Source organism: Macrotis lagotis, chromosome 1, assembly GCF_037893015.1.
Source record: "Macrotis lagotis isolate mMagLag1 chromosome 1, bilby.v1.9.chrom.fasta, whole genome shotgun sequence".
NCBI classification, from domain to species: Eukaryota; Metazoa; Chordata; class Mammalia; order Peramelemorphia; family Peramelidae; genus Macrotis; species Macrotis lagotis.
The window spans coordinates 721,013,982-721,086,070 of NC_133658.1; the positions used below are offsets into that span (position 1 = coordinate 721,013,982).

Sequence of the window (72,089 nt, forward strand, 5' to 3'; positions counted from 1 at the left end):
ATTTATTTGACCTTGTCTGGTCTGGATTAAATGTTTCTCCAAGCAGTTATATCACCCTGACCTTTCCTGACTCATGAAAAAATTATTCTCACCAAAGAGTTGTGGGTACTCAGTCCATTCATTGCTTGCACCATCCTGACCTTGTTTGTCTCAAGATTACTTATGCAGGCGTGGAAACAACTCTTTATTGCTTACATATCTATTCAGGGTGGCTTGCCCACCTTTAATAGTTGTATTGCTTAAATATAAAGTCACTCTAGATATAAACTGGAAATATCTAAACCACATGGACACATTACTGTGTGCCAGTGAGAGGACTATAATCAGATCAACTTACTGAAGGTAGGAGTCTGTCAATTTGCTTATCAAAGGCTCAACCTTCATCTTACTTTCCTTCTTTTCTCTTTTTTCTCCTTCCCTCCTTCCTTAGTTATCCCCTAACTTTCTGAATCACTGAGCCCACCCCCAGCCACCACCCCACTACATCTGGGGTAGAGGCTGACTCCCCAAAAAAGGGAAAAATACTTTAAGTTGAATCTACATTATTGACTTTGAATGTATTATTAACTATTTCTCCATCACTTTTTTGACTCTCATTGCTCTTCTTTTTTTTAATTTAAATTTGTTTTTATTAAAGATATTTTTTGAGTTTTACATTTCCCCCCCCCAATCTTGCTTCCCTCCCCCCCCCAGAGAAAGCACTCTGTCAGTCTTTATTTTGTTTCCATGTTGTACCTTGTTCCAAATTGGGTGTGATGACAGAGAAATCATATCCTTAAAGAGAAGAGAAGTCTAAGAGGTAACAAGATCAGACAATAACATATCTGGTTTTTTTTCTAAATTAAAGGGAATGGGCCTTGCACTTTGTTCAAAGTTTACAGCTCCTTATCTGGATACAGATGGTACTCTCCTTTGCAGACAGCCCAAAATTGTTCCCGATTGCTGCACTGATGGAATGAGTAAGTTCTTCAAGGTTGAACATCACTCCCATGTTGCTGTTAGGGTGTACAGTGTTTTTCTGGTTCTGCTTATCTCACTCAGCATCAGTTCATGCGAATCCCTCCAGGTTTCCCCTGAAATCCCATCCCTCCTGGTTTCTAATAGAACAATAGAGTTCCATGACATACATATACCACAGTTTGCTAAGCCATTCCTCAATTGAAGGACATTTACTGGATTTCCAATTCTTTGCCACCACAAACAGGGCTCCTATAAACATTTTTGTACAAGTAATGTTTTTACCCTTTTTCCTCATCTCTTCAGGGTATAGACCCAGTAGTGGTATTGCTGGGTCAAAGGTTATGCACATTTTTGTTGCCCTTTGGGCATAGTACCAAATAGCTCTCCAGAAGGGTTAGATGAGTTCACAGCTCCACCAACAGTGTAATAGTGTCCCTGATTTCCCACATCCCTCCCAACAATGATCATTATCCTTCCTGGTCATACTGGCCAATCTGAGAGGTGTGAGGTGGTACCTCAGAGAAGTTTTAATTTGCATTTCTCTAATAATTAATGATTTAGAGCATTTTTTCATACGGCTATGGATTACTTTGATCTCCTCATCTGTAAATTGCCTTTGCATATCCTTTGACCATTTGTCAATTGGGGAATGGCTTTTTGTTTTAAAAATATGACTCAGTTCTCTGTATATTTTAGAAATGAGTACTTTGTCAGAATCATTAGTTGTAAAGATTGTTTCCCAATTTACTACATTTCTTTTGATCTTTGTTACATTGTTTTTATCTGTGCAAAACCTTTTTAATTTAATGTAATCGAAATCATCTAATTGGTTTTTGGTGCTGTTCTCCAACTCTTCCTTAGTCATAAACTGTTCCCCTTTCCATAGATCTGACAGGTAGACTAGTCCTTGATCTTCTAATTTGCTTATAGTATTGTTTTTTATGTCTATGTCCTGTAACCATTTGGATCTTATCTTGGTAAAGGATGTGAGGTGTTGGTCTAATCTTAGTTTCTTCCATTGTAACTTCCAATTTTCCAGCAATTTTTATCAAAGAGGGAGTTTTTATCCCAATGGCCAGACTCTTTAGGTTTATCAAACAGCAGATTACTATAATCATCTCCTGCTTTTACACCTAATCTATTCCACTGGTCCACCACTCTTTTTCTTAGCCAATACCAAACAGTTTTTATGACTGATGCTTTATAATATAATTTTAGATTGGGTAGGGCTAAGCCACCATCTTTTGCACTTTTTTTCATTAAGCTCCTGGCAATTCTTGACTTTTTATTTCTCCATATGAATTTACTTACAATTTTTTCTAACTCATTAAAGTAATTTTTTGGAACTTTGACTTGGTATGGCACTAAACAGATAGTTTAGTTTTGGTAGCATTGTCATTTTTATTATATTAGCTCTACCTATCCATGAGCAGTTCATATTTGCCCAGTTATTTAAGTATAATTTAATTTGTGTGTGAAGTGTTTTATAATTGTTTTCAAAAAGATTCTGAGTCTGTCTTGGCAAATAGACTCCCAAATATTTTATATTGTCTGAGGTTACTTTGAATGGGATTTCTCTTTCTAGCTCTTCCTGCTGTTTCTTGCTAGACATACATAGAAAAGTTGAGGATTTATGAGGGTTTATTTTATAACCTGCAACTTTGCTAAAAGTGCTAATTGTTTCCAGGAGGTTTTAGATGATTTCTTGGGATTCTCTAGGTAGAAAATCATGTCATCTGCAAAGAGTGAGAGTTTTGTCTCTTCCTTCCCAATTCTAATTCCTTTAATTTCTTTTTCTTCTCTAATTGATGCCAACATTTCTAATACAATATTGAATAGTAGTGGTGATAATGGGCACCCTTGTTTCACCCCTGATCTTATTGGGAATGCCTCTAGCCTCTCCCCATTGAATATAATGCTTGTTGATGGTTTCAGATAAATACTGCTAATTATTTTAAGGAACAGTCCATTTATTCCTACACTCTCTAGTGTTTTTAATAGGAATGGATGCTATATTCTGTCAAAGCTTTTTCGGCATCTATTGATATGATCATATGATTTCTGATATGTTTGTTGTTGATATAATTGACTATACTAACAGTTTTCCTAATATTGAACCAACCCTGCATTCCTGGAATAAATCCTACTTCATCATAATGTATTATCCTAGTGATAACTTGTTGTAATTGTTTTGCTAAGATTTTATTTAGGATTTTTGCATCTATATTCATCAGGGAGATAGGTCTATAATTTTCTTTCTCTGTTTTAACTCTTCCTGATTTAGGTAACAGTACCATATTGGTTTCATAGAAAGAGTTAGGCAGAGTTCCATCTTTCCCCATTTTTCCAAAGAGTTTATATAGAATTGGAACCAATTGTTCCTTAAATGTTTGGTAGAATTCACTTGTAAATCCATCAGGCCCTGGAGATTTTTTTTAGGGAGTTCAGTAATGGCTTGTTGAATTTCTTTTTCTGAGATAGGGTTGTTTAGGTATTTAATCTCTTCTTCATTTAACCTGGGTAACTTATATTTTCGTAAATATTCATCCATTTCACTTAGATTATCAAATTTATTGGCATAGAGTTGGGCAAAATAATTTCGAATTATTAATTTCCTCCTCAATGGTGGTGAGTTCACCTTTTTCATTTATGATACTAGCAATTTGGTTTTCTTCTTTCTTTTTTTAAATCAAATTGACCAGAGGTTTATCAATTTTATTGGTTTTTTTCATAATACCAACTTTTGGTTTTATTTATTAATTCAATAGTTTTTTTGCTTTCAATTTTATTAATTTCTCCTTTAATTTTTAGAATTTCTAATTTGGTACTTAATTAGGGATTTTTGGTTTGTTCTTTTAGTTGCATGTTTAGTTCATTGATTTCCTCTTTCTCCAATTTATTCATGCAAGTATTTAGAGCTATAATATGTCCCCTGAGAGTCGCTTTGAATGAATCCCATAGGTTTTGGTATATTGTTTCATTATTATCATTATCTAGGATAAAATGGTTAATTCTTTCTATAATTTGTTTTTTGGTCCACTTTTTAAAATGAAGTTATTCAGTTTCCAATTTGTTCTGGGTCTATATCTCCTTGGCCCAGTATTGCATATGACTTTTATTGCATTGTGATCTGAGAAAGATATATTCACTATTTCTGCCTTTCTGCAGTTGATCATTAGGTTTTTATGGTTAATTTTTGTATAAGTTCCATGTACTGCAGAGAAAAAGGTATATTCCTTTCTATAACCATTCAGTTTCCTCCATAAGTCTACCATATCTAATTTTTCTAACAATCTATTTACCACCTTAACTTCTTTCTTGTTTATTTTATGATTTGATCCCCTTTCCCTTTTTCCCTTTTCCCTTCACTTCCTTTTGTTATTTCCCCTTATTTCCCCCACTCCCCTTCCCTTTCTCCGTCCCCCTTCCCCTTTTCCCCTTTTAATACTTGAAAGGTTAGGTGTTTTATAAGTTAACTGAGTATGTGTAGGTTGACTTTAAGCCAAGTCTGATGAGAAGAAGATTCAGGAGTTTCTCCTCTGCTCCCTTCTTCCCCTCTATTACCATAGGTTTTTTGTACCTCTTAGTGTAATGAGATTTACCCCATTCAATCCCTTCCCTCCTCCAGTCTCTTTCCTGTCCCCCTTTTTAAGGAGGTAGTGTTTTTTTTTAGATCCTTCTATCTAAGTCATAGAAAATTCTGAGTGTCTGTCCCTTCTAGTTCTGTATATTCTATCGAATAGAGTCAAAATTCCTGAGAGTTATTAGAGTCTTTCTCCCAAGTGGGGTTAGAAATTTTTGGACTTCTTCCATTTTGTTAAATGTCCATCTTTTTCCCTGGAAGAGAAGGCTCAGTTTTGCAGGAAAGTTGATTCTTGGCTGCATTCCAAGCTCCCATGCTGTTCGAAATATCTCGTTCCAGGCCCTTTGATCCCTTAAAGTTGATGCAGCCAGGTCCTGTGTGATACTTACTGTGGCTCCTTGATATTTAAATTGTTTCTTTCTGGCTGCTTGCAGGATTTTCTCTTTTATCTGATAGTTCTCCAGTTTGGCCACAACATTCCTTGGTGTTTTCATTTTAGGATCTTTTTCTGGTGGGGATCGATGTACTCTTTCAATAACTACTTTGTCCTCCTATTCCATGATATCAGGGCAGTTTTCCATCACTAGATCCTGTAATATTAAGTCCAGGCTTTTTTTTTCTCTTCAATGTTTTGAGGAAATCCTATAATTTTCAAGTTGCCCCTTCTCGATCTATTCTCAAGGTCAGTGCTTTTGTTGATGAGGTATTTTACATTTGCTTCTATTTTTTCTATTTTTTGATTTTGTTTAACTGACTCTTGCTGTCTCATGGAGTCATTAGTTTCTATAGACTCTATTATTTGGGGGGGGTGGAGTTTTCTTCATTAACCTTTTGCAACTCCTTTTCCAATTGGTCGATTGTACTTTTGAAAGAGCTTTCCATTTGACCAATTGAGGTTTTGAGAGAATTAATTTCTTTTTGCATTTGCTTATTTGAAGGTCTGAGAGATTTATTCTCCTTTTGTGTTTGTGCAATTGTACTTTCTAAGGTTTTGTTTTCTTGTCGCACAGTATTAACTGTCTCTCCCAAATTTTTAAGCTCCTTCCTTATTTCTTCAAGGAAGTCTTTCTGTGCTGGAGACCAAATTGTATTCTCCTCAGAGGTTCCAGGTCTCTCTGAGTTGGGGTCTTTCCCTTCCAGGAATTTTTCTATGGATCTACCCTTTCGCTGACCCTTCTTCATTATGCTAAGGCCTTGAGTTGGGGAGTGGCTCGTTCACCTGGGCTTGGGATCACTAAAGGCTTTACTGAGTGCAGTTCCTCTGGCTGGCCAGTAGGAGGTGCTGGTTGTCCTCTCTGGGGTGTCTGTGACCTGGGTTAAGAGGCCTTCTCCCTTTGCCTGAAGGCAGGAGTTGGAACTATTAAATTCTTTTGACTTCACTCAATGGTGGGCTTTAGCCTGGCCTGACGTTATTCCTCTGCTGGGCTGGTTCTTCTGCTCACACACCTGGGCCTGAGGCAGAAGTAGTTTGCCTTTGTTTGGGGAGAGGCCTCTGCGCAATGGAGGCGTGGGCTCAGAGTTTCTCAGACCTGAGGAGCCCAGGGATGGTGTCTGCAGCTCTCCTGCACCGGACCTCTCCCCACATCCTGGTCCCCGAGCTCCAGGGGGACAGCACCAACACCAGTGCCTCTGCTTCCCAGCAGACCCAAGCCCCCTTCATCCAGCCCCATCACTGATCCAGCAGGTTCGGCTCTCGGGCCCTCAGACTCCCAGTTCCAATTCAGCTGTTAATCTGGCTGATCCGGGCTGATCCTCCCTCTGAGCCCAGACTCACCCGCCCGGATTTGTCCAAGGCTGCTGCGGGGGACAAATCCTGAGGTAGTTGTTCTTTCTCCTGGTTTGTTTTTCTGGGTTTTGTGGATCAGATTTCTTTTAAGAGGTTTGTTTCATGTGATAGATGGGGAAGAGATCAGGAGACTTTAGAACTGTGCCTGTCTTGTCTTTGCCATCTTGGCTGGAAGCCTCTCCATCACTTTAATTCTAGAAAACTGAAAAAAAAAATTTTAAATTCATAAAAAACCCAAGCTGCCTTTGGCAGGGTCGTAGATTCGGGTGTTCGCACTTGCTTCCCCTCTGGTACAACCCGGGTGAAAGAGCTTGGGTTCCTCAGAAAGTAAGAAGCATGGAGGCAGGTGCCATCCCACAGCTCTCTCTGCAGCCCTGTTCCAAGAAGGTTGAGGGGCGGAGAAAGAGCCGCCTAGGGCCTCTGCGCACGCGCGAAACTCAGCCGCAGCGATTTCTCCCGCCTGCCCCCGCCAGGATGACAAAGGTGAGAAGAGAGGAGGCGGGGAGGGGCGGAGAAAGGGAGCCTGGACCCTCTGCGCACGCGCAGGTGCTCTCTGGCAGCGATTTCTCCCGCCTGCCCCCGCCAGGATGACAAAGTGAGAAGAGTGGAGGCGGGGCGGGGCGGAGAAAGAGGCGCCTGGGACCCTCTGCGCACGCGCAGGTGTTCTCTGGCAGCGATTTCTCCCGCCTCCCCCCACCAGGATGACAAAGCTGAGAAGAGAGGAGGCGGGGCGGGGCGGAGAAAGGGAGCCTGGACCCTCTGCGCACGCGCAGGTGCTCTCTGGCAGCGATTTCTCCCGCCTCCCCCCACCAGGATGACAAAGCTGAGAAGAGAGGAGGCGGGGCGGGGCGGAGAAAGAGGCGCCTGGGATCTTCTGCGCACGCGCAGGACCCAGCCGCTGCCTGGCCTGGGCTCGCTCGATGCTCTCTGGCAGCGATTTCTCCGGCCTCCCCCCCCCCCGCGATGATGACGACGCTGAAGCCATTTTGACGGTGGCCAGATAGTGGAGCTTGGGCCGCGGCCCTGGGGGTAGGTGAACACGGGCGGCCCCTGCCGCCCTTCCTTCCCCGCCCACCTCCCTGGGCCTGGTTTTCGCCTCGCTCTCTGGTCTCGCGCCACTTTTTTCCAGGCCCCCAAACCCGAGGGCGGCTCCGGGCGGGGGGCGGGCGAGGCCGGGCATCATCGGGGCCCGCAGGCGCCTCGCCGCCCCTCACCCACTCCTTGTTGTTGTTTTTTTTGCCGTCTAGGAAAGGGGGAGAGAAAGCCGCCGGAGAAGGGACTGTCGTGATCCTTCGTCCTCCTCGGAAATGGCCAGCGTGAGTGAATGGGAGCCGCGGCACGGGGCGGGGGACGGGGAGGAGCGGGCGGGCCGGCTGGCCGCCGCCGTGTTGTGTGTCCGTGTGTCCGTGTGTCCGTGCTGGCGTGCCGCCCCTCCCTCCCGCCTGGCCGCCGCGCGGCCTCTGGTGTGCGCCGAGCCCTTCCCTGAAGCGGATTGCCGCAGTGGCTTTTGACTCTGGTTATTGAGTGTGTGATTCGACACTTAAACAGCTCCATCACTTTTAGATCTGTCAACGCAATTCCATCTCATTCCCAACGCCTGGCAAAGGGTCGGCTTGTTTCATAAATGTTGCTTGACTTGTGAGAATATTTTTTGACATGTTAACATTGATATCACATTTGTTAAGTAAATCTTTGAATCCTCTTAGAGCAAAGGTTTTTTAGATCTTTTTTGTTGGTTTTGAAGTATTTTGTAGTTTGGTGAAATCTGGGACCCTTCTCAATATGGGGTATAATATAAAATATAAAGAATTACAAAGGAAAACCAATTGAAATAAAGTGGTCAAATTTTTAAAAGATTCATGATTCACTGTTACCTATCCACAAACCTTAGATTATTAAGAGCAGCCGATGGAGAGAATGATAAATTGTAGGCTAGGGATGTCAGATTTTAATTAATATTCTTAAGAACAATAAACAGTAACTAGTTTTTAGTCATAACTTCTAATGACAGACTGTAAAACAAAGGAAAACACTCACCCAACAGTAAAAAATGTAAACAATAAAAAGTTAGTTCCGTGTTTATAGAAGGAAAATTCTACATATATCCAAATAACATTATTGGTAGGTTCAGAGTCCTCTGGCAAAGTATATACTCATAGGTAAACAGGTGACTAATTGAGAATGTAGTTGGAAACAGCCTGTACTTTTACAAGAAAAATTTTGTAAAGATATTGCTTTTATACACAATGTATATCTTGCCCCTCTTAATATCTCTCCCCTTCTTCTCTTATCCCCTTCCCTTCCTAGTTCCCTAGGAGAGTGAGTCTGTGGCTTTGTCTATGTATGTATGTATGTATGTATGTATGTATTTATATTCCCTCTTTGAACCAAAGGATGTCTATTGGGTCATCTAAATCAGTTCTAGTACATATAGTCATGGAAGAATTTTTCTTGTACAAAAGGGATCTTAAAATATCTTGTTCAAAAGAACAGGTTTGTTTCTAATTATGTATGTGATATATTATACATGTCTGTTTCTAAATTGGAAACTACTTGATCTGATTTAGACATTATTATCAGTAGCTTTAAATGTGGGTGGGGCATTCTTTTCTTTTAAATTTGGAGTTCTAAAATCTCTCCCTCCCACTTCCTCATCCCATGAAGGCAAGCAATATATCAATCATACATGTGCGTTCAAGTACAATATTTCCATATTAGCCATATTTTCCTTCCTGCCCCACCCACCTCCATAAAGAAAATGAAGAAATTTGCATTTCACTTTGCACTCAGTCCATTAGTTCTTTCTCCAGAGGTGAATAGCATTTTTTTCATCATGAGTCCTTTGGAATTGTCTTGAATCATTGTATTGATCAGTCTTTCACAGTTGGTCATCATTATAACAGCATTGCCATTGCTGTACACAGTGATCTCCCAATTCTTCTCATCTCACTTTCTGCAGTTCATACAGACCTTGCTGTGCTTTCTTGAAATTACCCCCTCATTATTTCTTATAGCACAATAGTATTATCGCAATTATATACTCCCAACATTTTCAGCCATTCATTTGCTAGTTGGTGAGCAGACCCTCAATTTCCATTTCTTTGCTGTCACAAAAAGAATTGTACATATAGGTCCTTTTTGTTTTCCTTTGATCACTTAAGGATACAGACCTTGTAGATGTGTTCCTGAATCTGGGTATCAATTTTATGACCTCTGGGCATAATTCCAAATTGTCTCTAGAATGGTTGGACTAGTTCACTACTCCACCAAATATATTAATATACTTATTTTTCCCCTCTTTCTGTCCAGGATTTGTCATTTCTGATTGATTTGAACTCTTACCTCAGAGTTGTTTTAATTTGCCTTTCTTTTTCTTTTTTTAAGGTGGTTTTTTTGGGGGTTTTTTTTGCTAGGCAATGGGGTTAAGTGGCTTGCTCAAAGCCACACAGCTGGGTAATTATTAAGTGTCTGAGGCTGGATTTGAACTCAGGTACCCCTGACTCCAGGGCCAGTGCTCTATCCATTGTGCCACCTAGCCACCCCATAATTTGCCTTTCTTTAATCCAGTAGTAATCATAATTATTTCTAGATAGCTTTGATTTCTTTATCTGAAAACCACCTGTTAGTATTCTTTAACCATTTATCAAGGATAAACAATCTCTTTAAATACATTTTAACTCTTTTTTCAGTGTGTATTCGAAAAATGAGACCTTTATAAAAAAATTTTGGATAGTACTTCATTGTCTATGATACTTTTTAGCAAAATGTGGTTTAATTGATTATCTTTTCATTAATATTATATAATAATTACCAAGTTTTTCTTTTGCTTTGAGATTATGATTGCTATCCCTGCTTTTTTTTTTATAACTTCAGCTGAAGTATAATAGATTGTACTTCATTCCTTTTTGTAAACTCCATTTCTTCTGTTTGAAATGGTTTTGTATACAACATGCTGTTGAATTCTGGTTTCTAATACATTCTGCTCTCTACTTCTGTTTTATGGGTGAGCTCTTCCCATTTAGTTTTGATTATTAGCTGTATATTTCCCTCCATCCCATTTTCTTTTATTTCTTCTCTCTTTTTATCCTATCCCTCTTCAAAGGTCTATTTTACTTAACCACTGCTTCCCTTAATCTGCTCTTCCTCTTATCATTTCTCTCTCGTCTCCCACATTTCTTTTTCTTATCTCCTTCCATTTCTAGTCTTTCCTTTTGGATGAGTTATATTTTTATACAACTTGAGGGAGTTTTTGTCTGTCTGTGTGTCTGTGCACATATACATGTGTGTGTGTGTGTGTGTATTCATTTATATATATACTTCCCCTTTTGAACCAAATCTGATGAGAGTGAGGTTCAAGCATTGCCTCGCCCCCACTAGTCCCCATTTTCCCCTCCACTATAAAATCTCTTCCTTGTATACCTCTTATATGAGAAGATTTTCAGCATTCTTCCTTCTGTCAGTATATCCCTTTCTCAACCTTTTGCTGGGCAGGGGGAAAGAATCATTCCAACATGTTCACTCTTCCTATGCCCACTATTTGTGTAAGCTCCTTTTGACTTTGATGTAGAAATCTTAATATTTAACAAGTCCCATCTGTCTCCCTTTTCATTTGCTCTGTAATCCTGGTATTAAAAGAATACAATTAAAACAAACGTCATCAAAGGCTCTTTACTTGTTGTTTTATAGTGGTACAATTTAAAAAATTATTCCAGCATTGAAAGGGAAATTGCTGTAATTCACTTTTTTTTTGTTGTTAAAACACCTGTTGAACCAACAAAAACATGACAACACTAGCTGAAGTGCTGAGAACATAATAAATTAGAACAAGCAGCAATGGCTGCTGTTTTGCTTACTTTTATTTCCTTTTTGTTTATCACTGACTTTTATTCTACATTTTTGAATAGTTTGCCCTCATTCTTAAAGAAGACTATGATATTAATTAAGGGAGGTGATACCATGACAAGCATGTGAATTGGATTTTAGTGAGGGGTGATGTGCTAAGTCACCAGGCTCATTTTCTCCTCCAGGGTCATCTGGATCCTGACTGGAAATGAATCAGGATGACTAGAGATGACCCTGGATGTGAGGCATTCAGGGATAAATGACTTTCCCAAGGTCACACAGCTAGAAATGTCAAGTGTCATGCCAAATCTGAACTCCTATTCTCCTGACTCCAAGGCCAGGACTCTATATTATGTATAAGAAATGACAAGCATGATGATATCAGAAAAACCTGGAAGGACTTACATGAACTGATGTAGACTAAAATGAGCAGCACCACTGTTGCCACCTAGTAGGACTATGTTATTGATTATATTTTTGATAACCACCAAAATTCATGTTTTCATTGAATAGTCTCTGCTTCATAGCAATAGTATTCTAATAATTCTGCTGTTATTTAGAACATTTTTAGAATTCATCTCAGAGCTGAAAATATTCTTTTCAATGGTTTCAGTGATTTTTGCAAATGGCAAAATATTGCTTTAGTGTCTCATAAACTGACTCTGAAAGTAATTTCAAAAGAGGTGTTCAAAGGGGTTATGATCATCGGTGGAATAAAAAATATACAAAACTGTTTTGCTTTCTTTTGTTTGGATATCTAACTTCCTATGCTTGGGCATATCATATTACACAACCTGGCAGCTAGGTGGCATAGTGGATAGAACACCGACCCTGGAGTCAGGAAGACCTGAGTTCAAATATGAACTCAGACATTTAATAATTACCTGTGTGACCTTGGGCAAGTCACTTTACCCCCATTGACTTAAATAAAATTAAAAAATAAAACATACACAATCTACTAGTGCTTATTCTGGAGATTTGATGTTACTCTCTGTGAATTGTACAAAGAACTGGATCACTCTTGCCCTCGTGAAACTTTAGTTGGATTATAGTTGTGTGTGTGTGTGTGTGTGTGTGTGTGTGTGTTTTCGTGTTTTCTCTCCTAGATCTCAATAAACTTGACTTACTATGTTGATATTTTCCAAATGAATATAGCATAGCTAGTATTATAGTCCCTGATTATCCAATGACTGTTGGAATTACTGCATGAATAGTTAAATAAGGTATATACTTAAGAGAAAGTAAATGATTCAAGAAGTATTTCAAAACTATACATAATTAAGCATCAGCACTAGTAAATGCTAAATTAATTGGGGGTAGAGAGGAAGAATTATTGGGATCAGCAGGATTGAAGAAGTTTTCCTGAAAGAAGTGGAGTTTGTGCTTTTCTTTTTAATTTTTCCAATGCTTTAAAAAAAATTTTAGAATTTTATGACATTCACCCCTATGCACATGTATATTTTTAAAGTTACGAAATTTCCTTCCACCCTCCCTTCCCATGCCTCTCCCCTCAGTGGTAAACAGTCAAGATTGTACATACATATTTTTGGTAAACATGTTTACAAATTAGTCATTTTCAGTATGAGGAATTAGGATTAAGGGAAAGAGATACATAAGAGATAATTTTTATAAAGTGTCCATCAGATTCTAAAGAGGGGGTTTTTTTTGGTTGTTTTGCTTTTCTTCTGGATGGGGATAACATTGTCCGTAGCCTGTCTTATACCTAGCTCTCTGAACTGCTGAGAGGAGCTGCTTCCATCAAGGTTGATCATCTCACAATATTGTTTATGTGTACATTGTTCTGTTGGTTCTGCTCCCTTCTCTCAGCATCAGATCCTGTAACTCATTCCATGCTTCTCTAGAGTCTGACCATTTATGATTTCTTATAGACCAATAATATTCCATTTACCATAACTTTTTTAGCCATTCTCCAGTTGATGGGCATCCCCTCAATTTCCAGTTGTTTGCCACTACAGGAAAAAGCCACTGAATATTTTGAAACACATGACACTTTGCCCATTTGTTATGATTTCTTCTGGATATAGGCCTAGAATCAGAATTGCTGGGTCAGAAGAAATGAACCTTTTTATTGCTCTTTGGCATAGTTCCATATTGCTCTCCAGAATGGGTGGATCTGTTCACAACTCCACCAACAGTGCATCAATGTCTCAATCTTGCCACAACCTCTCCAACATTGTTCATTTTCCCTTTTTCTCATCTTAACCAATCTGACAGGTGTAAGGTGATGCCACATAGTCTTAATTTGCATTTCTCTAATCAGTGATTTGGAGCATTTTTTCATATGATTATATATAACTTTAATTTCTTCATTTGAAAACTGTTCATCAATTGGGGAATAACATAGCCTTATAAATTTGATGCACTTCTGTGTGTTTTAGAAATGAGACCTTTGGGGGCGGCTAGGTGGTGCAGCGGATAAAGCACCAGCCCTGGAGTCAGGAGTACCTGGGTTCAAATCTGGTCTCAGATACTTAGTAATTACCTAGCTGTGTGGCCTTGGGCAAGCCACTTAACCCCATTGCCTAGCAAAAACCTAAAAAAAAAAAAAAAGCAAGAAATGAGACCTTTATCAGAATTCCTGTTTGTGGAAATTCTTTCCCAGCTTTCTGCTTTCCTTCTAATTTTGGCAGCATTGATTTTATTAGTGTAAAACCTTCTTAATTTAGTACAGTCAAAATCATTCATGTGAAGTTTATAATGTACTCTTAATTCTTGTTTGGTCATAAATTTGTCCCCTTTCCATAGATGTGATAGAAAAGAGTATTTCTTTATGAAATACTCTTTGAAAGAACTCAGGATATTTATTTCACATATATGTCTGTGTTCCATTAACCAAGTTACACCAGAAACTGGCTAGATGGTAAATCAGGGCAGGACCAGTTAAATTTTTTTGACCAAATTAAATTTTTAGAAGTGAACAATTTTTTGCAATTACCATAAAACCTCAGTAATTTAGACCTTTATTTCAAATGTCATAATTTCCGCATTCACCATTTCAGCAAAGTATAGGTTCCTTTTGTGTTCAAGGCCCTAGGCTATACTGGATAAACACATTTTAAAAATGGCAGTGTGAATATGAAGTTAAGTATTTTAAAGTTAAGTAAAAGTTCAATATGAAAGGTAGTGAGATTTTAAACTTTTTATTTATTTATTGTAGTTCTGTTTTGAATTTTGTTTTTTATTTTATCTTAATTTATATTATATGCAGCTCTTAAAAGTTAATAAGTAGATCTTTTTAAACTTGATTCTTTCACATTTAAATAACTTTGTACTTTAACTTCAAATATGTGTATTTTATTCATTTCAAACTATCCCATTGTATTAATCTATATGCCTCACCTATGATCACCAGAATTTTCTATATTATGCAAAAGATTAATATTAGAGCTTACAGGATGTTGAGCAAGTTTGGACTGAGACCAGTTAGGTTAGTATAAGAGTTTACCCACAAGGTCAAGCTCAAAGGTCCAGCTCTTTTATTTCTCAGGCCTTTGAAGACACCAGAGATTGATTCCCACTTCTAGCATTCCTGAATATTCTCTGTGTTTTTGCTTAATAAAAAGGAAAAGTGAGACATTGTAACTAGGATCCACTAATCTTTGTTATGGAATAATTCAGTTTGGATTACATGCCCAATTGATATAATCATCTAACATAAAAATAAATAACATATTAGTAGTTTCTAGCCTTAACTTTTTAATATACTTATTTGTTATGTCAGTTTCTAAAATTGAAATATCTGCTACATGAATGATGCTATTCTAACTTCTGGTTTGCACTATGGAAAATCTATATATCCTTAAAGAGCTTGCTTAATATTTCAGTAATTATAATATCGTTATCAATTCTATTTTGTTGAAATATACAAATAAGAATATGACTAGCAAGTTTTGGAAAAAATCACACTCCAATGTAATTATGTATTTACTAAGGAGATATGTGCAATTTTAGAAATAGAGCATTTTTTTCTTTTTTTTTTTTTTTAATTTTAGGTGCTCTGTAACAGAGCCAAGCTGGTTACATACCTCCCAGGATTTTACTCTTTAGTCAGGAGGGTTGTAAATCCCAAAACTTTTTCTACTGCTGGATCTTCAGGTTCAGATGAGTCTCATGTAGCTACTGCACCCCCAGATATATGTAAGTAAAATATATTTTTATATAATATGAATTTTATTAAACTTGCAGCAAATTATTTGATTCTCTCCCTCTCTCCAAAAATGGATCTCATGACATTATTGATTACCCTACTGTCCTTTTCCCCATTCCTATACCTGTATTGTATATAGATATAGATATACACTTGCCTCAGTTTTTCTTAACTGTAAAGTGGAGATATTAATAGCACATAATTCATAGGATTGTTGTGAGAATCAAATGAGATATTTGTTTTGTTATTTTAAAAACCTGATATGTATAGTACCTAGCACATAGCAGGTGCTAAATGCTTATTCCACTTTCTTCGTTCCCTTCTCCAAATGCTGTTGAGATTGGAAGTTTTAAAAATAATTCATCTTAATCTCTTAAGAAAATCTTTCCTTTCTAGTTTTCCCCTGCCTTTCATTATTATGATTATTATGATTATTATTATGCATGAAATATTTAGCTAATACAATTTTAAATTAAAGAAGAATCAACTATTTAAGAAGAAATGGCAGTAACTACATCTGGGTCCAATGACTAGAATATTATAGGTGCTAAATTAAAGCTTATTCCATTCACTTCTCTACCTTCAAATGTTTACATTTTAACTTATTCAGATAAAATATGACTGTGATGTATCTGTCTCCTCAAATTTCAATAATTTTTCTACCTTAATTGTCAATTTAATGTATGATCTGTCTCTGCTGCCTCCATTTTGTCATATACATCTTTTCCTTAAGGTCTTTTAATCTGGTCTTCATCATTATCTACTAACCCTAGATTATTTGCTCATCACCCTAATCCTATTTATCAAAGTGTAAATGTATTTGTTTTTGAAACTTAATTTTTTGCTTTTATCTGTAGTTTACTACACTATCTGATTTTCTGTTTCTGATTTCTTAATATTTCCCAAGACTCAGCTCTTAATCCTTTATTCATTCCTAAACCTTTGCTTTAATTTTCAAGCCAGTAGATAATTCCCTATTTTTTCTCTTTTAACTCCAACCTTTCTTTCAAATTTCATATATCTATTTTCTAATAATAATTAGAATACCAATTTAAAATCCTACTGTCACCTTAAATTCAGCTAGTATGCAGTTGACTGCAATTGTATTTTTACTTACCAAGAACAAATATCCAAAACTATTAATTCATTTAAAAAAAATCCATCTAATATTTGGGAATTGACCTTAGCCAAAAATACACACATCAGCTTAAGAATAACTGTAAAACTATTATGACTGAAATTGGAGCGGAAATTCAGTGTTCATGAATGACCCAGATTGTTAAAGTAAAAATGGTAATACTCTATAAATTGGGGGGGGTACACTTTATGTAGTTACATTGAGACTACCAAGAGATTCGTTTATAGAACTAAGTAAAGTCATAGTGAAAATTAAAAAAGAAACAACTAAATATACAACAATACCAGAAAAATTGATCCTGCTATATGATAAATTGGTTAGCAATATTTTTTTGGTACTGGGTACTTTGGAGTACAAAGAATTGATGCTATTTTCAGTTTTTTTTTAGATATATGAAAAATACCATCTGTTTTTGGAATTTTATAAATTATTGGGGTGGGAGTGTTCATTTTAACTATATTAATCTAATCCAATAATATTACATTATTTGGATCTTCCTTTTTAAAACAAAAGCATTGTAGTTTTAACAACCAAAAAGACCATTATATGGTAAACATAGTAAAATTAAAAACTTTGAGAAAAAGACACTACTATATCTAATGCTTAGGAAACTTGACAACTTGGCGGAGAAGTTTAGACTGCATATAATGCCATATGCCTCCCTGAATTTTAACAGATGGATAGGCTTTATTTTTTTTAAAACTATATGAAAAAAGAAAAAAGGAGAAAAATGCATTTATTTCAGTTTGTGAAAGATAATTTTTTTCTGCTTGACAAATTGAAATTATTAGGGACAAAAGATATGTTTGCCTATATTCAAGTCAGAAATAATACAGAAAAAAATAAGATTGGAAAATATTTATGACAGATATTACAAAACTTGAAAAATCACTAGAAACTATTAAAAAATTTGCTGTCTACAATAGATTAAATCGTTAAAAGATGTAATTTTCAAAAAAAGCCCTATGGTTGTTAAGAGTCGCTTGACATAATGTCAGCTGCCTGCCCTAGTTATCAAAGAGATGTAAATTGAAATAATAGTGAAGTGCCACATCTTATCCTGTCAAATTGGCATATTTAATTAAAAGCAAGAAACTTAGTAAGATTGAGATTATGTTGCTAATGAATTTAGAATTAGAAATTTTTTTGAAGAGTAGTCCAATAGTATCCTTTGGTAAATTTACTTTATCTTTATAGTGACCTAAACAAGCAAAAATAAACTTAGTAACAATTTTCATAGCAAAATTATTTGTAATTGCAAAAAAATATAACTAAATATCTAATGATTAGTTAAATGAGAAGTAATTTTGTACATTAATGTGATGGAATCATGTAATACAATTAAGACCAATGCCAGTAGGAAAATATCAGATTATAGACTTTTTAGTTTTTGCAAGGCAATGGAGTTAAGTGGCTTGCCCAGGGTCACACAGCTAGGCAATTATTAAGTGTCTGAGGCCGAATTTGAACTCAGGTACTCCTGACTCCAAGGCCAGTGCTCTATCCACTGCGCCACCTAGCCGCCCCAGATTATAGACTTTCATGAATTAATGCAATTTTTTAAATGGATGGAATAAGTGGGAGAGAAAAAAAGTATTTTCAATTCTTATTATGTGCTAGATACTATACTAAGTGCTAAGAATACAAAGATTATAAAAGAGATAATCCTTTTCTAATTACACTTACAGGAATGGGTCACCTGGAGGAGTAGGAAAGAGGTGAGGGGAGGAAGAGGAATGAACTGGGCCACTCAGTAGGATAGGAGCACCAAAGATGAGTGGATTAACTTTTCCAAAGATTGGGGTCTTGGGTCAGGAAATCCCCAGTGTGTAGAAGATACCTAGTAGATGCTACAGATCCAGATGAGGAAAAATTGTGCAGTGGGTACTGACAGATGGTAAAATTGGATGAATAGATGGATTGTAAAGCTGCAGTAGAGTCTGAAGGGCAGCATTGGTCTTGTATGACTATTCATTGAGGCTATGGTAGATACTAACTTGTGTAACCTTACTCCATCCTTACCTACTCCATCCTTACCTCAGTTCACTCTCTAATATCTATCTCCCTCTCTGTTCTTGTCCAAATACAATAGAATAGACTAGAATGGAATGGAATAGAATAGAATACAATAAAATTAGAATTAGAACTTAACAGCTAGCACCAGTGTCTCCTGCCAGAAATTTCCCTACACAAGGACATGTCTCTTAGAGTACCTTGCTACTTCCCCCTTCTGGTCTTTCTCCTCATCTCTGTATCCACCTTCCTAGTCCACAAAAAATATAATTCATACTTATCTAGAGCCATAAAAAGATGAATGTGAAGAACTAGTTGTTAGGGCACAGGCCTATAGTCCCTGCCACTAGGGAGACAGAGGTACCTGAGCTCTGGAATTCTAGATTGCAAGGCAGGGGGGAGGCTAGGCTGATCCAGATCAAATCTGGCTTCTACACCAAGTCTGGCACTCACATAATGAGTTTCATTGGGTTATAAATACATCATAGGAAATCAAAGAATGCTACAATACTACTAGGCATTTTATCAACTTAATATTTAGGAGGAGCAAATCAGCCTATATGGGGAAAAGAGCAGGTCAAAATTCCTGGGTCAATCAACAATGACTCTTGCATTTCATCCTGAGTAAGATGGGAATACTTAGTCTTTTTTTTTTTTAAGAAAAGAAAAGGCAGTGAATGCATAAATAATTATGATTATGATTTGGGAGTACCTGTAAAGTTATATTAAAATTAATTTAAACCTAAATAATAATGAAATAAGTTAAATATTTTTGAAATGTTGCACAAAACTTAGTAGACATTTAGTGGACATTGCACTACTGTCTTATTCATAAGTATTTTCCATCCCAAACTTAAACAGATTAGATAGGCTGAAAATTTCTGGAAAGTCCTATTTATCTTGAAGGCAAATAGTGTGAAGATAGCTACATTAATGCTTCCTGTGTCTGTCATGTGAGCCTTTTGATGAGACCATTCATTTTTTTTCCTTAAGTTCTACATGAATTATGCTTAATATTATGTTAAAATGACTATCAACTTGTAGTATTTTTAAAATGTATTTATGTAACCCAAGTAAAAAATTATATGTGAAAAAGCAAAGAAAAAAATAGAAGTCAATTTCAGTAGAGAATTAAACCACATAATCGTATCTTGCATTTTTTTAATATATCAATTTCTCCATAGGTCTCAAAAAAAAACAAAACATGATTTTTACCCGTTTTTGACATGTTACTGGTACCATTATTTTCCCATTCATCTTTGTTAGAAATCTTAGAGTCACTATGTATCCAGACCCTGACAGAAGGAGATGGACTTATAGTAGACAGAAGAATTTCTAAAGAGTAATTACAATAAGGGCGGCTAGGTGGCATAGTGGATAGAGCACTGGCCCTGGAGTCAGGAGTACCTGAGTTCAAACCCAGCCTCAGACACTTAATAATTACCTAGCTGTGTGGCCTTGGGCAAGCCACTTAACCCCATTGCCTTGCAAAAACTAAAAAAAAAAAAAAAACAATAATTACAATAAAAATTTATGGCATTTCAAATACATGTCTTTTTTCAATAAGAGAAAGCAAACAAAGAATATCCAAACTGAAATTTTCCAACTCCCTGATCAAATTTTTAGCATGTTTGTTTTCTAAGTGAACCTTGAATTTTATTTATAATGGCATAGATGTGGATGATTTATGTTCTCCTTAAAGAGCCACAATGCTTAGACACCACCTGCCTTTTTCCCTTTCACCCAAAATTTTCATTTTCAGAAGAATTTCCTACTTTATAAAAAAAATAGCTCCAAAAGCTATAACTTCTGTGCCAAAATTGGAGAAAAAAAATAATACTTCCATTTCTTTTAGGTTCAAGGACTGTGTGGCCAGATGAAACAATGGGACCATTTGGACCCCAGGATCAAAGATTTCAGCTCCCTGGAAACATAGGTTTTGATTGTCACCTCAATGGGTCAGCTTTGCAGAAGAAAAGTCCAGTTCATAGAACTTTGCCTGATATCCTAGCAGAGCCTTTATCAAGTGAAAGACATGAATTTGTGATGGCACAGTATGTAAGTGAATTTGAGGTAAGAGTTATTGTATGGCAAAAAAGTAAAAATCGGGACAGCTAGGTGGTGCAGTGGACAGAGCATCAGCCTTGGAGTCAGGAGGATCTGAGTTCAAGTGTGACCTCAGACACATAATAGTTACCTAGCTGTGTGACCATGGGTAAGTCACTTAACCCACTGCCTTGCAAAAACAAAATTAAAAAAGAAAAAAAATCTTGTGAAATTATTTCTACCATTGCAAAATTGCCAGTTTTATCTTAGTTTCTTGCCTGAGGCATTCAGGTTAAGTTAACTTGCATAGGGTTACAAAGCTTGCATGTCTCAAAGGCAAATCCTGAAAACCTAGTCTTCCTGACTCTAAGGCCAGCCTTCTAGCTAACTAGCTATTCTATCATGCTGCTTATCAAGATTTCACATTCCCTAGAAATTTCTTAGATAGTTAATAAGGAGGTGCTGTGCTGGAAACTTTTGCTCTTGTCTGAGCTTATAGTTTGTTTATACTAAAGGTTCTACTGCTCTCTTTCCTTTCAAAACTACCTCATTTATTTTTTATGTATTTTATTTGTGTATGAATTGGCTTATTCATAAGAATGCCAACTACTATCAGGGAAAGGCTATTTGGCTTTTTATCATTATATCACCCAGCTTGTAATACAATGCCTGGCATATAGTAGAATTTTACTTAACCATTAACTGCTTGCTAATTGATTAATTCTGCATAATTATACTGATATCTAATAGGTCAATTCCTGACTCAAAAGTAATATTAAAAGCTTGACTTTTGGTTAGAGTTTGTACAAAAATGTGTTTCTTGGGGTTTTTTTAAGAAACATTAGCAAAAGCAGAGTATTTTAATATCTTAGCATAATTATTCCTATTCATATATCTCTTGTCCCAACTTGACTTTGTCATTATAGAATATAGAAGCAATAAAAAATTAATTCAGGTTGTAAAACAATTTCTCCAGGCATTTTTTGGAGCATATTCATATTATTTAATTTCATACCTGTGAAACATGTTCATCATCAGATACAGCTGAGAAAGCTGAGAAAGGAGATGAAGTAATATGTAATATATTGGTTTCCATGCAGTGTTCAGTGATCTATAGGAAGAACCTCCAGTACTTCTGAGTGGAGACCTATAGAGGAATAATAGGAGGATGGGACATGAATGTCATATACTATGAGAAACTATTATAACAGTTCCCCCTATAGGGGGAATACAAGTTTTTTTAAAAATTCTTGAATCTTCTACCACTGAAATGTACTTTACCTATACATCTGTAGTATTAAAGTTAAAAGACATTGACATAGTACTTTTAGTTTGCAAATTACCCTTTCAGTGTCTCTGAAGGGAGCATCCAAAAAGGTTCTATTTTTATCAACTTAATCTTGTGATTTTTGTGAATTGCAAAGCAAAGATTCAATAGATTCACACTATTTATTGCCACCCCATAGTACAGTACTTTTTAGCAAGGATTCTAATATTTATTTCTAATTATTCTTGAAAGGTAGAGCAACCTATACATTTTCCTTTTATCTCCTCATAATAAACAAACCTTTATTGATTTTTATTTATTTATTTATTTATTTATATATATATATATATTAATTATACAAATTCTGTACCAATGCCAAAATAATAAGAAATTGACATTTTTTTATTGTTGTTGTGCTTCTATACTCTATATCTTTGATTGTTTGGTTGATTGATTCTTGTACGTCGCTATCAAAGAAAGTCAAAATGACATCCCTATGTTAGAGATGAGTTACAGTGTATCTGACTTGCTGATCAGACCAACATGAGCTTGGAATGTTCTCCCACAGGAAATAGTCTGTATGAACACTCTAGGGTGATTACTGTAAACTTAAGTATCACATGTTTCCTTTGAGCTGTTTCAGTTCTGCCTTATTCATAGAGCACTAAAGTTCCTAAAGAGGCACTTTCAGGGTGTCCCAGGATCACTGCTTCTGACCTCCCATCCCTCACGCCCTGTGAGCACTTGCTCTGTGTGACTTCTCCATAAAATAGTCTTTTTGACGAGCATACTTATTGAACATCGTGGCGAGCCCATTGTAGTTGTACTCTTTCTAGTAACACTTGAATGCTTGGCAGTTTAGTTTGAGAAAGGACCTCAGTGTGTGATATCTTCTTCTGCCAGGTGATCTTCAGAGTCTTGCTAAGACAATTTAAATGGAAGCAATTCAGTTTCCTAACATGGCACTGGTATACTGTTCAGGTCTCAGGCATATAGACTTGCAATTTGGTAGTCAGTCTAATACCTCTTCTCTCCCACACTTTTTTTGGAGCTTCCCAAGTACTGAGCTAACTCTAGCAATGTATGTGTCAACCTCATTATAATGTGTACCTCCCTGGAAAGTAAACTGCCAAGGTAAGTGAATTTATCCACAGTATTCTAAATTTCTCCATTTACTGTAATCAAAAGTTCCACATATGGATGGTTTGGTGCTGTTTGATGGAGCACCTCTGTTTTCTTGGTGTTAATTATTAGGTCATAGTAAGCACAAGCAGCAGAGAATCAATCCATACTTATCCCTTCCTTCTCCTCTACTCCAAGACCCAACCTTTATTACAAGAAACAGAAAGGGGAAAGGCAGGGTCCACAAAATTCTTAACCAAATTTGATGGCTTATGCAATCATATATGCCTATGACAGCCCATCTCTGCAAAAAATCCGGGAGAGAGATACATTTTTCTCATCTTTTCTCTCAGAACAGATTTAGCCATTCTAATGAATTCATTATGAAGAATAAAGGCTTTAAATTGTATGTATCTGTTAAGTGCTTGATAATTATGTCATCTATCATCTCATACAAGAATCCTTTAGATCTTAATACAGTGCTTGTTTTCCAAAAAAGACAAATAATGAAATGTTGCAAGATGATTTCACAGGTGTCAGTGCAGCATAATTCTGGAGTTTTGATCCATTTCTTAATCTGTTGTATGTCCTATATGGAATCAGATCTTGTAAATAAATATCACCATCACATTTATATAAATGAGACTCTTCTTTATCCCTATCTTAGCAGAAGAACTAGTTCAATTTGACAATATATGTTATAAAAATAATTTTAATTGTTTGTGCCTCTACCCCTATGTGATTAAAGTCCATGTGTGTGGTTATGGTTCTTTATTTTTAAATCAAACTAACTAGAGACAACTCAGTAAGATGAGAGATTACTTGAAACACAGATTTACCTACTTTTATTATTTTGTTCCCCTTAGGGCAATGATGCACCTATTGAACAACAAGAAATTAACAGGGCAGAAACTTATTTTGAAAATGCCAAAGTAGAATGTGTAATACAAACATGTCCAGAATTACTTCGAAAAGGTATGTTTTATTCTTTGATATTCAGATAACATAAGTAATGTTATTATTTATTAAGAATGCTCTCTAGTTGTGGTAATGTTTAAATCTCAGATTTAATACTGTACTTTTTATGCTGTACATTTTTTCCCCTATTCCACTTTGGAGTAGAATATTGACTGTGATGCTATGTTCTAATAATGGAATTGCTAGGTGACTCAGTGGATAGAGCACTGGCCTTGAAGTCAGGAGATCAGGAGTTCAAATTCAGCCTCAGACACTAGGCACTTACTATTGTGTAATCTTAGTCACTTAACCCTGATTGCCTGGCCTTCAGGACCATCTCCAGTCATCCTGATTCATATCTAGCCATTGGACCCAAATGGCTCTGGAGGAGAAAGTGAGGCTGACAATTTAGCACATCATCCCCTTGCTCAAATCAGTTCACTTGCGTGTCATGGCATCACCTCCCTGATGTCATAATCTTCAAGAACGAGGGACAAACATCATCATCATCATCATCATCATCATGTTATAATAAACATTAATTAACAGTTTGATTATTTATTATTAATTCATCTATCATATGCTTTGCATTGTGCTAGGCACTAAGAAACAAAAACATCAGCCTTTATCCTCAAAGAATTTGCATTCTGCCTAATTGTGAGTTTTGATTCTAAGGTACTTCAGTTTAGTATAATAGAATACCAATAGGAGTCAGAAGATCTGGGTTCCAATTCTGACTTTTAGCCTTACCAGATAATATGAACTTAAACAAACCTTAGCCTGTATTTCATCAGTAACATGAGCGTAATAGTGATCTCTGATTTCACTTAGTTCTGGTGTTTATGTGTTTTTGTCTATGGAAGAGATTTAATCTCTTATTAAAGAATAATTGGAAGTAAATTAGAAGTTTTAAGATCATCTTAGAAAACCAGAATTCGTACCTCTTTTGCAGAAATTATTTTCATTTTTTAGTAAAGTAAATTTTTTAGTAAATTCTGAGTTTTATTTTCCATTCTCATGAACAAAGTACCTTATAGAATTTAGTGTTTTTCCTTTTAAAATTTTTAGTTTAATGTATTTCTTCCCTAAATGCCTTGCATCATATCCTTCCTGATTTAGCTCTAATAATGTAATAATGTTGGAATTTCTATGTAGCCTTTTTTTAAATACTTAAAAAGATTGTGATATCCCTAGCACATATATATATATATATATTTTCCCTCTATAGAGGCACATTACAAACACTTTACATCTTAATAGAGGACCTGTATGCTGAAAAAATTTGTTTTGGTGATAAGCCTCTTCATACTTCAGCTAAACTTTCCCTCAGACTATCTGCTATTGGGTTATCCTTAAAAGTTTTTCTAGTTTAATAGGACTTGCCAGTTTTTGCTTTACCAACATAGCCTTCAAAAGACCAAGGTCTCTTCCATGTCTGTAGAGGATAAGGATGAACTCAGGTGTAACATTTAAAATTTCAATTCATTTCTCTTAACAATCTGAAGAAAAAATAATAACTATTATCATCATTCTCATTATTAATGAGAAACTGCACTGTCTAGTAGAAAAAGTACTGGACTCATGGAGACACCTAATTTCAAAAATATCATCCATTATAACCTTATTTCTTCTGTTAAAAATAGGATAATACCTGCAATACTTTAAAAAATATTTTTAAAAATAATTTGATTAAGTTTACATAAGTAAATATATTAAGTTAAATAAAACAATGGCAACCCATTTGAGTTAAGTAATTCTTAATAGTAGATATTGAAACTTAAGCACTATAAAGTACCTTAATTTTGGAATTGAATGAGAAGAAAATAAGAGAAAAATTGTAATCTACATCTCCATGGAATGTTGATTTTATTCTCTCACTAGATTTTGAATCATTGTTTCCAGAAGTGAATTCTGGCAAACTAATGGTACTAACTGTAACACAGAAAACCAAAAATGATATGACCATATGGAGTGAGGAGGTTGAAAATGAAAGAGAAATGCTGTTAGAAAAGGTATGTACACCTGATATTTCTTACCTTTTTTTCCCTGCAGGGGTGGATGCAATGGATCTATGATGTCATTGGTATAAGGAACTCCACCATGTGTAAACTCTCCACCAATGTCGATTGGCAACTCATCTGTAACTTACAGTCTTAGAGGCTTGCCTGGGGTATTGAAAAGTTAGATTAGTTTTCATCTTGGACACAAAATTAAAACTTGTCAGATGCAAGATTCAATCCTGGGCCTTCCTCACTCAAGGCCATCCTGCTGCCTATCCATTTTTCCATACTGCTTCTCCTTTCCTCTTCTTTCTCCCATCTATGTACTAACCTATCCTTCTTTTTGTTTTGTTTTTTGTTTTTGTGAGGCAGTGGGGTTAAGTGACCTGCCCAAATTCATAGGTGGTAAGTATTAAGTGTCTGAGGCTGATTTGAACTCAGGTCTTCATGACCTGACTCCGGGGCTGGCATTCTATCTACTGTGCCCTACCTACCCCTGTAGTAATCTATCAAAATGAATTTTTTTACATTTAAAATTATGGCCTTTATGTCCATTGATAATGGTCATAGCTGATATTTGTATTGGCCTTTGTGGTTTAAAAAGCACTTTATGTTCTCATTTTATTCTCACAATTACCCTGTCTGGTAAGTGGTATTATAATTATCTCCATTTTACAGATAAAAAAAAACTGAACAACTATAGGACTACAGAGCTAGAAAGATAAGATCCTGATTCTTTTAAGTTTACAACTGACTTTATATTATATCTTTTAATCTTCATGCCAACTATGTATATCCTTCCCATCCTATAGATCAAGAAAGAGGATAAGAGGCACTTGCAGGGGCCAATCTGTTAGATCTGAATTGAGTCCTGACTCTTGTTACAGCACTGTAGCTGTAAGCCACATCTCACTGCCTCAGGCCAGTTTCAAACACAAAAAGAAAAGGGGACCACTAAACCCCATCTGAGGATCCCTGCAGGTATATAGTAACTTAGAAAACCACATATTCATAGTATCTATGTTCTATTGAATTTTTATTTATTTTATTAAATTTTTCCCATTTGTATATTAATCAGGTTTTGGGCAATACTTGGAAGTTTTGGATACATGTTTGAAACCTCTGCCTGAGACATTTCTCTTTTTTTTTTGATGCTTTAAAAAAAATTTTTTTTTATTTATTTAAAGCAATGGACTTAAGTGAATTGCCCAAGGTCACACAGCTAGACAATTATTAAGTGTTTTGAGGCTGGATTTGAACTCAGGTACTCGTGGCTCCAGGGCCAGTGCTCTATCCATTGAGCCACCTAGCCACCCAAGGCATTTCTTTAAAGAAATTTCTTTTTAAGTTATGAATGGATTGCTGAGCTCCATGAGTGCAGAGACCCTAAGCTCAAATCCTTCCTTTGTTACTTTATATTTGTGTGCCTCAGACCTAACTCCTGATGCCACATTACTCTAAACTCCATGGTTCTTCCCTCACCCCAACTCTGAGAACAATATTCTGCACCACCCTACCAGTTCCTGGAAAGTATGTTCATCAGTTATACTGAATCTCCACTTGGTTATCCTTATCACAGCTCTGACTTCTCCCCACCCTGGTCATAATTTTCCTATATTGTGTTGTCTTCTTCTTTTGGATGCAAATACTTTTAAGGTCAGAGATCATTGTTTTGAGTTTGTATTATCCCCAGTGCCTGGGCAAAAATAAGTGCTAATACATACTTTTCCATTCATCCATTCCTAACTATTTTGTGAAATCTTCTTGTGAAGGCTTGCAGCTATTCTAGCATACTGTATACTTCACAGCAACTGTTTGTCAGGTTAGTTGTCGTTGACTTCCCTCTTTATAAAATAAACATCACCCAAGAGTTGAAGTAGTACAGTTTCTATAAAAAATGCACCCAAGTTACTGTCCAGTGGAGGGTAATATGCTATAGCCATGCTATAGCTGGTATCTTGTTTGAGATTTTTGTGGTTTCAGTATTTCTCTTTAAAAACTGTTGTGTGCATCATCATTAATATCACCACCAAGAATTAAAAAATATATCTAAAGTTTTCATTTAATTTTTTCCAGCTTTATTCAGAATTGTAAATATAAAATTTTGGAGTGTACAGAGTAGAAAAAATGTTTTTATGATTGTCACTACCATACCAAATAATATAAAGATTACAACAGAAAATATTTTGTAAGGTAACTTCAGTCATCAAAATTGCCCAAAGGGCTTGCATGTGTGTGTATACACTGTATCTAAATCATTTTGCATTTTTCTGGTTTTTAGCTTTTTAATCTGGTCTAATTATCTATTTTAATTTCTCTGTTAAAGTCCTTTATAAGGATGTTAGAACACTAAATATAGCCCTGAAGGTGAGAATATTATAGTTGCTAAGTCTTAATGTTTTTGCCTCCACAACATCTTTCACATAATGTCCTAATTTAGGCTTTTAACTCTTGCAAAATATAATCTCACCTCACTTTCCTCAAGAACTCTCCCAGTTGTTTCTATTATAAAATCCCACACTTGGGCATTGAAATCTGGCTCCAACCTCACTTTCTGGATTATTTCACTTTCCTTCCCTTAACAACTAGGTGGCACAGTGGTGAAGAGAGCCCACCCAGAATTAAGCTGTGACCTCAGATACTTTTCAACCATGTGACTGTGGGCAAGTCACCTCTGTTTATCTGTCCCAGTTTGCTCATCTGTAAAATGGAAATTATAACATCTCCCTAACATAAGATAATTATAAAGCACTTAGAACAGTGTCAGGCACATGGTACACACTAGTAAAATATTTTCTTCTTGTTGTTATTATTGTATTCTATATACCAACTCAGCTGATCAGTGTGCTTTTTACCTGAACTCTACATTTCATTTACCATCTCCATCTATGCCTTTGCACAAGTGACTATGTTTGGAATGTCCATTCTCCTATCTCTCATTCTTACCTTTCTCAGATCTCAACTCTGGTTCCACACACGCTTTCCTGATTTCTCTTCCCTAATTATGCTCTCATTCCCAAATTTCAATCTAATCCTCTGGCTTATGGGCCATATTTAGCTTAGTATTGCCACAACAATCACAGACAGAGCTCAAAATTCAATAAATTTAGGTGCTTTGGAGGATGAATTAAATAAATATTTGACCAAATATTTCCTGCAAATGATGCTATAAATATCCAAATGTCCTTTGATAGTTAAAAGGTTCCCCTTTCCTGCCCTAGTTAGAAGACCAAAGGACTTGTTTGGTTTGGATTTTTGTATGTCTGGCGGCTAGCACAGTGCCTTGCAGCTTAATGTTGTCCGATTTGATTGAATTGCTCTTAAATGCATTATCATTTTCTAGAAAATTTCCAGATGTAGAGGTTTTGTGTCTGTGTGTGTGTGATGACAAATAATGTTGCTAAAAATATTTTAGAACAATAATTTTTTTCCTTTTTTGTTAATGATCTCGAGTCTAAAGTGCCAGATTGGTAAAAAAAAAAAAATCTTTTTTGGAAAGCCTTTTATAATAACTTCCTTCTATGTATAGGTGTGTGTCTCATTTTTCTGTGATCCAGACATTGCTTTTGTATTTTTGTCATTTTTCTTCCCAATTTAGTAGGTGCTAATTGTACCTAATAGTTTAATATTGTTTTGCTTTGATCATTAAGCAAAGTAAATGCTTTCTGTGAATCCATTGTTCCTTTGACCATTTATCCTTAAGAGAATGAATGTTCTTCCATACATTGTGTGTGTGTGTGTGTGTGTGTGTGTGTGTGTGTGTGTGTAGCTTTCAGGCTTTTTTCTGTTTTACAAAATTTTTAAAAAAGGAATTGTTATGTCTGCAATAAAATGTAAGAGGATTCATTATATAAGTGTTTTATATTGTGTTAAACATTGGGTTTGAAATTGTCCATCTTTTTCTTTGCTTCCTTGTAGGGTTTTCTTCTGTACTCTGCTCTGCATTGTTTAATTCTTTTTCTCCCACCTCCCCCCAGGATGGCTATAATTAGCGTGTGTGTGTGTGTGTGTGTGTGTGTGTGTGTGTGTGTGTATTTTGCTTTGCGTGTATCATTTTTAAAACATTTTCTGAAAGATTCTACTTCTACTTGCTACCTTGCCCTTCTATTCCTTAACCAGATATCATTCAAAGAATCTCTCCCTTACCCACACCTCTTTACTCCCCTCCCCATTAATCTATACTCTCTTCTATATCCCCATTAATTTACATACCCTTTTTTATATCCTCTTAACCTCTTACCTTCCCCTTTAATGCATTACCCTCCCTATCCTCTCATCTCTTTATGAATTTAGAAGACTTTTTATAACCATGTGTGTGCATGCACGCATGTATATATATATATCTATCTATATATAAAAATTTCCTTTTTAACCCATTCCTGATGAGATTAGGTTTCCAGGCCTACTAGCTCTCCTTCCCCATCTAATTCCTCTGAATCAGTTTTTCTCATAGGTCATTTATATAAGATGGTAAAGGTATTTTTTCAACATGTTATTTTATCTTGATTATATTTTTGTTTTTATGTAATGAAACCCAGCTACCTTTAGCTTATCTCCTATAACTTCTTATGTTTAAAAATCTTATTTTCATTCTGCAGGTGATGTACATCAGCATCAATCCCTTTGTAGCTCTGTATTTCCTTATTTGATCTATCCTAATTGTTAAACTATTAGAAATATATTTATGTATTACCATATAAAATATTAGAAATTACATACATTTCACACAAAGTATTTCTACCAGTACCTAGAGTATATCTAGAAGAAAGTAGAACTCTGAAGCTCTAAAAATCAATTAGTATAGACTGATTTAGAACTGTTAGAATCTCAGAATTGTAAAGAATAAATAAATTGAGTGTGGGTGGGTGTTTTATTTTTATACAAAGATTTCCTGATTTTTCAAATTCAGTTTAGATCCAGAAGAGATTATAAGTTCTTCAAGAGCTTGGATTGTGTTGTTTTGTTGACATTACAGTTTTTAAATAAAATTCTTAATGAATATTTATTGAAATGAATTTGAGGATTTTCATTCAAGGGGGACAGTAAGAGTAACATTTGGAAATGGGGTGGGAGAATCTGGACAACAAAACTTAATTTGAATAATAGTTTATAAAATAGTAAATAAATTAGAATATTACTAAATTCATTGGTCTTTTTAAATGAAGACTATTGAAAGGATGAATGTTATTAATCAAAGCAGTTATAAAATATACAAACTATCACCCTCCCTTTTGGCAAAGATATTAGGTTATTAAAATAGTCATTTAATATTCATTAATTTTAGTTTTTATTTTTGTTAATGGTCTTCTCAAAGCAAAAGATGTTCTGTTCATGATTTTATTTTAGCGTAGTAAAACACTGACCCTAGAATGACATCCTAAGTATTTTATCATTTGTATAATCTTTTTTTTCTCTTACAGTTTATAAATGGTGCTAAAGAAATTTGCTACGCTCTGCGTACTGAAGGCTATTGGGCTGACTTTATTGATCCATCATCTGGATTGGCAGTAAGTAAATGTGTTATGAAAGCTAGAATATGTGAGTTAGGTTGACCATAGTTCTGAGAGAAATGTTTTGGGAAGTTCATTTAAATCTAGGAAATATATCTCAAAAGTCATACTTGAGTGACATTTGGAGAGCTTTTCATTCCAACTTCTCATCTTCACTTTAAGGAGCCAGCATAATTTTTGTTATGCAATAAAATCAAAATCATTTTTCTTAAGTAATGATGACAGTTAAATCACAGAAAGATTTTTCAAGGTCTTCCCAATTGTAAATGTCTTCCCCATTTTGATTATTTTTATATATTCTGTATTTCTCTTTTATATTCCTAGGTGGTCATGTTATCTCCCCCATTAGAGTATATGCTGCATGAGAGAGCATGGATTATTTTTTTGCTCTTTGTTTGTATCCCCATCACTTAGTAGGGTGCTTTGCACCTTACTAAACATATATTGAATACATGCTGACTGACTTGTGTATTTAATAAAATATTAGAAGTCTATATCATGTTAAATTGGCTTCCCTAACTAAACTCTCCAAAGTTTTTGATGGAAAAGACTAAATTACTGAAATTGATCATCCTTATTACTATTTTGAATGCCAACATTTTTAAAATAGTTACTTTATAAGAAGTTTTAGTTTTTAAAATCTTAAATTTCTATTTGTATATTTTTAAGAAGTTTGTGAGTTAATGAATTTATATTGGGATCCTAGTCAAATTAAGTATTATGCATGTGAAGAATTAGTGAAATGTATCATGATGTAATCTGTACAAAATTAGCCTTTTAAGTCTTCCTGACTTGAATTCAAGACTTGTCTCTTGACACATAATGGCTCTATTCAGTGTTCTAGGCAAAGCTATAATTTAATAATGTAGTATAGCTAGCATTTTTCTTTTGCCAGTTAGGCAAAATTAACATTAGGCAGTGCTTAATAGAATATAATCATTACCTTGTAAAGGATATATGCTAGATGCTGTTTTCAAGCAAGAGAGACAAATCAGAGAAGGGCAGAGAGTATTTTAATTTGAAGGGGCAGTGTTTTATAATGCTCATTTCATAGAAAAGAGTGCTATAAAAGGCACTATTCAGAAGTAAGTACCTTAATGGTCTCTTTGTCTATGTTTTTGAGGTATTATATTTATTTATGGCCATAAAATTAGTATCTACTTGGTTTTGAAGCAGTCTGTTGCTATTTTTTGGTTCTAAATAATAAATAATCTTTCTTACTGATTTTTTTATTCTTAGTTTTTTGGACCATATACAAACAACACTCTGTTTGAAACAGATGAGCAATATCGACAATTAGGGTTTTCTGTTGATGATCTTGGCTGCTGCAAAGTGATTCGCCATAGTCTTTGGGGTACCCATGTGGTTGTTGGAAGTATCTTCACAAATGCCACAGCTGAAAGTCACATTATGAAGAAATTAAGTGGAAACTAAGAGGCAACTGCACTGTTTGTACCTGACACTTTGACACTATCAACACTGTCAAAAGTCTTCAATTTTTTAAAACATATTAATTTCTTGGTAAAAACAAAATATTTATTTCAGCAACTGTAAATTTATTATGTAATTTTTGAGATTTTCAAAAAATGGCAAATGTTCGCTCCTCATTTCTGTTTAATACATGTTAACCAGCTACATTGTGTAAAAAAGCAGTAATATGGGGAGAGAGTTTTAGCTATTTCTCCTTTATATTTGAAATTTTCAGTTTTAAGTCCTTTCAAAAATAAATTACAGGTTAAGAAGATAAAGGTTGTTTGTTTTCCCATTGTGATGCATTTCAAATTCATTTCTGAAAGCTTTTCAATTGAGATCCATGTAAATCTTATCAAGTTGAACAATTTTGGTAAATTATAGTTGTGATATTTAGATCCAGGTTTAGAGTCTTGCTCTATGTTTATTGGAAGAGTAGTACTTTTTACTACATTTTTTAAGTTGGTATTTCTCACATATGAAACTCTTAAGATTTTAATATTTTCCTCGTTTTCACACTATAGACATTTACATGTGTCAAGGTATATATAACATCAACATCATTATGTAACCTAACATGTTTTAGGACTTGGGTTTAAAAATGTGTCAGAATGTAAACACCTTTGTTTACTATAGACAATTTTTATTTGTTTCATTTGCCAAGTCTATTTTTTGATTGTGATAAATTGAAACAGCTGCATGTTACAGTATACCTCAGACAATGACAGAACTTATTTTTTAAATATATAAGCTTGAAAAAGGGGTAGCTAGGTGGCACAATGGATAGATCACCAGCCCTAGAATGAGGAAGACCTGAGTTAAATCCAGCCTCAGACACTTAGTTAATAGCCTCGCTGTGTGACCTTGGGCAAGTCACTTAACCTCATTGCCTAAAAAAATAAAACTTGAAAAATATAAACTTGAAAATCTTATTAATCTTGTATTACTGACCTTTTGCCAATAGCTTCTGTGAAAATAGTAAGAATATGTAATTTATACCAGAAAGTATTCATTGCCTTTGTATTTTGGGTTTCCTTCCATAGTTATTAAATGGAAGTACCTATTAAAAATGGACCCAGAGATATAAGTAGTATTTCCTTCCTTGATTAACACTTAGCTTGGTAACAGGTAATATTTTTGCTTAAAACAAAGTACTTAAGTTCCCTTCCAGCTCAGCATTCTATAATTCTAGATAAAAATAATGCAAGCACAGAAACCATCGCCAATAAGACTTAAAAGGAACTCCCCAAGGTCCATGCTATGGGAAGATCTCATTGTGTTCAGTCAATAGATTTTTATATTCCATATATTTTTAAGTATTTCCTTCTACTTCGTATTTTGCCTGCTGCTTTTTTATGCATTGGTATTCCTCAAAATAATATTTTTTTACTCTTTGCTATTTTGACCTACCTGTATTCTTCATTTTTCAGTTTTCATTTCATATATTTCTCTTGTCTACCGTCAATACTTTTTTCTTTTCCCACCATCAGTACTTCTTTTCAAAAAAGAAATGACCCATTCTGGAGAAAATAGGTTTACTGCTACCCATGTTGTTTAGATAAACAAAGCATTGAAAAATGTTTGGTTTTTTCCTAATTTATTTTTAATGCAATTACCAGCAATATGACAAAAGGCAAGGACTTCTTAAACGGGATTTTGCTATAAGGAATAACATTTTGACAAAGTTATGATACTCATATGTATAGTCAACATGGAGACAAATGAGACTCTAGTGAGTTCTTTGAATACTTTATCCTTCCTCAAGGAAATAGATGATATTTAATCTAATAAATGCCTGTAAAAAGACCTCAACTTCTTTATTTTCCATCACATTCCCTTATCTTTGATCCTATGAATAAGAGTAAGAAATGTACTTGCAAAATTTGTGGATATATAAATCAACTACTGTTAAAAATAGGATTACTTGGTTTAAATTAGGGTTGATTCAATGACATTTACAAGTTCAACTTCAATTATCTTGAAAATAGTTTTATACCCTTTTTTTGCATTTTTTAAAATTTATACCAACTTTGGCAGCTTAAGTTGTACAGTCACCATTTAATACTTTTCATAAACTGTATCTTTGGCTTTTAATTTCATATTATGCCTAGTGTAACCATGCCTTGCCATGTCAGCACCCAGAAGATCCACATTCATATTTTAAATGTTTTTTTTTTACTTCTATTATCACATACTATACAGTGCCTTGACTATTAAATGGGATACTTTATCATTTGGGGAGTTTGTAGATAGAAATAAAGATCTTATTTCTACATTTTTATAAATAGAACTTTTTATGTCTCTGGATATATCTTTGTAATCTGTCTTCCCCAAGATATTAGCCAGACACATAGATATTAAGATAAAAGATTTTGCCCATTTTTCAAAAAAATAAAGTCTAGGTTCTAAATATTCAATTTTATGCACTTTATAGCTTGTCTGGAAATATTCTTCAAAGGATTCATTCCTTTTAAAAGAATGGAAACCAGAGGATTTGTGAACAACTTTAACATCAACTTGGCCACAAATTTATTTTTTAAATATGCAGAAAAATAAAATATTTTTACATAAATATGCCATAAGTAGTTTAAATTATTGGGTCTTCATAACTATATAGTCAATTATAATGTGAAATCTGAGTATTTTCAAGTATATACAGCACAAGTTTTTTGACATGGAAATTGAATGGCTATAATTTTGGTGAAAGTATGACATCAATTTTTTGAAAATAAATCTGCTTGAAATCTGCTGACAACTATAATTAATACAAAAATGATTCAGTATATATAGATCAGCTTAACTAGGTCAAATGGAATTTTGTTTTCAGTTTGACCTATTTACCCATTGGAGATTCCTGGATTGTTCCACCTAATTCATAAATATGTTACTACACTCTCCAGAATACCAAAATTTTAGAGTTAGGGTTCATTTTAGTGCAACTTACCCTGTAGAACTAATAAAAATACTTAATTCTAGGGGGATAAAAAAAAACCTATATTTTGAGCTCAATAGAAAATACATTCAGAATAAATACTCTTGTCACATCCTCTGAGGTAGCAGTTTTTCTTTACTTTTTTCTCCAGATGTTTTATGATACCTGTATTTGATTTCCCTAGTTTATTTTAAAATAGCTTCTTAGTAAATCCTTTATCACATAAGCAGTACGTTTTAAGCACGTGATTTTCTACTCCATCTCAAATTCTTAACAAGCAAAACATCATTTTGTCTCCTTTGATTTAGCTTTGCCATTTGGAGTGAAACAAGCTCTACTTACCAACATTGTTACAGGATCAAATTTTAATGATTTGCCTAAATCACTGAAGGGGGGGGGGGTTCTGTTAAGTTAAAGCACAAAATAAACTGGGATTATATTTATTTAATGAGTAAGACATTTTGTTTAATGAGCTATCCTGTAGTACCCACTGCACGGCATTTAACTTCTGGGATTACTTGACTAATCTGGAAAAGGCAATTTTTCTTAGAATGACCATAACTTTGAATTTGATTTTTACATTTCTCACATCAAATTCAGTTTAATGCTAAAGAGAAATTTTCCTCAAAGACATTAAAATAAATTTATGTCAATTTAATCCCATCTATATCCTTGCATACCAAGAGCCAAGCAATTATTGGCACAAAGCCTAAACAGCCAGTCAATGTGACCCTCAAAAAGTCATTTCAATAGAAGTGGTAAGGTATAGAGTAGAAAGAGCATTGAACATAGGCCTCAATTCCCTATAAATGAGGGATTTGAACTACATCATGAATTGCAAAATATCAAAGTCTAAGAAAACAATTTGATACTATCAGTATTTTCCAACACTTTCACAATGTCATGTTGAGTACATAGTTATGACTTATGGACCACCTGTAACACTTAAAGCCACCAACTGACCACTTTTTTTTTGAAGACTTAATTTTTTCCATCTATCTAAATCTAATGCCTGAAAGGAATCAGTCTGTAGTATCACATTTTACCAATGGATGTTGCCATCTTGCTACCTAAAAATTTCTTAAAATATGAGATGTCAAGTTATAATGCTTTACAACTAAAAAAAAGGGATTTTAGAAATCATCTAGCCTAACCTTTTGATTTCATGAATGGTTAAACAGGCCTCAAGAGCTTTTGAATTCCCCCAAGATAATGCAGGTCATTATGCAGCAGAGCTATGATTTGAATTCAAGTATTTTGACACATCCTATGCTTAACTCAAACATCCTTTTGTAAATCTATATAACATACTTCAACCTTAACTATTTCATAGGTTGAAATTAAGAGTAAATTGCAGCTCTGAATGTTTTATATGTTTTATTTAGGATCTAGTACTTTGCACAAAATGTTATGTATTAAAATCCAAGTTTGGGAAAAATGCCGATTTCCTGAAGAAATTTATCAGTAATCGTGAAAACTTTTTTTAAAATTACTAATAATAATAATAAGAGGAGTTGAAATTAAGGCAATACTAAGGTTCTACCTCATAGATCTCAGATTGACAAAGATAACAAAAGATGAAAATATAAATTTTTGGAGACTGTAGGAAGATTGGTTGGTTTTTACCCTATGTTATCAAAGAAGACCGAAATGATATCTCTATGTTCGAGACAAATTGCTGTGTATCTGACTGGCTGATCAGACCAATATGATCTTAGAATGCTCTACCACAGGTTGGGCACAAATAATCCATGTGAACATCTAGGGTGGGTACTCTAAGCTTAAGGATGTCACATTTCTTTTGAGCTTCAATTCTGCCTTCCTCGGAGCGCAAGCCCCTCACTGATAAGGGCATGCCATGCTGGATGGTCTTGTGCCATTGTCTCCTATGCTGCACCACAATTCTAAAGTTCTTCAATGAAACTTTCAGGGTGTCTCAGGATAGCTTCTTCTGATGCACTTGTAAGTACTTGTTCACACAGATATCCTGTTTGTGGAGTGTGAATTAGTCTAACCTTCTGTAAGATACCCCTAAACTAAAACCAATTGTCCTTTTTTTTTAACTGATTATTAAAGATAAAGGGAAAAGACTTGTTTTTAAAATGATATTAAAAACATTAAAAATATAACAATGTAGCAAAGAATTAGAAACCAAATGGCTACTCAATTGGAAAAAGACCAAGTGTGGTATATGAATGTAAAGGATTATTATTGTGCCATAAGAAACAATTAGAAATATTCGTCGAAACTTTTTTAAAGTTTCTAAATTTGTTTGAAATGATAGGGTAAAACGAGAAGAATTAAATTACACAATGCACCCCCCCATAAAAAAAAAAACTGAAAGATTTAAGGCAAAATAGTGACCAAAACATTGAAAGACTGTTGAAGCATGTCTCCTGCCCTTAGCAAAGGGATTAGAGACTCAGATTGAGTCACATTTTCAGATCTGAGTTATTCCTTGATTATAATTATTTGTTACAGTTTTGAGGGGTTATGAAAGAAAGTTGGTAGTGATGGAAGGAAGAAAAGGAACAAGAAGGAACAAAAAATGAGGGAGTTAAGGAAAGCATTAAAAATGAATTCATATGCAATTAATGAATCATTAAACATTTGTTATGGAAATATTCTATATTAATCACAGGAGACAGTTACAAAAAAGACAATCTTCCTGTAGAATTTAAATTCTCTTTCTAGAAATTTTTTAATTTTATTCTGAACTAACACTAAATGAGTATATGTATAAGTTATGAGAAGAAAAAACTTACATTTAATCTTTTTTGTTCTTTATGTATTGAAATGGTTGCTGTTCAAGTGCACGATAAAAAGTTTGTGTAAAAACATGCTTATTTGCAAATATGCAGCAGAAGGCAACTTCTCTCTCTTACCCAAATGCCCTTTTGCTCAGAACTCTACCTGTACCTAGAATGTTTACACTTTCCCACTCCAATCTCTTGAATCTACTCACCCTATAAAGTACAATATAAAATGCCACCTTTTCCATCAATGCCAATCTTCCCCATCTCCCACTTTTCCCAACCTCATATAGGACTTTGGGGCAGAACTGTGATTTCATTGGTGCAGAGAAGTCCCATTGAGGGAATTGTACCAATTCAAAGATTCACTTTCTCTGCAGTCAGAAATGTCTGCAACACAGAGAAGCAAAGGGATCAACCCAGCTTCACACATCTAGGATAGGTAAGAAAAGGGATTTACACTAGCTTACTTTGAGGTCCTATCTCTACTCCCTACTTAAAACTGTCTCATCAAGCATTACTGGTATTCATCTTCCTCCTTCACCAGATTAGCATGCATTTGTAAAATCAATGGGTCTTTTTAAAGCTTTATATCTCTCCCCAAGACCTAGACTCAGTGCTTTGCACATAATTCCTGTGTCAGGGACCAGTTATTTTGTGAATATGGGGTCTCACAACCCAATCTATCACATATTAATCTCAAGGACACTGTAGTCTTGACTATCCCTACCATCTTCTAATAGAATGCAATCTACTGTACCTAGCAACTGCCACAGTGCCTGGAAAATAATAGGTACTTGTCACCAAAGTTCCATAGGACCAATCATGAATGCCAAGGACCTACTGAAAGAGGCAATTATCAGAAATCATAGACTGAGACATTCATTTTTGGACGTCATTGATAAATATTTGTTGGACCTGATACAAGTACACCTCATAGACACACACACACACACACACACACACACACACGTTATAATAGCCTTTATTTAATAGAAAAAAATGTGGGTGGGGCGGCTAGGTGGCGCAGTGGATAGAGCACCTGCCCTGGAGTCAGGAGTACCTCAGTTCAAATCTGGCCTCAGACACTTAATAATTGCCTAGATGTGTGGCCATGGGCAAGCCACTTAACCCCCATTGCCTTGCAAAAACAAAGAAAAAAAATGTGGGTAAAAGAAAATAAATGTTTGTTAATTGAAGTGGGGAAAAAAAAAGATATTTTTGTTGGTTGATCAGAAAGCTGCCTGAGGTTCAATAAAAGCAAATGACTTGCCCAGTTCCCCAAGCTAATAATAGCAGAAGAAAACTAAGAACTCGATCTTTCTTGACTCCAAGCCCACATTATTTCCACTATGCCATGGCAAACTCCCTTCTACTATAGTAAATAGAATCCATTAAAGATATTTGCTATTTTCTTGTTGAGCTGACTTAGGACAAGATTATTGCTTTGACAAGTAGATTTTTTCATAATTTGTTGCCTTGGTATGTCTAAAGAAGAAACAAAGGAGCAAGTTAAACTTTGGTCAACCTTGACCAGAGATGCTTGTCTTAGGAAGCATCACTCTTTTTCATTTAGGTGCCAGGATGAAGGAAGGAGTCATACCAGTAAAAGGTAGAGAAGGGAGACAAGCTTCAGCAATAACCTTAGAAAATCTAAACTGACTTTTGAATATTGTTTTTAGCAGAAAAAATTATTAGATAAATCTCAAATGTTGGTAGTTGTCATTTCAAAGCATTAGATTTAGGAGAAAAGCATTGCATTAGGATGGAGAATGAACCAGGAACAGATTACCAAATATATGAACCTTAGGAAAAAAGAAAACAAGAATATATTGTTTACTATGTGCCACAAACTGAGCTAAGCACTTTGCAATGATCTCTCTCAATCCTCACAATACCCTTGAAAGGTGAGTGCTGTTATCATCCCCATTTTACAGTTTAGGAAATTAAGGCATTCAGAAGTTATGTGACTTGCCCAAAGTCACACACCTAGAAATTGTCTGAGGTCAAATTGGAACTCGGGTCTTCTTGACTCCACATTTAATACTTTGAGGCCATCTAGTCTCCTTTATTTAAGGCTTTTTTTTAAAGAACAGAACAGGAATACAAGTAGTCTTAACAGGTCTATATAATGACCCAAGTTCTGTTTAAGAAAGAAGTTCAAACCCACAGAACTATTACACTTTTTTAAACATATTTTTAGTGATCTAAAATTTAAGGAGATTCAAATAAGTTTTTGGAAAGAGTCAAATGTTGCTCAAATCCAAGTCTAATGATGAAGGTGATCAAGCTGGGCATCTCCATTTTGTGTAATGAATGAGTGAATGAGTGAACTAATAAATAAAAAGCTACTGTGACTAAGAAACATGAGATTTTTTTGTCTTAGTATGGCTTATAAACTATTTGAACACTGGACATGGAGTGTTCAGTTCAAATTATTTTAGGTCTTCCCTCCCTCTCCTACCTATATGACCTTGGACAAGTCACTTAATCTCTCTGGTCCCAAGTGTCTTCTTCAATAAGGTCAATACCTTGAATAAGATTGAATAAGATGATCTCTGAGAGATTCCTTTCAGTTCCAAATGTATGTGTTAGAATCCTATGGACTCTATGAAATCCAAAAACATAACCCTTTCCTCCAGTACCTGCTTGAACAATTCACATTTCTGTGTTTGTAGAAATTCTGATTTATGGGGATATCAGCAGACAAGTCTCAATACTTTTAATTCTCTATCTCCTAGTTTCTATCTCCTCAACTAGAGAGTCAATTTTACCTACTAACTTTATTTTATTTTTAAAATGTATTTATTTAGTATTTTATTTTTCTCCAGGTACATGGAAAAACAATTTTTGACATTAGTTTTTAAAACTTTGAGTTCTAAATTCCCTCTCTACCTACCCCCACCCATCATTGAGAAAGCAAGGGATTTGATATAGGTTATATATAAGCAGTCATGTAAAACATTTCCAAATAGTCATGATGCAAAAAAATAAAGAAATCTCAAGAAAAATGAAGTAAAAGAAAAAAGTATGCTTTGATTTCCTGGGCAGGACAAAGATGGTGGTGTGAAACTAGGAAGTTCACAGGACTTTTCCTGAAACAACTTTAAATGAAACCTACAAACAAACCCTAAAGGGATAGAACCCACAAAAAACCAAGAGCGAAACAAGTTCTCAACTCAAGATATCATGTAGGAACACAAAAGCTAAACAAAGAAAATAAAGACCCTAAAAATTAAAACCGAACAAAGAGAAACTAATGATTATGAGGCACCAAGATTCTATCAAACAAAACTAAAAGGCTGAAAAAATAGAGGAAAATGTAAAGTGCCTGTTAGGAAAAATGACCAACCTGAAAAACAGACCTAGAAGAGATAATTTATGAATTATTGGTTTACCAATATCTTGCAGGAAATTTTCATGGAAAACTGCCCCAATATTCTATAACAAGAAGATAAAATAATCCTTGAAAGAGCTTGATCACCCCCAGAAAGATATTCTAAAATAAAAACTCCAAGAAACACCAAGAAACACATTGTAGCCAAATTTCAGAATTCTTAAAGAAGAAAATACAAGTAGCAAAAAAATAAAAGATTTAAATACCAGAGCCGCAGTCTAGATTATGCAGGATTTATCAGATTTAGCCTTAAAGGATTGGAGGGCCCAGAATATGATATTTCAAAGGGCAAGGGAGTTTGGATTGCAACCAGGAATCAACTACCCTGCAAAACTCAGCATATTCTTTGAGGGGGAAAAGATTTCTTTTAACAAAATAGAGGACTTTCAAACTTACCTGATAAAAAGACCAGAATTGAACAGAAAATTTGATCTTCAAATACAAAACTCAAGCACAAAAAGGTGAATGGAAAGAAAAATGTTAGTCAATAAAAACTAAACTTTCTACATCCTACACAAGAAGACAATTCTTGTAATTCTTGAGAATTGTATTTCTCTTAAGGTAGTTGAAAAGATCGTAATTAGGCAGATGGTGTGGGTATAAAGTGATCATGATGTGCTGGTACTTCAGCTCATGACGTTTATTTCTATTGGGATAACTGGAGGGAGTGTACTTGAATAGTTAGAGTGGGTATAAAGTAATCATGAAATGATGAGGATTGTATTTCAATCGGGACAGTTGGAGGGAGTGTACTAGGATAGACGGTGTGGGTATAAATTGATTGTGATGAGATATTGTTTAGGACTCTTGAGAACTGTACTTCTAAAAGGATATTTCAAGGAGTATACTTTGACAGAAGATATGGCTACAAAACAATAAAGGCATAAAAAAGATTATCCCGGGTAAAGAAGGCAAAGGCACTAGAGGTGAAATAATATAACATTGAAGAGTCAAAAAAGACCTAATATAGTATAAAGTTTACTCTTTTTTTAATTACACTTGACATCAATCTATCCCCAATTTTCAAGAGAGTGCACACAAAGACCAAGGAATTCTTGAGAGATTCAAATGGTAAAAGGACCCATTAATTGAACTCTCTCACCATTGCAAATAGCTCATTGATTTTGTTAAAGAATGTCTGCATTTTCCCGTCAAAAAAGTTTCTGGTTTTTTTTCATCCATTTTTCTCTGGAAAATAAAATCAACAGTGTAGCTTTTTAAATGGGCAGAGTGCTAACTTGGGCATCTAGGAATGTTGGTGAAATTGTGGGAAATTAAGTTAACTAGTAAATCTGTTACTGGAGGAGTTAAAAATCATCTTAAGAAGTGTGGAGAAAACATTTGGAGTTACACAAGAAAAGTTATTCAAAAGATCATGCCCTTTGAATCACTGATTCCACTCCTGGACAAAATTACTCCAAGCACCTCAGAGATGAAATAGGTTCCATACTGGTACAACTAAAAAAATTAAAATGACCCTCAAATATGACCTCTACTTGGTTTTTGCTGAATGGTCTTAATTGGCTTGATCCTAAGGAAATTAAAATTAGAGACATCTAAGTTATAATATCTTCTTTTTTATTAAAGATTTTATTTGAGTTTTGCAATTTTTCTCCCAATCTTACTTCCCTCCCCCTCCCTCCCCCTCCCTCCACCTCCTGCCCCCAGAAAGCAATCTGTCAGTCTTTATTTTGTTTCCATGTTTTACACTGATCCAAATTGTGTGTGATGAGAGAGAAATCACATCCTTAAGGAAGAAACAAAAAGTATAAGAGATAGCAAGATCAGACAATAAAAGATCTGTTTTTTTTTCTAAATTAAAGGGAATAGTCCTTGAACTTTGTTCAAACCCCACGGCTCTTTTTCTGGATACAGATGGTATTCTCTATTGTAGACAGCACCAAATTGTGTCTGATTGTTACACTGATGGAATGAGCAAGTCCATCAAGGTTGAACATCACCCCCATGTTGCTGTTAGGGTGTACAGTGTTTTTCTGGTTCTTCTCATCTCACTCAGCATCAGTTCATGCAAATCCCTTCAGGCTTCTCTGAATTCCTGTCCCTCCTTGTTTCTAATAGAACAATAGTGTTCCATGGCATACATATATATGGCACAGTTTGCTAAGCCATTCCTCAATTGAAGGACATTTACTTGATTTCAATTCTTTGCCACCACAAACAGGGCTGCTATGAGTATTTTTGTACAAGTGATGTTTTTACCCTTTTTCATCATCTCTTCAGGGTATAGACCCAGTAGTGGTATTGCTGGATCAAAGGGTATGCTCATTTTTGTTGCCCTTTGGGCATAGTTACAAATTTCTCTCCAGAAAGGTTGGATGAGTTCACAGCTCCACCAACTGTGTAATAGTGTCCCAGATTTCCCACAACCCTTCCATATAATATCTTCTTTGTAGTTTTGTGCTTTCCTTTGTTCCCTCTCCTTTTATATTCCCTCCTCCCCCACCCTCTCCTCCCATTCCTGTTCTGCTCCTGCAAAGGCCAGCTCCCCTGCTTCTGACCCACCTCCCTTGCTGCTACTTTCCCCTGCTCCCACCCTCAAGGAAAGTCTGGTTATGCCAAAGGACCTTGAATATTTTCAATCTATTTAATCTTTAAAAAGTAAAAACTAGGGGCAGCTAGGTGGAGTAGTGGATAAAGCACCGGCCCTGGAGTCAGGAGTACCTGGGTTCAAATCCGGTCTCAGACACTTAATAATTACCTAGCTGTGTGGCCATGGGCAAGCCACTTAATCCCATTTGCCTTGCAAAAACCTAAAAAAAAAAAAGTAAAAACTATTAAGCACTCAAATATCTTGCAATTTGCTACTAATATTATTAATTACTACTATTACTGTATATCTCTTAGAAATTTTGTATTTATGAGAAAAGGGGGAATGAGAGACATGGTGCTCTGTGAGAGGAAAGTGTCCTGGAACTCTTTGAGCTGAGAAAATCCTTTTTTTGAATTTGTTTGAAATAGAGAATTGAGAATGAGAATTTGTAGTTTGATTTCACAAAAACTGGTCTGTATTCAGTTTTATCTAGGTGGAAGAAAAGTTAGTCACCAGGTTAACATCATAGTCATCTTTTTTTTTAAGGTTTTTGCAAGGCAAATGGGGTTAAGTGGCTTGCCCAAGGCCACACAGCTAGGTAATTAAGTGTCCTAGACCGGATTTGAACCCAGGTACTCCTGACTCCAGGGCTGGTGCTTTATCCACTACACCACCTAGCCACCCCTGATCATAGTCATCTAAACTTTCAGGAATAAATGTATAAGAAGTCTTATTTTGTAGCATAAAAAAAATATTTTTTAAATGTAAATGAGGAAAGATAGATTAATGGAGTCAGTTCATTATCCAATAAAGTCTCCATGTGGAGAAGGATCTAAAATGATCCTTGTGTGGAGACAAGGGGTGGTTTTGTGTTCAATTTACCTTTTGCTTAAAAACAGCTCTTGTGCAAAAATAATATTGAAATTATAAATTGAACTTCAGTATAGCATTTGTAACTAAATCGAAGTATAATTAAATTTATTTTGGTCTCTTTTTTTTTTTAAGTTTTTGCAAGGCAATGGGGTTAAGTGGCTTGCCCAAGGCCACACAGCTAGGTAATTATTAAGTGTCTGAGGCCGGATTTGAACTCAGGTACACCTGACTCCAAGGCCAGTGCTCTATCCACTGTGCCACCTAGCCACCCCATGTTAATCTTTTTATCAAATTATGAAATACAGGAATGGGCAAGGTCTACTCAAGATAACAAAGTATCTGCTGGTAATTAAGCCAATTAGCATTCACAAAAGGTCAGCTTGTAATGCTATCAGTAGGTTCTCCAAGGTCTACCTTTGGGTTGGGTTTTGGATTCTCCCTTTCACTGGAATGTCTTCCTCCAAATCTCCTATTCTTTTCTACTGCCTTTCCCTCCCCATCTCCTCCACCTCTAACTTGGTTCCCTCCACCTATTCTGCACCTTTCCTCCACCCATCCAACATTGGGGGACATACTGTTCTGTGGTTGGATGAGCCAGAGGTGATTTGATGGAGTCACTTAAGTCAAAGTTCATGTTTATTTGAGCAAGAAAGTTTTAGCCTTATGGCTTGGGCTTTCTCTTCATAGGCTAGCTAGAGATCACAACTTGATAGTCTAACAATAAATATTCTTTTAATCTAATTTGGCTTTGGCTCTTAAGGTCAAAACTTCCCTGTACTGCAGAGAAATGGCATTGGCTTTAATCAATGAAAAAATTATGAAATATACTTCACATGACGACATGGGGTCAAATCCTAGTTTTATCACTTACTCCAGTAGCTTAGGTGATCTTGGGTGGATCATATTACCTTTTGGGCCTCAGTTTCCACATCTTTCAAATGAAAGGATTTGACTAGGTATCAGCCTAGATTCTATGTTGCTTTCTAGTGATTAACTCATAAATAACATCATCAAAAGAGAAATTATTTACAAATAAGGCAATCACAATCTAGTGCAACCTCATGGAAAATGACATAGCTTGTCTAAGTAAACGTTTTTGTCTGTAATGCTTAAAATTGCCACTCATGCTATATATAAAATCAACCCAAATCTTCAGAAATGAAGCTATTTTTAAATTATATTAATAATCTAGATTTTTAAATAATTAGAATCATTTCAAAAATTCCAAAGATTTATTTGAAAATAATTAATAAGTCTAAGATAAATATATTGTTAAGATGTCAAGATAATTACTTTGAAATTCAAAGGCACTCTCATTTATATGAAAGCATATTGCTTTCCTCCAAGCAAATAGCTTTGATTTTTTTTTTTTAAGATTAAGTTCAGGATGGCAGGCAGCATTATTTCTGGAAAGAAAAAAAGTTCAAAGTTAAAAACCATATTGTGAATTATTACTAAATACATAATGACTTTGTATTTGCCAACAGTCATTTTACTTCAAGAACACTTGAGAATGAAGTCTTTTCCTTAAAAAAGGAATTATGAAGCTATCTTTCAATCAAAGTTAGATTCTATTTCAGATAAGAACTTTGCTCTTTCTGATGGCAGTTTTTATATGGAATGAAAAATATTTGTAATAAACAAGATTTAAATGTGCCTGTAATATTATTTTTTATTATTCACATACTCACATATGTATGTATATATATATATGTATACATATATGCGTGTGTATATATATATAATACACATATACTTAGATATGGTACATTATACATAGATTTTTTTGAGACTTTTTTCCTTTTTGTGTATTCTTTCACTAGGTCTATGAGTTCCAAATTTTGGTAGAACTCAATTTTATTTTAACTCAGAATTTTAGCATCAAGAAATGCTATTTCCATATAAATGGATAAGAAATTAGGACCAGAGGATTGTACCTGAAACTATGAATCTCTAATAGTTTAACTTGCTTTACTTTCTAAATATACTAAATGTAAATTTGAATAATCAAATATATATATATAAAATTTTAAAAAAGAAAAAGAAAAAAATTAGATTGTAGATACATATAGACCAGCAGTGGAAAATAATTTCAAAAGAAAGGCATTGGAAGGGGTAAATGGGAGATACAGGGTAGAGGGTCTGGATATCAATAAGGAAAGATTAATTTAAAAGGATTTTTTTCAGAAGGCAGAATTTGAAATTTGGGGTATATGAAAACCAGAATATGGAGGTAAAAACAAAGAACTTTCTGGCCAAAAGGAACAGAGACCAAGAAAGCACAGAGGTTGAAGATGGAGGGTGGTGTCTCAGGGAGAACAAGCAGCCTGAAGTTCTCTGGATCTTGGGAATATTCAGAGAGCAAATCCATGGGGGAGGGAAGATCAGTTGGTTTAAAAGCCAAAGACATGATTTTTTATGTTATCCAAGAGCCTCTGGGTTGTATTGAATAGGGAAGAAATATGATCAAATCCGTATTACTACAAGATCTTTTTGATAGATAAGAATAGAATAGATTGGAGTGGAGGGAGACTTGAAGGGAAAGGAGTTTACAGTCATTTGGAGATAAGGGGAAGGGGGCCTTCATTTATGTGATGACTGAGTGGGTAGAGAAAAAATATTGTTTAAGTAAAAAATAAGACTTGACAAGAGACTGTTTACATGGAGTAATGATTCATTGAAATTATGAATCTGACATGATTGTAAATCAAAATATTAAGAGAGGGAGAAGTTATGAAGACATCATTGTGGGGGGAACATATTCATGATGAGTGGTTTGACCTGAATGAATATCCTTCAAGGAGACTCAGATGAACTGATCAAACACATAGGACAAATGATCCAGAATGAGATAAGGTGTCTATTACATATGAATCAAAGTAATACAAATAAAAACAACTATGAAAGATCACTATTCTTTTATTAAATGTATTGAAAAATCCTAGTCCTGTCCAAGAAAATAGCAATAAAATACAATTACCCTCTACGTAATAGAGATACTGTGGGCTACAAAAGCAGTTATGTTGACAGGGTTTGTTAAATTGTTTGCTTATTTATGAAGTATATATGTAGGCATGTATTTGTATGTTATGTTTATGTGTGTAGTTTGTATATATCTTTGTATTACAAGGAACTGCTCAATAATGAAAGTGTGGATATGAATTCTGAGAATGACCAGCTTATAAATACCTAATAAATCAATATACTTTATAAACAACTCCCCTAAAAAATTAACTGTTTATCATTTTCATGACATTTACTAATGTTTCAATTGTTGATGCTAGAAAGAGTGAGCTTAATTAAATTATATTTAATTAAATAATAGTCATTTTGGAAACAATAGCAAATTTCTGTTACTTTTGCTCTTAAAAAATATATCATAATGATGAAAAAGAAATTTCTTCCCTAATTAGAATTCCTAAAAACAGTTAAACAGCATTGATTCTCTGCAGAAACATTTAATTTTAAGTTTTGAAATGCCCACCAAAAATGAGAACATCATCCTCCCTAAATCCCCCAATTTTCTGGAGATTGCATAAAATGGGACCTGATAAAATTCTTGTGGGGAAAAAAAATTGAAATAGTAATCATGAACAGGATTATCTCACCATGGAGCATATCTCTTTGACTTCATCAAGAAATTTCTCAACTCTATAGTCCCATACTGCTTTTGTTGCCCGTTTCAGTTTTTTAAATTCAATTTCTCTGGGAAAAAAAGTACATATATTTTAAGTGAGGAGCTTGCCAAACTTGGAAATCAAGAGTTTTAGCTTCTATCCAATTCTTCCATTTATCTAGTAGAAGAAATTGACTTTATTAATTTCCATTCACTGAAATCCATATAATATTGATAACTTCTTACATTAGGATATAAGATAATAATCTTCTTATTCTTTAATTAGTCTTTTGTACATTCATCACTATCTATATAACAGTTCTCTTTTTATTCTGAGCTTATATTTTCCCTTGTTGGTGGCTATTAAATTAATCTCTATTTTTCAGTTTTGACTTTTGTGTGCGTGTATGTGTATTAGCATAAATTCAGAGATATTTCTAGAATTTTCCTTTTCCTCATATTGATCAATTTTAATTCTTAGTATTATTCTTTTATGTTGAGAATCTAGAATATCTCCAAATCAACTCAACTTGCCAGGCATTAATTTTTCTTGGGTTTTAGATTAACAAAAGGATAATATTATAAATGGTGTATAATGCACACCATCTGGTAAATTCCCAAAAAGGGGATGATGGGCACATATGTGGGGAATACACTGTTATTTTTGTAACTTGATAGGCAAACTGGCACATGTTTGCTAAATAGATCCTACAATTCCCAAAACCCCATTATTAATATATGAGTTTACCTCTTTCTCCACCAAGATGTGAAAGATGAATCGTCATAAGTAAGATTTTCTTCTTTGAAGAAGTTTTCCTTAGTGAGAATATTTTCATTTTCTGTAGCTTCATTGCTTTCCAGCAGAAAAGGAATCTTTTTTTAGAAGGACAAAGTTAAAATATCTTTCTATAGAAAATTAAAGCCAAAAATTTTTAAATCCATAAGGTAAACCTGCTCTGAATTTATGTTCTGATGATGATTTTTTTTGGTCAGGACAGATTTCTGGAAGCGATAACAATCATTTTCTTAACATCCTTTGAAGACAGAATCTGTGAAAAGTGCAGTGTGGACCAACTTCCAAGAATATGATCCAAGCAAGCAAGAGTCATCATTTCCAAAGAATTCAGGCTACCAAAGTCTTAAAAATATTCTAAGGAAAAATCCTAAAGTCAATACCCAATAGTTCAAATTTACAAACACAGAAAGGAAACCCTACTGATGCATCAACAGCATTCTTTCTTTAATCTCTGCAACTCAATGCACATAATTTTTTAAATTTTAAAGAGCAAGCATGAAACAAAGAGGACTTGTGAGAAAAAGATCCTTTGCATAAATAGGAAATATAAACTTCGGTAAGAATAAAATAAATGAAGTTTACAAAAAAGAAAACCTCTGTGGTGTGAAAAGTGCAACCTGTTATCCACGTTACAAAACTATTTCAGACATATAAAGAATCAATATGACATGTAATTAATATTATCCTTTTCTCTTTATGTAGATAATCATCAGTAGTAGTAATAATAATAATGTTTGTCCTTCATTTTCAAAGATGGCCTCACAATATCAGGGAGGTGATGCCATGACAAGCACATAAATTGGATTTGAATAAGGTGGTGTTATTGCTAATTTACCAGTCTCACTTTCTCCTCTAAAGCTGTCTGGGTCCAATGGTCAGATATGAATCAGGACAAGTGGAGACAACCCTGGCTGTGAGGCAATCAGTAAGGGTCAAGAGTCTGAGGTCAAATTCAAACTCCTGTACTCCTGACTCCAAGGCTGGTACTCTATTCACTGCACCAGCTAGCTGCCTTTAATCATAAGAAACAAAAGAAACAAATGGTTTTCAAAGAAGAAATAAAGAACACCACCAATAGCCCTACATAAAAATATCAGGAATCAGATGGAAAATGTCAATCAAACAAACTAGTTTTTACTTCATCTAAAAAATTGGTAATAATAATAATAATGATATATAGAAACAAATATTCTGGGGAAGTTGTAGAAAGATAAGCTAACTCTTGATACACTTCTTGGGGAAACTAAAAAAATTGTCTAATAGTTCTGGAAAAATATCTAGGATTATTTAATAAAGATCATTAAAATGACTATGTTCTTTGGATCAATAATCCTAATCCTGAGTACATATACTCCAAGACAAGAGAAAGTTTCCATACACAGTCACATTTTCTTGGTGGGAAACAAAATGGATACCTGTTGATTAGAGATTAGGTAAACAAATTATAAGACATGAATATATTATGTTCAGATAGTTAATAATTTATAAAGCATTTCTTACGTGCTAGTCACAGTCACTCAGGATACAAAGAAAGGTAAAAACATAGATTGTTACCCTCAAGGAGTTCACATTCAATTAGAAAATACCGAATCAAAAATTATATATAATAGTTGTAAAAAGAATAAATATGTAAAGCAACCTGCATAAAACTTTATCAAACAATGCACAATGGGGTGGCTAGGTGGCTCAGTGGATAGAACACCAGCCTTGCAGTCAGCAGTAGCTGGGTTCTAATCCAACCTCAGACACTTAATAATTACCTAGCCGTGAGGCCTTAGACAAGCCACTTAACCCCCATTGAAAAAATCTAAAAAAAAAAACAAAAACAAAAAAAAAAACTATGCACAATGAAAGAAGAATAAATATATTTCAGAATAACTAAAAATGTAAATGAAGATGATATTCTCTCATTGTGAAAAGTACAGGCCCTAGGCCTAGAAAATGGAAAATGAAATATACTTCACTTCTTAGCAAAACTGTGGGCAACAGAAGTCAATTATTGTATGTCAAGATGCTGATGATGTTAGCAGCTAGTAGCTAAACTGTGTTTATTTGTTAAATATATATAATATAATATAATATAATATCTAATATGTATGTCTGCATGTTTGTATATAGGTGTATGAATATAGTTGTGCAGGGAGGTATGCATCTTGGTAATACAACGTATTTTGCTATTGATAGATGGGCAAGATCATTTTCAAGCTCTTTGTATCAGTGCCTTAATTGGGCTTTGGTGGTATGGGAATCAAGCCACTTCTCAGGGTTTCCCAGCTTTCTCCTTTTTCCCAACATTCTATAAGCCCTACATAGTTGATCAAGCCAGAGTACTTACAGTATTCACAGAAATGAAACAACGAAAGACTTAGCTTTGCTAATAGACAGCATGAAATGAAATGACCAGGAAAGAAAGTAGCACATACCTACTTGGCCACAAGTGGTTCTTTCAGTCCAGGTAAGCAAGATGGACAACACACCAAAACCACTCCTCCAAAAAAACCACAAGCAAAAAAAGAAAAACTGCTCTCCCCTCCCCTTCACTCAGGGTCACATCAGAAGGCAAAGCAGTGATATTCCTCAGAGTTATGGCTCTTAGTAACCCCTTCATTCTGTTACCATGGTGAATAACTGCCACAACAGTCTTTGATGGTGTCAACCAGAGACCTCAGAATAACAAGAGCAATGGCTCCTTTTGACTTTGGGCGGTAGGGATCAAGGAGGGCAGATACTCAGGGTCCCTTTCATCTCCTGATCCTCTCAGGTCTTGCACCCCTCATCACTCACCCCATAAGCAAGACACCCTAAGTGATCATTTCCTGCTGCTAAGTTTGAGCTTCATTCAGCTACTTTACATTTTCCTTGGTGCACCCGCCAAATTCTCCCTTGTGGGATGAGTCTGCTCCTAGCCTCCATGACACCTCCTTCCCAACTTAGACTGCCCACACAATGCTTCCAAGCCTTCCCACAACACGAATAGCCTCTAGGTTCCCTCATAATACCTCCTGGCTTCTGTACCCTACTTCCACAGTACTTCTCCTTCAAAGATCTCCAGGGGAGCCTGGCTGACATGCTCCATGTTCTTTCTGACCCTACTGCTTACTCCTGACCTGCGTCACTCCAGGACATCAGGGGTTGATAGCCTCTTCTTACTTGCAGCTGACACAAGTCATCCCATGCTTGAAAAGATGCTCAGCAAGAAATGAGATCATGACCCCAGACACTAAAACTTGATGCCATCCCTCCAATGCCAACAGAATGCTTGTGATTATATTGGGCAGGCAGGAATCCAACACAAGTAGAGAACCAGCCCTTCAGAGTGTTCTGAAGACATGAGTGAGGAAACTTCCTAGTCCAAACACTGCATTTAGCCTATGAGTTAGAGGTGGAGGCTGACACTTTTTAAGAGAATCATTTAACCTGGGAGATGGTCTGTAAATTTTCTGAAGGACAAAGAGAAGTAGACTCACCTGGAAAAACTCAGGAGGGCTCTCCCAACCTGCTGAAAAGATCCAAAAGTTTATGTGAAGCATGGAATTAGCTGTGGGAGGAAAGGTGATAGAGTGTGGTCAGTGAGAAGATCAGAGAAAACTTTCTGCCAACTAAACTAAGACATGCCACCCCTTTAAATATTCAGAGAAATGGTTTCTCCAAAACAGTGGTCCTTAGGCTGAAAAGCACAATAATCTGCAAGAGCACACCCAAGACTAATCAAAGTGTTTACTTCTGGGAAATTTAGTGAATCTGAGGTCACCCATATGATATTTTCCTTCTTTTGTCTTGAGATTTGGACTTGTCTAGGGAATGGAGAAATAGCTAGTTTCAGACTCTTTTTTCAAGGTATACACCCACAAGATGTCATTTGTACACTACCTAGGGGCAGCTAGGATAGAACACCAGCCCTGGAATCAGGAAGACCTGTGTTCAAATCCAGCCTCAGGCACTTAGTGTGTGATACCTTGGGCAAGTCATTTAATCCTTACTGTCTTGCATCCAGGGCCATCTCCAGTCTTCTTGATTCATATCTGACCATTGGATTTATATGGCTCTAGAAGAGAATGTGAGGCTGGTGACCCAGCATAGAACCCTTTCACTGAAATCCAAGTACTTGCTTATCATATCATCTCCCTGATGTCATGTCTTCTTCGAGAAGAAAGACAAATATCATCATCATCTTCATTTTTATATCTTATTATCTAAGCTCGAGATCATCATAGGGACACTGATTATAAGCAATAGGGAGGAAAGAATGTGTTATTGCCAATGAAAGTCTTCCTTGATCTTTGGAAAATTCAGTTAGACTGTCTTTTGGTAAAGTAGCAGTTGGAAAAAGCCTGCCAAAAGATTAGGCTCAATTCAATTATCTTTTTTTTAGGGGTTTTTTTTACAAGGCAATGGGGTTAAGTGACTTGCCCAAGGCCACACAACCAGGTAATTATTAAGTGTCTGAGGCTGGATTTGAACTCAGGTACTCCTGACTCCAGGGCTGGTACTCTATCCACTGCACCACCTAGCTGCCCCTTCAATTATCTTTTAATGTATTCTTCTTCTCTCTCTGCCCCTGTGGGTTCCATTCAAATGAATGAAGGTGCCCTCAAGGACCAAACCTCTTAGGCATTATCTCCTCCTAGACAAACTGGCACCTTATGGCATTTTTGTCTTCCACTTGCCTCTCCTTTATTAGTCAAAAGGGTAGACCCTTTGACCAAAAGGGAAAAATGCCAAGATTTGACACAGTTTTCCAGAGGTAAAGTCCAGCAAGAAATACCCTAAATGATTGTAATGATTTGACCAGCACCAGAAATTCTTTTAGGAATTCTGAACACAAAGAAATATTGTAATCTTTTTGTATTGGAAACAAATCTTATGGGTTTTTTTTTCTGTACTATGAGGTTATATCTCTCAATGTTGGTTCTTGTGAACCCCATTTCCCAAGCAACTTGGAACTTTACCAGTAGTCTGACCTTGCTCCTCCCACAACAGAAATGTATTTAGACAAGGTTCTGACCCAGCTTGCTCTTTTTTTCTATTGACTCAGCCAGGAAGTTGCTGCCAACTTCATACTGGATCATGCGGTCCCAGCCCCATGGGACTGGATCTTGCCATCTTGAAATCTTATTTTCTTTAATTCTACCTCATGATCTTCTTTGCTATTCTTCCCTAGCTGTGGCGTCTTTCTTAACTTGACTATCTTCTATGTTCTTTGCTGTTCTCCCTTGCTTAACTTGACTACCTCCTTAGAAACTCTCTTTCCCAGCTTCTATTTGTCTTTTTTTGCTTAACCTTATTCTTAGAAACACACCTTCTTTACCTGGATAAAGTACCTAAACTTTGTTCCCACTTAACTACTCTCCCTCATTAGGGATCATGGTTTCCTGCCTTCACCTTAGCTCTTCTTTCCCTCAGTTTCTGCTAATCAACCTGTGCTTCAAGCCTCTCTTTCCCTTTAGTTCAGAGCCGTATTGAAACACACTACCACAGGCAGCTAGGTGGCACAGTAGATTAAAGCACAGGCTCTGGAGTCAGGAGTACCTGGGCTCAAATCCGGTCTCAGACACTAAAATAATTACCTAGCTGTGTGGCCTTGGGCAAGCCACTTAACCCTGTTTGCCTTGCAAAAACCTAAAAAAAACCCAACAACAACAAAAAGAAACACACTACCTGGCTGCTTCTCCAAAGAACCCAATATGTGAGCTTTTTGTAGTAAACTTGTAAACCTGTGAATTAAGGTTTAAGCCTTTCTTGCCAACTTGAGTGAGAGTGCGGTGATTTCATCACTCAAAACAAATCAAAGCTATCCCTCTCTGATTTCCCCAGGTTCTTTGGCAGCACTCCATCCAAGGACAAGGACAAGAGAAGCAGAGACAAGTTCTGGTCATGAAGCCTTGCTAGGAATCCAACTTGTCTCATTGCTGTTAGCCCTTATTGTCAGGGGCTATAGATCACTGTAACCATTGGTATAAGGATGGAGATCTCCCCACACTGCCTCAGGTACTGCACTAGAGGCAGGCCCTGGCACATGTATCTAATTTTCCTCCTTGCTTGCCAACCATTTCCCTCATTTTGAAATTAAATTTCTATAAGGAGACTAACCCACCTCTCAGGGACTCCTGCCTTTCTTCTTTTCCCCAATATTCTAAAAGGCCTAATAGTTGATCAAGGTAGAGTAGCTACAGCTTGGATAATGGAACAACAAAAGACTCATTAGTTTAGCTGATGAATAACTTGAAAAGAAATGACCAGGAAAGAAATAAGCACATACCTACTTGACCACAAATGACTCCTATCAGCCAAGATAAGTAAGATGTACAATAACAGACCAAAACCATTCCTGCAAAAAACATCATGACGAAAAACAGCTGTCCTCTTCCTTCCACTCCACTGAAGTCCACTCAGGACCACAACAGAAGACCAATGCCATGGTAATCCTTGGAATCATGGCTCTTAGCAAACCCTTCATTCTGTTACCATGGCATTAAATAACCACCACAAAAAAATTTGATGGTGCCAGCAACAGATCCCAGAGTAGCAAGAGCAATGACTCCTTTTGATTTTGGGGCTCTGAGGTTCAAGAAAACAGAAGTCAGGCCCCTTTCCTTTCATCTCCTGATCCTCTGGGGAGGCCTAATTTTTCATCCATCAGTCATACCATAAGCAATGCAACCTAAGTGATCATTTCTTGCTGCCAGGCCTGAACTTGCTTCATTCAGTTATTTTAGATTTTCCTTTCTGCAGCTGCCATGTTCTCCACAAAGAGTCTGCACTTAGCCTCCAAAATACCTTTCTCCCAACTTGTTCTTCCCACATGATTGTTCCTCAGTCTCAATCATCTTTGCTCCCAATGGTCTCAGCTTGTACTGCTCTGACTTCACAGCTCCTGAAGACAACCTTCAGGTCAAGAAGGAAAAAGAAAAGTACAACAGCTCTTTTTGTCTCTCCTGCCTTGCCATGCAGGTTCCTGTGTCCTCTCTTTTAAGTCATAAACCAACCGGTTTTCAATGGGAGCAGAAAGCCTTAAAAAAAAAAGTCTTCCTTGGATCAAAATGACATAGAAATCTCATTTTTCTGTTTAATGACTTTTCTGCTAAGGGTCCTAAGCCATCCTTGCTTTCTTCCCCACCATGGCATCCTTGATTCCCTCCTTTCTCTCTGGGAACTGCTGAAAGGAGGAAGGGGGGGTGCTGAGCATCTTCCCTTTCTTCCTGACACCCTCACATAGTCCCAACTTTCCCACAGATGGGAGCTTATACCTTCACACCTTCTTCACAGAACCCACAATGCCTTGACTTTCCAGTTATTTTTCTAGCTCATTTGCATCTATTCATCATCCCTATTCTTTCTTATTTGGTGCTGTCTCCTATACATTGGTCCTTTCCCAGGGTCACCACTCTAACCTTCCTCTAATCACTGGATCTTGCTGTTTTTGTGGTCTCTTCATAGCAGCACCTCCTCCTCCAGACCTCCTCAAAGATTCCTGCTCATTCCTTTCCTCTGCTTCTGAATGACCTCTGCCTTGTTTTTTGTTGTTTTGCCTTCCCTCAAATTCATCTGACACCTAGGCCCCAATTCCAGAGGCCTCCTGCCACATCAGATCAGTCACTGGCCTTCCCCACAACACCAATATGCTCCAGGTTCCCTCATGACACCTTCTGACTTTTTCAGCCAAACTTCCACAGCTGCTTCTCCAAAAAAGAGCTCCCAAGGAGTCTGGCTGACATGCTCAACATGTTCTTTCTGACCCTGCTGTTTGCTTCAGACTTCCCTCACTCAAAGATGCAAGGGGTTAATGGCCTCTTCCTTGAAAAGTCCCATGCCTTAAAAAAGAGGCTTAGCAAGAAATGTGGTCATTAAGAGACTAAAACATTGCCATCAATGTCAGGAGAACTGTTATGAATTGGTCCTGAGAAGTCACTGTTACTCTCTCTAATATTCAGAATCCATCAGAAGTAGAGAACCAAGCACTTCAGAGTGTTCTGAAGACATGAGTAAGGAAGCTTTCTAGTCTGAATACTCCATTTAGCATATGAGGAATCAACAGGAGGTGGGGCAACGTTTTTAGAGGACCATTTCACATAGGAAATGACTTTACAAGTCTAGTGATGGACAAAAAGAAATGGACTCATGCCCTCTCAAAATCCAAAAGGAACTAGCAAACAAAGTTGTGGGAGAAAAGTGATAGGTGAGAATCAGAGAGAAAATTTTCCTAAAACTGAAACTGTGCCTTACCATACCTTTGTAAATTCAGAGAAAGGGTTTTTTCCTATTGATCTGCCTTTGTACAGAAAGTAGTACAATCTGAGAGTCTGAGACCTGCCAAGGTGTCTACCTCTAGGAAACATGGTCATCCTGAGGTTACTCATATGCAATTTCTGTTGTCTCCTTTGACAACTGGGGCTTGTAGGAAATGGAGAAAGTTAATCTGAGGCTGTGTTTGCAGGATACATTCACACAAGTTGCTATTTGTACACTTTCCTATTATCCAACCTCAATATCATCATAAGGATTTTTATTAAAACCAATAGTTAAACTCCCAGTGAAAGTCTTCCTTGAACTTTGGAAAAATTCAACTGTATGTTAGACTGTCTCTTGGTGAAGAAGAAATTGGAAAAAAATTGCTAGGAAGACTATGGTCAATCTACTTATCTTTTAATGTGTCTACTACAACATACTCTATTTCCCTCCATCCCCCTTTAGACTCCACAACAAATGAGTGAAGGTGCCCTCAAGGACCAAACCTGCCAGACATCACCTCCTCTTGGCACAACTGGTATCTTGACATGCTCTTTTATCTGCCTCTCTTTTATTGGCCAGAAGAGTCAGGGTTCTGTCAGACCTATACATTGGCCAAAAGGAGAAACGTCAAGATATTAGCTATTTTCCTGGGCTAAGGCTCTGAAGAAAACTATACCCCAATATTAGCATAGCAAGAATTTGCTCTCTTCCTCAGAGAAAATAACATAATGATTATATTGCTTTGACAAATACCAGTTGTTCTCTGACTTGGAACAAGGACAGGTCAAGCTCAGACAAATTCTGGTCATGAAGCCCTGCTAGGAATCCAATGTGTCTCATTGTTGCTGTTACCCCCTCATTGTTAGAGGCTACAGATCTCCCCACACTGCCTCAGGTCCCCCACTAGGGGCAGGCCCTGGTACATGTGTCCAATTTCGCTCCTTGCTTGCCAGCCATTTCCCTCACATTGTAATTAAATTGGTTTGATTCCTGACTCTCCCATTTCTAGCCAGCTCTGTAGGCTCTAATCATTGGCAGGTTAGAGACTGGTTCAATGCAGATGAGAGAACTTAGACTTCTATCTCTCCAGGCATATATAGCTCCATTTGCTTCTGGTGACTTCCCCTTATCTATCTGGGCAAGTTCACTTTCAGACTCTAAACATCATTGTCCTGATTGATCAATTTTGTGCTTTGAAAGTGTGGGAACCAAGTCACCTCTCAGGGACTCCCACCTTTCTCCTTGTCTCCAACATTCTAAAAGGTCTAACAGCTGATCGAGGCACAGTTGGAGTAATGGAACAACAAAAAACTTATTAGCTTAGCTAATCAATAACATGAAAAGAAATGACCAGGAAAGAAAGCAGTACACACCTACTTGGTTACAAATGGTTTCTATCAGTCAAGATAAGTAAGATGGACAACAACACACCAAAACCACTCCTCCAAAAAAAACACCACAAAGAAAACAACTCTCCCCTCTCCACTCCACTTCACTTCACTTCACTCCACTCTACTCTACTGCACTCAGGATCAAAGCAGAATCTTCCTTGGAATCATGGCTCTTAGCAACACCTTCATTCTGTTACCATAGAGTTAAAGAACTTCCACAACAATGCTTAATGGTGCCAGCAACAGACCCCAGAGTAGCAAGAGCAATGGCTTCAGGTTCTGGGGCTCAAGGAGGAGGAGGATGTCAGGCTTGGAACCCTTTCCTTTCATCTCCTGATCCTTTGGGGAGCCCTGGTTTTCATCCCTCATCAGTCACCCCATAAGCAATGGATACCTTAAGGAAACTTCCTGCTTCCAGGCTTGAACTTGTTTCATTCAGTTACTTGTCATTTTCCTCTCTTCACCTGCCAACTCTCCATTGTGGGTCAAGGAGTCTGCCCTTGGTGTCCATGACACCTCTTTCCTGATGTGGTTGGCCACCTTCTCCCCAGCATCAATCATCACTTTGCTCCCAATGGTCTCAGCTTGTACTGCTCTGACTTCACAGTCTATGGAGACAAACTACAGGCCAAGACAGAAATAAAGTCCAACAGTATTTTTTTGCTGACCTTTGCCTCTCCCACCTTAACATGTTAGGTCCTGTATCCTCTCTTTTAAGTCAATAATTTATCAGTTTTCATTGGGAGCTGAAAAGCTTAAAAAAATCTCCCTTGGACCAGAATGAAATTGGAATCTCCTTTTTCTGACAGGGTGACTTCTCTACTAAGTGTCCTAAGTAATCCTTACTTTCTTCCAAAGTACCACCTTTGGCACTCATTGTTCCATCTTTTCACTCTGAAAATTACCTGAAAAGTTGAAAAATGCTGATTTGACCATGTTCTCTTACTTCCTATCTTTCTCACATGATTCCAACTTTTCAGACCTCCTCAGCTGGGAGTTTACATATTTTCACCTTTCTTTTCTCAGAACTCACAGTGTCTTCTTGACTTTTCAGTCATCTTTCTCATTTTCTTTCTGGTGCATTTTCTGCAACTGTTCATCTTTCCTATGCTTCTTTATTTGGAACATCATCTGGGCATTTCCTGGGACCACCATTTTAGCCTTATCACTGGATTCTGCTCCTTTTTTGGTCTCTGCACATCCTCCTCCAGCCTAAGGAAGTCTACTCATCCATTTTTTCAGCATCTCCTGTATGACCTCTCCCCCTATCTTTGGTTGCTTCATATGACACCTAGGACCTTCCAGAGGTTTCCTGTCACATAAGGTCAGTCCTGGGCTTCACCAACATCACCAGAATCCTCCAGTTTCCCTCCTTCCACCTCCTGGCTACTGCAGCCCTACTACAATGACTGCTTTTCCTAGAAAGAGCTCCAGGGGCAGCTAGGTGGCATAGTAGATAAAACACTGGCCCTGGAGTCAGGAGTACCTGGGTTCAAATCCGGTCTCAGACACTTAATAATTACCTAGCTATGTGGCCTTGGGCAAGCCACTTAACCCTGTTTGCCTTACCAAAAAAAAAACCTAAAAAAGAAAAAAGAGCTCCAGAGGAGCCCAGCTGTCAGTGCTGCTGCTTGATATGCTACATGTTCTTTCTGACGCTGTGACTGGTTCCAAACCTGCCTCACTCAATGACAAAACTCCTCTGTTTAGGGGGTAGCTGATGTAAAAGTCATCCCATGTTGCTGCCATCTTGTACCCCAAAATTTCTTAAATATGAGACTTTAGATCATAATGCTTTACAGCTTGAAAATGAACTTTAAAGATCAAGATTTCACAAGTGTTTGAACAGGCTTAAATTGCTTTTGACTTCTCCCAAAGTAATATAGATCATTATGCACCAGAATTATGATTTGAATCCAAACCTTTGACACATCCCTTGCTCCTTTTCATTTATCATACTACTTTTTTCAAGCTATATAAAATAATTTAGCCTTTTATCTTAACTATTGAGTCTGGTTGAAATTATTATAAGTGAATTTTAACTCCTATTGTTTCTGTTATTTTCTTTGAGGTCTATTTCCTTATACAAAGTATTGTGTATGGGTTAAAGCCTGAGTTTAAAAAATGTTGATTTACTGAAGAAATTCATCAGCAATAAAGAAAACTGACCTCTACTATCCAAATCACTACTTTTAATAGAGTTAAAATTAAAGCAGCTCTTAGATTCTGCATCATAGACATCAGAATGACAAAGATAACAGAAGATGAAAACATTACTTTTTGGAGATTGTGGGAAGACAGGTATACATATATCCTGTCTGTGGAACCATGAATTAGTTCATCTTTCTGGAAAATGTATACCCCAAAAGTCACCAAATCATTTTAACCCTTTTACTGATACCATCAAAGTTAATGATAAAGAGAAAGGACTTGTACTAAGAAAGAATATTAACATTAAAAAATTAAGTGTAGCAAAGAATTAGAAACAAAATGACTACCCAGCAATTGGGAAAGGATTGAAGAAATTGTGATATATGAATATATGGAATATATTGGATATGAATATAGTAGAATATCAGAGTGCTCTAAGAAACAATCACGATTCATAGAAAATTTAAAAGACTTATTTGAAGTGATATATTGTAAAAAGAGAAAAATTATCACTATTTACATAAGGACACAAAATAATATAAACTAACAAATATCTGAAAGAGGTAAAAACTATAGTTCCCAGTCTCCCCCAAACCACTCCAAATACTTTTAAATGACTCTAACCAAATTATAGAGTAGCAGAACCACAAAAAGATCTAGTGAAATAATTTTCCAGGCCAAGACAAGGAAGATCTGAAGCATGAAAGATCTACTGTCCCAGGTGAGAGAGGAGTGCAGAACAGCACAAGCCACTGGATAAACCAGCCCTAGTAATTCAGGAACAAGAAGGCAGCACCTGGATCAGTGTCAGTTGTGGCAGTTTCCAGATCCCTCAGTCCAACGATTGCCAAAGACAACTTGGAAAGTCAGCAGGAAACACTCTGTCTCACTGGGGTGAGATTGGAGCACAGTACAGCACAGGCCTCAGCAATACAGACTTGATACCAGTAAATCAGGAACAGGCCTCGGGAACCACTGAATCAGCAGTGGCAGCTGCTTCTGGACATCTCAGCCCATGGGATCACAAGGGTCTCTTTTCTATCACTGAGACAAGACTCTGTTGTTTTGCCCATACTCAAATCTGGGAGGGCAGCTAGATGGTGCAATTGATAAAGCATTGGTCTTGGATTCAGTTCAAAACTAGCCTCGGACATGACCCTAAACCAATCCTGACCTTGGGCAAGTCACTTAACTCTGATTGCCTCACATCCAAGGCCATCTCCAGTTATTCTGATTCATATCTGGCCTCTGGACCTTGATGGCTCTGGAGGAAAATGTGAGGCTGGTGACTTAGCACGTCATCCCCTCATCCAAGTCCAATTCATGTGCTTGTCATGTCATCAGCTCCCTAATGTTGTGGTCTTCTTCAAAAATTAATGACAAACATTATTATACTCAAATCTGGGGCACCAGTCCCAGGATGAGGAGAAGCAGTAGTACAATAGAGGTTACTGTCTCGGCAGAGAAAGGACCTTCCTCACAGATTTAGGACAGAAAGGAGTGCTTGTGGTCACCCACATATCAGAGCACAAGCAAGGAGAGTAATTATAGCTTCTCATAAGACCTTGGAAGAATTGAAAACTTGCAGATCCCTAATAGAATCTCTGAAAACAGATGGAAAAATGCCTCAGAAGCTTGGATCAGTAAATCCTTCACCCAGTAAATCCAAAAAGCCCCACCTTAACAAATAGGTAAACTCAGTTTATAGGCTGGGGGAAATGATAGGCAGAAGAAGAAAAAAAATCTGACTTTAGACAGTTACTATGGTCATATGGAAGATCAAAATACACTCAGAAGAAGATAAAAAGTCAAAATTTCTACATCTTCAACCTCTAAAAATACATATATATTGGGCTGAAGCTATGCAAGAATTCAAAAAGAATTTTGAAAATCAAGTGGAGGTAGAAGAAAAATTTGCAAGTGAAATGAGAGTGATATGGAAAAGTTATGGAAACCAGGTTAGCAGCTTGATGAAGGAGATACAAAAAATACTGAAGAAAATGACATTAAAAACTAAACAGGAAGGGGAGGCTAGGTGGCGCAGTGGATAAAGCACCAGCCCTGGAGTCAGGAATACCTGGGTTTAAATCCAGTCTCAGACACTTAATAATTACTTAGCTGTGTGGCCTTGGGCAAGCCACTTAACCCCATTTGCCTTGCAAAAACCCAACCCCCCCAAAAAAAAACTTAAACAGGGTCAAATGGATAAAGAGTTCTAAAAAGTCAATGAGAAGAATGCCTTAAAACAAAGAATTAGTCAAATGGAAAAGGATGTACAGAAGCTCACTGAAGAAAATAATTACTTAAAATATAGAAGCTGATGACAAAATATAGAAGCTGATGAAAAGGTAGAAGAAAATGTAAAATATCTCATTGAAAAAAACAACTGAGGGGCAACTGGATGGTGCAGTAGACAGAACACTGACTTTGAAGTCAGGAGAACCTGAGTTCAAATCTGGCCTCAGACATATAATAATTATTTAGCTGTGTGACTTTGCTTAGGCAAGTCACAACTTCACTACCTTGTAAAAAAAAAACTAATCTGAAAAACATATCCAGAAGAAATAATTTAAAAATTATTGGACTATCTGAAAAGTCATGACCAAAAAAAAAAAAAGGAGCCTAGACATCATTTTTTTCAAGAAATTATCAAGGAAAACTGTTCTGATATTATAGAAGCAGAAGATAAAAAAGAAATTTAAAGAATCTACTGATAACCTCCTGAAAGAGATCTTAAAATAAAAACTGCCAAGAATATTATAGTCAAATTTCAGAGCTCTCAAATCAGGGAGAAAATATTACAGCCAGAAAGAAATAATTCAAATATCATGGAGCCACAATCAGGATAACACAAGATTTAGCAGTTTCTACATAAAGGGATCATCGGGCTTGGAATATGATATTCTAAAAGGCAAAAAATCTTGGATCACAACCAAAAATCAACAACCCAGCAAAACTGAACATACTCTTTGGTTTTGTTTGTTTGTTTTAGGTTTTTTTCAAGGCAAATGGGCTTAAGTGACTTGCCCAAGGCCACACAGCTAGATAATTATGACTCCAGGGCCAGTGCTCTATCCACTGTACCACCTAGTCAACCCTGAACATACTCTTTGATGGGAATATATAGACATTCAATGAAATAGGGGACTTCCAAACTTTCCTGAATGACCAGAACTGAACAAAAAAATTTGAACGTCAAATATGAGATGCAAGAGAATTATAAAAGGACAAACAGTAAAGGTAAATAATAGGGAACTTAATTATTCCTGCTCAAGAAGATACTAATTCACATGAACTTTTTCATTAGGGCAATTAGAAGAAGCATATATATAGACAAGACAAGGGTGGGAATTGAATTTGAAGGGATAATATATTAAAAAGATGGAATTAAAGGGTAAGAGAAGAATGTACAGGGAGAAAGGGAAAGGGGAAGGTAGAATGGGGTAAGTTATTCCATATAAAAGGGACAAGAAAAAGCTTTTGCAGTGGAGTGGAAAACAACAGAAGGTGAGGGAGGCTTATGCCTTACTCTCATCAGGGTTAGCTCAGAGAGGGAATAATGTACACACTCAATTAAATATAGAAATCTATCTTGTCATTGAGGAAAATAGGAGAGGAAAGGGATAGGAGAAGGGGATTAGGGGTGGCTGATAGAAGGGATGGAAGATTGTGGGAGGGGATATGCAAAACATTAAAGGAGGGAATGGGTGAAAAAAGAATAGAATAAAGGGGGGTAGGGGGAATAGGATGGAGAGGAAATACTGTTTGATACCTCATTTCTCAAGTATAAAGAACTGAGTCAAATTTATAAAAAACAAGCTCCAATCTCCAATTGATAAAAATTGATTAAAAGATATGAAGAGTTTTCAGATGAGGTTATCAATGCTATCTATTTAAAACAATTAAAAATGGATAAATTGGATCACTTCCAGCCAAGATGGTAGAGAGAGAAGACAGGCACTGTGAGAAGTACTCCCCTTTCTCCACAAAAACAACGTGAGAGAAACCTCTTAACAGAAATTTAATCAACAAAACCCAGAAAGAGAAACTAGGGGAAGAACACCTACCAAGAAGGTCTGTCTCAGGGGACCATGGGTGAACTGGGAGATGAGAGCAGAGGATCAGCACTGGGACAGCAGCTGGGGGAAGCCAGAGGACCAGCCTCAATCATAGAGACTTTGGTGAGTGACAAGTGAGAGATCTAACCTTCTGAGTCTTTGGCTGGGGAGAGGATGAGCTATGGGAGGGTGAGTTCCAGCAGAGTCTCAGAGCATGCCTGGAGAACAACCAGATGGGCCAGGGACCTGAGCTCCATACTTTCAGAACAAACAATAAAGAACCCCACCCCCACCCCCTCATGTCAACAGAGTTCACTCAACAGAAAGAGATTAACTCCACCCTCCAGGGCCCAGACCAGTGTTCAAGGTCAACTCAGATCCTGCTGCTGAGGACCTCAAATGCTCCAGAGAAAGCAACCAGTGCCCCTACTGGCTGGCCCTTGGAATTACTAAGCCAAGTGAACAAAGCCTCTAGGATCTTCAAAAGCAAACAGCAAACCTCGGAGAGCCAGCTCCCCCCCCCCCCCCAATATCCTAAAAAGATGAAAAAAGGCCAGAGAAAATGGAGGCCCATGGAGAAATACTTAGAAGAGACAGATTCTAACCCAGAGAGATCTAGCACTGCTGAGGAGAATATGAATTGGTCTCCAGTCTAGAAAGACTTCCTTGAAGAAATCAGACAGGAGTTTAAAATCAATTGGAAAAATTGGGAAAAAAACTCAAGAGAAAATTAACACATTGCAAGAGAAAATTAACTCACAACAAGAAAACAAATCCATGGAAAATACAATTGGACAAATACAAAATGGGAATAACTCTTTCAGATCTTCAATTGGGCAAATGCAAAAAAGAAAATTATTCTCTCAAAACTTCACTTGGGCAAATGGAAAACTCCTTCAAAAATTGAATTGACCAACTGGAAAAGGAGTTGCAAAAGATAAATGAAGAAAAATCTTCTCTAAAAAAAAGAATGGAATTGGTGGAAACTAATGACTTCATAAGACAACAAGATTGCATTAAACAAAACCAAAAGATCGAAAAAATAGAAGAAAATGTAAAATACCTCATCAGCAAAACCATTGAGCTCCAAAACAGATCAAGACAGGAGAATCTGAGAATTTTCAGTCTTCCTGAAAACACTGAAGAGGAAAAAAAAAAGCCTGGACTTAATATTACAGGATTTAGTGATGGGAAAATTGCCCTGATATCATGGAACTAAAGGGCAAAATAGTTATTGAAAGTCTACATCGATCCCCTCTGGAAAGAGATCCTAAAAAGAAAACACTAAGGAATGTTGTGGCCAAATTCCAGAACTATCAGATAAAATAAAAAATTCTGCAAGCAGCCAGAAAGAAAAAATTTAAATACCAAGGACCACAGTAAGGATTATGCAGGACCTGGCTGCATCAACATTAAGAGACTGAAGGGCCTGGAATGAGATATTCCAAAGAGCAAGGGAGCTTGGAATGCAGCCAAGAACCCACTACCCAGCAAAGCTGAGCCTTCTCTTCCAGGGGAAAAGATGGCTATTTAATGAAGTGGGAGACTTCCAAGATGTCATGATGAAAAGACCAAAGCTAAATAGAAAATTTGGACATCGAACAGGAGGCTCAAGAAATACATGAAAAGGTTAAAAAAAACTTCTATCCAATAAGATGAAACTGGCTATATACCACTTTGGAGAAAGAGTCTCATAACTTTGAGAACTGTAACTCTATTAGAATATACATAGCCAGAAGTGATGGACACTCATAACTTTTCTGTGACTCAGATAGAATAATTTAAAAACAATGCCTCCTTAAAAAGGGGGACAGTTAGGAGAAAGGAGAATGGAGGGAGACTGAATGGGGTAAATCTCATTACATCAAGAGGTACAAAAGACCTATTGTAATTGAGGGGAAGAAGGGAGGAGGTGAGAACCACCTGAATCTTCATCTCATTCGACTTGGCTTAACTTAATTTAGACACACTTAGTTAAATTAAGAAACGTATCTCACCTTTCAAGCATTAAAAGGGGAAAAGGGGACAGGGGGATGGGGAGGGAGAGGAAAAGAAGAACTAACAGAAGGAAGGGAAGAGGGGGAAAAGGTAAAATGGAAAGAAAGGGGAGGGGTTAATATAAGAGGGCAAACACAATGAAGGTGGCAGTAATACAAAAACAAAATACTGGGGAATATGAATAAAGGGAGAAAAGGGGAAAAAGACAAACAGAAGGAAGATAGCATGGAGAGCAATAAAGAGTTAGTAATTATAACTTTGAATGTGAATGGGATGAACTCTCCCTTAAAATGTAAGCAGATAGCAGAGTAGATTAAAAACCAGAATTCTACAATAGGCTGCTTACAAGAAACTCATTTGAAGCAGAGAGGTACATATAAAGGTAAAAGGTTGGAGCAAAATATATTTTCTTTCAGCTGAAGTGAAAAAAAGCAGGGGTAGCAATCCTTATCTCAGACAAAGCAGCTGCAAAATAGATAGCATTAAAAGAGATAAGGAAGGAAACTATATCCTCCTAAAAGGTACTATAGACAATAAAGTAATTTCAATACTAAATATGTATACACCCAATGGTACAGCATCCAAATTCTTAGAGGAGAAGGTGAAAGAGCTACAGGAAGACATAGACAGCAAAACTCTACGAGTGGGAGACCTCAACCTCCTCTCTCAGGTTTAGATAAATCTAATCATAAAATAAATAAGAAGAAAGTTAAGGAGGTAAATAGATTGTAAGAATACCTAGATATGACAAACCTATGGAGGAAATAGAATGGGGATAGAAAGGAATATACTTTTTTTTCTGCAGTAAATGGCACTTACACAAAAATTGACCATGTACTAGGATATAAAAATCTAATGATCAATTGCAGAAAGGCAGAAATAGTGAATACATCTTTCTCAGATCATAATGTAATAAAAATCATATGCAATACTGGGCCAGGGAGATATAGACCAAGAACTAATTGGAAACTAAATACCCTCATTTTAAAGAACGAATAGATCAAGCAAAACATTATAGAAAGAATTGTTTCATCCTAGAAAATGACAATAATGAAACAACATACCAAAACCTATAGGATACACTCAAGGAGGCTGTCAAGGGATATATTTTATCTTTAAATGCTTACATGAATAAATTAGAGAAATAAATCAATGGACTAAATATGCAACTAAAAAATTAGAGAAAGAAAAAATTTTAAAAACCCAATTAAATACCAAATTAGAAATTCTAAAAATTAAAGGAGAAATTAATAAAATCAAAAGCAAGAAAACTATTAAACTAACAAATAGAACCAAGAGCTGCCTTTATGAAAAAAACAATAAAATTGATAAACCTCTGGTCAATTTGATAAAAAAGAAAGACCAAATTGCTAATATCATAAATGAAAAAGGTGAACTCACCACCAATGAGGAGGAAATTAAAGTAATAATTTGGAATTATTTTGCCCAACTATATGCCAATAAATTTGACATTCTAAGTGAAATTGATGGACATTTACAAAAATAGAAGTTGCCCAGATTAAATGAAGAAGAAATTAAAAACAAATAACCTTATCTCAGAGGAAGAAATTCAACAGGCCATTATTGAACTCACTAAGAAAAAATCTCCAGGGCCAGATGAATTCACAAGTGAATTCTATCAAACATTAAGGACCAATTGGTTCCAATTCTATATAAACTCTTTGGAAAAATAGGTGAAGATGGAACTCTGCCTAACTCTTTCTATGACACCAATATGGTATTTATACCTAAACCAGGAAAAGTTAAAACAGAGAAAGAAAATTATAGACCTATCTCCCTGATGAATATAGATGCAAAAATCTTAAATAAAATCTTAGCAAAACAATTACAAGTTATCACTAGGATAATACATTATGATCAAGTAGGATTTATCTCAGGTATGCAGGGTTGGTTCAATATTAGGAAAACTGTCAATATAATTAATTAATAACATACCTATCAGAAATCATATGATAATATCAATAGATGCTGAAAAAGCTTTTGACAAAATACAGCACCCATTCCTAATAAAAACACTAGAGAGTGTAGGAATAAATGGTTTGTTCCTTAGAATAATAAGTGGTATCTATCTGATCAACCATCAACAAGCATTATATGCAATGGGGATAGGCTTGAGGCATTCCCAATAAGATCAAGGGTGAAACAAGGATGTCCATTATTACCACTACTATTCAGTATTGTATTAGAAATGTTAGCCTCAGCAATAAGAGAAGAAAAAAAAATTGAAGGAATTAGAATAGGAAAGGAGGAGACAAAACTCTCACTCTTTGCAGATGACATGATAGTATACCTGGAGGATGCCAAAGTCATCTAAAAAACTACTAGAAATAATTAGCAACTTTAGCAAAATAGAATAGAAAATAAACCCTCATAAATCCTCAACATTTCTATATATGATTAGCAAGATACAGCAGGAAGAGCTAGAAAGAGAAATCCCATTCAAAGTAACCTCAGACAATATAAAATACCTGGGAGTCTACCTGCCAAGGTAGACTCAGAAACTTTTTGAAAACTATTACAAAACATTTCTCACATAAAATCAGATTTAAATACCTGGACAAACATCAACAGTTCATGGATAGGTCAAGCTAATAAAATAAAAATGACAATTCTACCAAAACTAAACTACTTGTTTAGTGCCCTACTAATCAAAATTCCAAAAAATTACTTTAATGAGTTAGAAAAAGTTAAAAGTAAATTTATATGGAGGAATAAAAAGGCAAGAATTTCCAGAGATTTAATGAAAAAAAGTACAAAAGAAGGGCTTAGCCTTACCAGATCTAAAATTACATTATAAAGCATCAGTCATCAAAACTGTCTGGTTTTGGCTAAGAAACAGAGTTGTGGATCAGTGGTATAGACTAGGTGCAATAGCAGGAAATGATTATAGTAATCTGCTGTTTGATAAACCCAAAGAGTCCAGCTATTGGAATAAAAACTCTCTCTTCAATAAAAACATTTGGGAAAATTGGAAGTTAGTATGGAAGAAACGTAGATTAGACCAACACCTCACATGCTATAGCAAGATAAGATCCAACTGGATACAGGATTTAGACATAAAAAACAATATTATGAATAAACTAGAAAATCTATGGAAAGGGAAGCAGTTTATGACCAAGGAAGAGACTGAGAACATCATTTGAAACAAACTAGATAATTTTGATTACTTTAAATTAAAAAGCTTTTGCATAGACAAACCCACCGTAACCAAGATCAAAAGAAATGTAGTAAATTCGGAAACAATTTTTGCAATTAGTATTTCTGACAAAGGACTCATTTCTAAAATATACAGAGAACTGAGTCAAATTTTCCAAAAAAAAAGCCATTCCCAATTGACAAATGGTCAAAGGATATGCAGAGGCAATTTACAGATGAGGAAATCAAAGTGATTCATAGTCATATGAAAAATTGCTTCAAATCATTACTTATTAGAGAAATGCAAATTAAAGCATCTCTGAGATACCACCTCACACCTCTCATACTGGCCAATATGACCAGAAAGGACAATGATCAATGTTGGAAAGGATGCAGGAAATCTGGGACACTAATACATTGTTGGTGGAGCTGTGAACTCATTCAACCTTTCTGGAGAGCAATTTGGAATTATGTCCGAAGGGCAACAAAAATGTGCATACCCTTTCATCCAGCAATATCACTACTGGGTCTATGCCCTGAAGAGATTATGAAAAAGGGTAAACACATCACTTGTACAAAAATATTTATAGCAGCTCTGTTTGTGGTGGCAAAAAAATTGGAAATTAAGTGAATTTCCTTCAATTGGAGAATGGCTTAATAAACTGTGGCATATGTATGTCATGGAATACTACTGTTCTATTAGAAAGCAGGAGGGATGGAAATTCAGGGAAGCCTGGAAAGACTTGCATGAACTGATACTGATCGAGATGAACAGAACCAGAAAAACATTGTACACCCTAACAGCAACATGGGGGTGATGATCAACCTTGATGGACTTGTTCATTCCATCAGTGCAACAACCAGGGACAATTTTGGGCTATCTGCAATTGGAGAAGACCATTTGTATCCAGAGAAAGAATTATGGACTTTATTTTTTGTTTTGGTTTGTTTTGGGGTTTTTTTTGGTAAGGCAATGGGGTTAAGTGGCTTGCCCAAGGCCACACAGCTAGGTAATTATTAAGTGTCCAAGGGCAGATTTGAACTCAGGTCCTCCTGACTCCAGGGCCAGTGCTTTATTCACTGCACCACCTAGCTGTCCCTTGAATTATGGAAATTAAACAAAGACCAAAGACTATTACCTTCAAATTAAGTGAAAAAACCATTATCTTATTATGTAATTTTACTATCTCATACTTCATTTTTCTTCCTTAATGATATGATTTCTCTGTCATCACATTCAACTGAGATCAATGTATAACATGGAAACAATGTAAAGACTAACAGAATGCCTTCTGTGGGGGCTGGGGGAAGGGAAGCAAGAATGGG

The 72,089-nt window shown here is 36.0% G+C and overlaps 1 protein-coding gene across 3 annotated transcripts; it reads left to right on the forward strand.

Annotated features, from left to right (window-relative positions):
• The first annotated feature begins 7,255 nt into the window (after window positions 1-7,255).
• On the forward strand, window positions 7,256-32,936 carry MMADHC (metabolism of cobalamin associated D). 3 transcript variants are annotated; one of them, XM_074216019.1, is made up of 8 exons: window positions 7,256-7,358; window positions 7,577-7,645; window positions 15,185-15,329; window positions 20,346-20,548; window positions 23,792-23,900; window positions 25,764-25,894; window positions 31,303-31,389; window positions 32,632-32,936. In XM_074216019.1, exons 2-8 carry the CDS (start codon window positions 7,637-7,639, stop codon window positions 32,824-32,826), a joined length of 879 nt encoding a protein of 292 aa, XP_074072120.1. In that variant the 5' UTR covers window positions 7,256-7,358; window positions 7,577-7,636; the 3' UTR covers window positions 32,827-32,936. The 3 variants fall into 3 exon arrangements, with proteins under 3 accessions (XP_074072120.1, XP_074072118.1, XP_074072119.1); XM_074216017.1 differs by having other exon boundaries at window positions 7,257-7,358; window positions 20,346-20,563; XM_074216018.1 differs by having other exon boundaries at window positions 7,297-7,362; window positions 20,346-20,563.
• Window positions 32,937-72,089: the final 39,153 nt, after the last annotated feature.

Coding starts and splice junctions, on each gene's coding strand:
- MMADHC (XM_074216017.1), top strand. Junction 20,564..23,791: donor AGTATGTAAGTGAATTTGAG/GTAAGAGTTATT, acceptor TGTTCCCCTTAG/GGCAATGATGCACCTATTGA. Junction 23,901..25,763: donor TCCAGAATTACTTCGAAAAG/GTATGTTTTATT, acceptor TTCTCTCACTAG/ATTTTGAATCATTGTTTCCA.